The sequence below is a fragment of the Somniosus microcephalus genome, chromosome 12 (genome assembly GCF_052327205.1).
Source record: "Somniosus microcephalus isolate GS21.2 chromosome 12, FLI_Smic_1.0, whole genome shotgun sequence".
NCBI lineage: Eukaryota > Metazoa > Chordata > Chondrichthyes > Squaliformes > Somniosidae > Somniosus > Somniosus microcephalus.
Window position 1 is genome coordinate 188,130,153 of NC_140998.1, and position 72,089 is coordinate 188,202,241.

Sequence of the window (72,089 nt, forward strand, 5' to 3'; positions counted from 1 at the left end):
CGGACTGATCAGATGAAAAGGAGCTTTTATGTTATGCTGGGGTGCTGGGAGCACAGCACTCAGACCCTGGACCTCTAAGAGCCTTCTTTTCACAGTTCTTCTTTAGTAGTATGTCACTGATCCCTATTGCACCCATTGGAGAGTCCGAAGGAAGGAGCTTTACATTTGTGACAGCTGATGGTCACTCACAGGACCAAGGGAAAGGCAGGGCAGTGATGGCATCTGAGATGCAGAGTTCATGTCCTTTATTCCAATATTTATTGATTTTATTCTTGGTTTAGTATTTAATGATAATAATTTAATGGTTTAGCACAAAGAATGGGGGAAAAGCCACGCTGGATGGAGACCAGTCACATTTTTTTTTAAAGGGAACAAAAATGCAATCCTTATTTTCCTTCCAGTTTCACTCATTTCTACATAAAGTAAAACAGAACAGTACACTTCTCTCCACTGCTACTGGTTTCACACAATAACTCTGCTTTTGCTAACTCCAGCGATAATGCATTGAACATCAATGTCCTTATGATGCCACTACATATAGCAACCTTTTTTTAATTGATTCACGGGATGTGGGCGTCGCTGGCAAGGCCCGCATGTTGAGCCCATCCCGAATGGCCCTTCAGAAGGTGGTGGTGAGCTGTCATTTCAGAGGGCAGTTAAGAGTCAACCACATTGTTGTGGGTCTGCAGTCACACATAGGCCAGACCGGGTAAGGATGGCAGATTTCCTTCCCTAAAGGACATTAGTGAACCAGATAGGTTTTTATGACAATCCGGTAGTTTCATGGTCACCATTACTGACACCAGCTTTTTATTCCAGATTTATTTAATTAACTGAATTTAAATTCTCCAGCTGCCATCGTGTGATTTGAATTCATGTCGCTGGGTCATTAGTCCAGGCCTCTGGATTACTAGTCCAGTAACAGAACCACTATGCAACCGTAACCCTAACCAAGGCAATCCCTCTCTTTATGAATAGGAGCATTGAGTTGTGGGCACATTCTCCATTCAGGGCAATTTCCACACAAATATGTTGCCAGGCTGCGTCTAGCAACTAGTTCTAAAGTTTAAACTCATGATAATAAGGGGTAACCGGGGGCCACTAAATATGGCTTTGTGCTATCCATGAACACCATCATCTCAATGAGATAAATCATTGCTTTTGATTGCAGTGTGAAATCTCCAATATCTATCAGTTAATGGAGATTCTGTTGCAGGGTTGGTTTGGAAACTGTTCTCTCAGGGAAGGGAAAATGAAAGGGAAAAGTGTACGTATTCTATCGCCTGGTTCAAAACAGCAATGACTGGTGCATAGAATGGCACTCAATCGCCATTTTAGCGACATTCATTGCTTGCCTGGGAGGATTAGTGGGACTGGAAGGAATCCCAGAAGCTGAATACTATCAGGCTCTCCAAATAGCTTATTTGGTAAAATGTACCATCTAATAATGGAACAGGGTCAGAAAGACCAGAAAGACCCAGGTTTGATGCCTGACCTGTGCAGTTAGCTCATCTCAGCCACAGTGACAACAGAAATGTTAAAAGTGGCCTCACTTCAGGTTAGGAAGGGGTAAAAATATCAGTCAGGAGTTTCACTCTTGGTCACTATCCAGTTTTTCTGATGAAAAATACATGTGTGCTAGTCAGATGAAGGCAGGTTCAGGATCAGCTTTGCTGTCCACCAACTCTCAGACAGGATTTTTTGTTTCAGCAATATTGGAAGGAACGTATGCCAGTACATATGAAAGTGTTCAGGAGAGGAAGGGAGAAATGTAGAAAGGAAGAAAAAAAATGGATTCAGTACAAACCTATTGCAAGCATGGCTTCATAGTTCTGCTTCACATTCTTATAACGGATCTTTTCCCATTCACTCAGCTCTGCCCATTCATCATTGGAAAAATGAACGGCAATTTCTTTAAACTTGTCTATAATCTGAAAACATAAAATGAATGTGATTCCTGATACATCTAGGCATCAAAATCTGTAATCTCCACAAACTAAAGTTTACAAATGTGGGATTAGCTGCCCAGTCAGATCTGCCATTCTTTACAAGAATATCCTGCACGTCACTAGAGTGTGCTGGCACTAATCGCTGGTAGAATATCAGATAAAGGGCAGCCTCCCTACAAAACACGTCAATGTCATGATGGTGTGGTTGTTGTCCATATGATCTTTGTACTATGGTACACTAAAAATAAAGCTGGACAAGCCCAATTATCAGTTCATTTTACCCAAAAAGCCTGCCTGGTAGAGAACGATATTATACACTTCATTCATGCAAGGCTCTGAGGGAACAGAGTAGTAGCCAGCTCATATGCCAGGATGAATCTTCAGTAGTCATCTTCGAAAGGGAAGCATCTGTCACCAGCTATATTTGAGAAGGAAGTGACTACAGCAGAAACCTTTAGAGGTTTTGATGCTCCAATCATCTTCAATTCCAGAGCAGAGGCCACCAGCCCACCTCTACCAGCTGGCCCAATGGAGATGGATGAAGAGACCATGGACAACACAAGTTCTGCTGAAGAGGTATCACAACAACAAAATTGTATTTATACAGCTCATTTAATGTAGTAAAACATCCCAAGGTGCTTCACAGGAGCATCGTTAATCAAAATTTGACACCGAGCCACATAAGCAGATATGAGGGCAGAGCTTGGTCAAAGAGGTAGGTTTTAAGGAGCTTCTTAAAGGTGGAAAGAGAGGTAGAGAAGCGGAGGGGTTTAGGGAGGGAAATCAAGAGCTTAAAACTTTGGTAGCTGAATGCACAGCCACCAACGGTGGAGCAATTAAAATTGGGGATGGCCAGAATTAGAGGAGTGTAGATGTCTCGGAAGTTTGTGGGGCTGGAGGAGAATACATAGATAGGGAGGGGTGAGGCCATGTAGGGATTTGAAAATAAGCATGAGAATTTATTAAGTCATAGCATTGCTTAACAGGGAGCTAATGTAGATCAGCGAACACAGGGGTGATGGGTCACCGGGACTTGGTCCAAGTTAGGACACAGGCAGCAGAGTTTTGGATGACCTCAACTTTGATGAGAGTGGAAAGTGCAAGGCTGGCCAGGCTTACGTTGAATAATCAATTCGAGATAACAAAGGCATGGATGAGGGTTTCAGCAGCAGATGAGCTGAGGCAGGGGTAGAGTCGGGCGATGTTCCAGAGGTGGAAATAGGCGGTCTTAGTGATGGCGAAGATATGTGGTCAGATGGTCATCTTGGGGTCAAAAATGAAACCAAGATTGCGAACAGTCTGATTCAGCCTCAGACAATTGCCAGGGAGAGGGATGGAGTCAGTAGTTAGGGAATGGAGTTTGTTTCATGGACTGAAGGCAACGGCTTTGGTCTTCCCAAAATTCTGCTCATCCAGTACTGGATATTGGACGAGCAGTCTGACAATTCAAAGGCTGTGGCGGGGACGAGAGAGGTGATGGTGAGGTAGAGCTGGGTGTCGTCAGTGTACATTTGGAAACTGATACTATGTTTTCGGATGATGTTGCCGAGGGGCAGCTTGTCGATGAGAAATAGGAGGGGGCCAAGGATAGATCTTTGGGGGGCCACCAGAGGTAAGTGTGGCAGCGGGAAGCAAAGCCACTGCAGGTGCTTCTCTGGCTATGATTAGATAGATAAGAATGGAACTGGGCGAGTGCAGACCCACCCAGCTGGATGACGGTGGAGAGGCGCTGGAGGAGGATGCCATGGTCAACCGTGTCAAAGGCTGGAGACAGGTCGAGAAGGACGAGGTGAGACAGTAAACTTTTGTCACAGTCACATAGGATGTCACAAATAATAAAGTACTTAGAATGACAAACAGAACATCTTCAGTCCAAGAACACAAAGGAAGCCCTGGTGTAATCTGAGTCTCTTCACACAAAAGCTACATCAGTATCTAAGTAATTGCGTAGTTATGGAGACTAGAATTTTCCTGGGGCTGTCTGATACAAGGCAGCTACAAGCATTAGGACTCTGTATTAGTTCGACGATGTCTCAATTAATAGAGAATCTGAAATTCCAGGAACTTGTTCACCTGTTGATAAGGTGCTAGTTGCAGCTTTATAAGGACTACAAGATAGACAGGCATTTCACATAAGCATAGCTAAATAAAGGTCAAAAAACACCATTGTGTGCTGGTATCTAGGACTCTCGAAACTAAACCCGAGGGATTTGTAAGTGGCAAAGCTAAATGTTATTCAAAATAAGTATCGTTTAGGTCAACTGTGCCCAGCCTGCATTGTAAACTTGCTCTGTAATAAACTTTTTCATAAGTTTAAGATCTAAGATTGGGCTGAAACGTTCTGGGATTTTTTTTTTGGCAGGGAGGGGGTGCAACTGAGTAGAGCCCATTTGCTTCTTGATGGAGCAAACCTCCTCAATTATCACAGTTGACAGAAGACTGTATCTTGGCCACCAGTATTGTCATAGCGAATGCTGCCTCAGAGATGTTTGAAATGAGTTCAGAGTAGGAACCAGGTTAACAATGCTTGCTGCACGCTCATAAATAAAGGTGTTGATAGAATAACTCCCACACCCACCAAAATCAGCTCCCGTCATTCAGAATGTACTATGAGAGCACTCAATCCCCTCCCCAGACTCTAGATCATGAAAGCACAGATGCCCCTCAGGAGTTGTAAAGAGCAGACTAACAAAAGGTGCCCATGAAATGGCAATACAAGACACAGAAAGGAAGTAAGCTTGTGAGGATCTTGCACTTCACCAACAGTGCAGAGGTCACCATTCAGTAGAAGAAACCACTCAGTAGGACCTGAGAGTTGAATGGGATGTGTTCCCAAGTCACAAGCTTCTGCTGGGATCCAATGGCCCAACATTGTCAAACTGACCAAAGTGGAGCTCTCTGGGGGCAAGCAAAGGCACAGCCTTGAATATCTATGGCACTGGGGAGAATCATTTACAGTCAAGATTTGCAGATATGACCTCCTCAGGATGAGACCAAAAGAGTGATTGTCTATTTCAGGGCACTGTCTTGATGGATGATCTGCTGGGGTCAAAGTCTTTGTACAATTCTATCATTCTTTGAGCCTGGTTCTTGAAGACATAATTAACAACAAATCCACTGGCATCCTTTTTGTCCAGTGAAGACAATGAAATTTTTTCCAAGGGCACAGGCAATCTTTATTAGGAGCAGAGTAATCATTATTATGGCATCATGATGTTGAAATGTCTTGAAGGGTTGTCTCACAAGACCTTCTACAACCAATTGTGGTGTTAACATGCGCCAGAGGCAAAACAAAATGGCTAAAAATGCTTCCACTCACCACCACTTTTTAAAATTATTCTTCCTCTCTTTCTTTAAGCGCACACGCACATTCCACAGCCAATTGTAACCAAATAACCTACAGCAGGATTTTGGTACTTGTTTTTGAGCAATTTAAGGACACCCATAGTGAATGCCTCAGATTCCTCTCAGCTCAGTGGACATTATTCACACTCACCTGAACGTCATGGTCGAGATCACTCTCGTAACTTCAAGGAATACAGGCTCAGGAATAGTCCACTGAGCATGTTGTTAAGTATGTTAGATCCAACCCTTTAACCTCATTCATGTTTTGCCACTATCACCATTCACTTAATATCCTGACAACCCAAGAATCTATCACCTTTTAAATACGTGAATTAAATCTGCATCAATGGCCTCCTGTGGTAGTGCATTTCACATTCCCATAACATTTTGCTTTAAGAATATTTTCCTGGATTAACTTTTCAATAGCTTAGTTTTAGTTTTAAATTTATGTCCCTTTCTTACAGATTTCACGATCAGTAAAATTACTTTTGGAAATCATCTATCTTGTCAATTCCCTTTATAATTATTACACAGGATGTGGTCAATGCTAACAAAACCATCTTTAATGTCCATCCCCAGTAGCCTTGAGGAGCTGGTGGTGGACCTTCTTTTGAAACACCTCGATCAGATCACTCCTCGTGTTTCGGAAGATTTGCTCAGTCTCTGATCAGACCTAAGGTACTAAATGGAACAGGAAAGACAAATCCACAGCAGTACTTTCAGTTAAATTGTAACTACAAGACTAGGATAAACCTGGTAAAAGAGTTCAGAACGAAGGTCACAGCAGGAATTATCAGTACCTGAAATGGTCGCCTGGGGAGAGTAGTAAAGGCAAAAAACAAAAATGAATTAATTTAAGCAGTTAGATATTGTGATAAGGGAATCTTAAGTTTCTACTGGAAGGATAAGTTCGATGGGCCAAATGGTCTCACTGCTCAATATTAATGTTAGTGATCCAATCTAAACACTGGGGAACTCAGCTACTCCCTACTGACAGTATTAATGTGATTGGTATCTTTTGGGACTGAGCAGCTGAATCTTCCCCATCTCAAGTTGCAAACAATACATTTCTCCAGCATTTTCTTTCTGGTTTCCATTTGAAATCTCCCCTCATCTCACCTCCGATTTGCTCTTCTCAGACATGACCTTGCCCTCTTCAGTATCTTCCCTGTCACTGAGTTTTGCCCATCCCTTCCTGAGGTTGGCCACCTTATTTACTCAACTTTTCCCTCCAATTTTTGTGCCCTTCTCGATCCCTCAGTCTTTTCAATGGTTTTGCCCCCGGGAAGATAATTTCTTCCTTTTTTCTGTAACCTCACGGGGCTAAAATGAAGTAGAATCTGAGTGAAAGACTTTCCTGTCAGCAGCAGTGTTTAGTTTATGTGGCACTAATATCTGAAGCGGTCTTTTCTTCTGACTTTCCCTCAGACTAACATGCCCTGAGTCTCTTTCTGACTAAAAGTAACACTGCCAGCTCCTGGTTTTCCCTCAGGATATTTTTGTTCCTTTCCTCCTACAGAAATAATTTGTGATCCGATTTTTTTTTAGCTGCAATCCCTCAGCATTTGCCCTAAAGTGTGCAATGAGTGAGATTGTGCTTTCCCCGCCCTGCCACACACCTCCTGCAGCCTCCCGCTTTCTCCCCGTTGCCCGGCGACGCCGCCTCTATTTATAGCCCCGCCTCCCCCGGGGGCGGGGCAGACAGAAGGGCGACACGTGGGCGGCGCTACGGCCAATCAGAGCGCTGCGGCTGAGTGTTGAGCAGGGCGCGAGCGCCGGCGTGATGAGACAGCCCGCCTCACGCGCGCCCTTTGAACCAAGGCCCAAAGACAAAAGGCGGGAATAAGACCCCACGGAGCCTCGTGTTTGCGTCGCAGCGCCAGGCCCGGCCCGGCCCCCCGGGTGAGTGGGGCGACTGTCCGCCATCTTGCTGAAGGATTTCTCCCCGGCGACAGGCCCGGGTTACCCCGGCAACCAGCCGCCATCTTGGTGAAGGAAGGCGGGACTTGTCCCCGCGCAGCCAAATGCGAAGCTTAAGCACGCCACTCAAGCCAAAATCAGCACAGTCATCAATTGCTTAAACTATCGTGATCTGAGACTTCTCCCCACCCCGCCTTGCACCGTTGCCCAGTTTATGCGCTTGTGTATGGGCCAACCAGCCCCCATAGCAATGGGGTGCACTTGTGCGATGTGCAGATGGGATTCAACATTCCAATTGTGAGTTTAGCAGCAGCACATTTAAGTGAGACCTGCAAAGAAATGACACTTTCGGTTAACAAACTAGCCCAAAAATTAGGCTCCTGCCCAAAGCCATTTTTCCCCACACAGCAAGAAAAAACCTAACCTAATTGTCTTGCCAAATCTGGCAACACTGACCCCAACCTAGTGCCATCAAATCCCAGGCTCATCCACTCCACACTACAAAATCCAGGTTGCTTGTCCCTATATTACTAAAACCCAGGACCTCCCCCTTACCAGTGCTGCTAATCAATTAGGTACCGACTACTATCTTGCCGTGTATCCTGGACTTTAAAAAATAGTAAAAATTGAGAGCATAGGTAAAGGTACATATAATAAAGAACACTGTTTTATAGTTTTTCATGGAAAACTGCAAATTCAATCCCCAAAGTACTGGTAAAAATCCCAGAAGACCATGTAATGAAATCACTCTTTGACTTATTTATTCACTAAGTTGGTGTCTCTGATATACTACATGGCATACTATCCCTGTTGTTAAAAAACTCTGATTTACTTTGAGCAACACCATAGAAATGGAACAGGAGTAGGCCAGTTAGCCCCTCGAGCCTGTTCTGGCATTTAATGAGATAATGGCTGATCTGTGACCTAACTCCATATACCTGCCTTTGCCTTTGGAGGTGGGGGTGTTCCCATGCTCCTGCTACCCTTGTCCTGCTAGGTGGGAGAGGTCGCCGGTTTGGGAGGTGCTGCCGAAGGAGCCTTGGTGAGTTGCTGCAGTGCATCTTGTAGATGGTACACACTGCAGTCACGGTACGCCGGTGGTGGAGGGAGTGAATGTTTAAGGTGGTGGATGGGTTGTGAATGAAGCGGGCTACTTTGTCCTGGATGGTGTCGAGCTTCTTGAGTGTTGTTGGAGCTGTACTCATCAAGGCAAGTGAAGAGTATTCCATCACACTCCTCGCACACAGGGGCTGTAAAACTGGAGCGCAGAGGGAGTTAGAGAGTGGGAGAGGGGCAACGATATGGTGCAATGTGTACGGATTTCAGGAGAGGGAGTGTGTGTGGGACAGGAATGTACAGCTTTTGGGGGAAACACGAGAGGAAAGATTGTTCCATAGGAACTAGAATTGTCTGTTCTGAATTTCTGTCCTGTACTTACAGTGATGACTTTTGTAATCTCCTTTTTCAGGGTATTAGAAGGGGAGGATTTGCAGACAAGAAACTCAAACCAAACATCATGCCAAGATCTGACAGTCACTCGATTCATCAGGACCTGAATATCATCAGCCTTTGAATGCGGAAGGAGAAATCTTTCCCTGTTCTTGTGTGCGGGAAAGGATTTTAAACATTATTGTGACTGGGAAAGCACCGAGACCCACTCACACTTGAGCGAGAATGTTCCACTGCACAGACTGTTTAAAGAGCTTTAACCAGTTACACAGCCTGAAAAACCTTCACACCATTCACAGCAGGAAGAAACCGTACACGTGTTCTGTGTGTGGACGAGGCTTCAACCGATCGTCCAACCAGGAGAGACGGATGGACCATGGAGAAACCGTGGGAATGTGGGGACTGATAGAAGGGATTCAATTATCCATCTGAGATGCAAATTCATCAGCGCAGACACACTGGGGAGAGACTGTTCACCCGCTCCGTATGTGGGATGGGATTCAGTCGGTCATCCATCCTGCTGAAACACCAGTGAGTTCACACTGACGAGAGACCGTTCAGTTGCTTTCACTGTGGGAAGAGATTCAGTCATCCCACCTCATTGAACACCAGCATGTTCACACTGGAGTGAATCCGTTCACCTGCTCCGCGTGCGAAGGGATTCACAAGGTCATTCAGTCTGTTGAAATACCAGAGAATTCACTCTGAAAGCAAACCTTATAAAAGTTCTTGTAAGTATTGGTGTGTATAGATTATTAAATAGAATACACTGGTTGACATATAGAATTATATCAATATTAAGATAGAATAACTAGGGATTGTTAGGTTAAAACACACTCCAGATAGACACATATCTGCTGCCGAGCATGGGTGAGTGTGAAGATTGAATTTAATGGCAGCAGGGTGTCTGGAGGACTGCTGGGGAGAGTGGCCAGAGAATCAGTCCCTTTTGTAAAGGACATTGGAAGCTGTGAGGGTTTGAAGGTTACACAAGCAGGTAATTAACACTCCTGTGTGGGAGTGTAAAGAACAAACTAATAGAGATTAATGGGCAAGCACAACGAATGATAACAGCTCACCGCCCCATTAAACCAGCAGCTCACTGGCCTACTAAACCAGCAGCTCGCTGGCCCACTAAACCAGCAGCTCACTTGCCCACTGGATCATAGTGTTACTGTGAGGGCTGTGGGGTATATCAGTGTGTTACAGTGAGGGCTGTGAGGTATTTCCGTGTGTTACAGTGACAGGTGTCGGGTATATCAGTGTTATGGTGAGGGGTGTGGGGTATATGAGTGTGTTACCGTGAGTGGTGTGGGGTATATCAGTGTCACAGTGAGGGGTGTGGGGTATATCAGTGTTACAGTGATGGGTGTGGGGTATATCATAAGAACATAAGAACATAAGAAATAGGAGCAGGAGTAGGCCAATTGGCCCCTCGAGCCTGCTCCGTCATTCAATAAGATCATGGCTGATCTGATCCTAACCGCCAATCCACTATGACAGGACTATCTCCTGAATCTAACAGAATTAGACACACGAAACAGGAGCAGGATCAGGCTACACGGCCCCTGGGCCCGCTCCGCTACCCACAGGGCCATGACCTATCCGAACCTAGACTCATGTCCAAATTCCTGCCCGCTCCCCGTAACCCTTAATTCCCTTTTCTTCTAGGAAACTGTCTATTTCTGTTTTAAATTTATGTAATGATGTAGCTTCGACAGCTTTTTGGGGCAGCATATTCCATGGACCTACCACCCTCTGAGTGAAGTAGTTCCTCCTCATCTCAGTTTTGAAAGAGCAGCCCCTTATTCTAAGACTATGCCCCCTAGTTCTAGTTTCACCCATCATCTGGAACATCCTCCCTGCATCCACCCGATCCAACCCCTTCATAATCTTATATGTTTCAATAAGATCGCCTCTCATTCTTCTGAACTCCAATGAGTAGAGCCCCAATCTACTCAACCTCTCCTCATATGTCCATCCCCTCATCCCCGGGATTAATCGAGTGAACCTTCTTTGTACTGACTCGAGAGCAAGTATGTCCTTTCTTAAGTATGGACACCAAAACTGTATGCAGTATTCCAGGTGCGGTCTCACCAATACCTTGTACAACTGAAGCAATACCTCCCTATTTTTATATTCTATCCCCCTAGCAATGAAAGCCAACATTCCATTGGCCTTCTTAATCACTTGCTGCACCTGCATACTAACCTTTTGAGTTTCGTGCACCAGGACCCCCAGATCCCTTTGTACTTCAGTACTTTCAAGTTTCTTGCCATTAAGATAATAACTTGCTCTACGATTTTTCCTGCCAAAGTGCATATCCTCACACTTTCCAGTATTCAGAATCACAGAATCACAGAAACCCCACAGTGCAGATAGAGGCCATTTCGGCCCATCGAGCCTGCACCGACACATATCCCACCCGATCCCCGTAACCCCTACACCAACACATATCCCACCCTATCCCTGTAACCCCACGTATTTAATCCCCCTAACACTAAGGGTCAATTTATCATAGCCAATCAACCTAACCCGCACATCTTTGGACTGTGGGAGGAAACCGGAGCACCCGGAGAAAACCCACGCAAACACGGGGAGAATGTGCAAACTCCACACAGACAGTCGCCCAAGGCCGGATTCGAACCCGGGTCTCTGGCGCTGTGAGGCAACAGTGCTAACCACTATGCCACCGTGCTGTATTCCATCTGCCAAATCTCTGCCCACTTACTTAGCCTGTCTATGTCCCCTTGCAGGTTTTTTATGTCCTCCTCACTCACTACTTTCCCTCCCATCTTAGTATCATCTGCAAACTTTGATGTGTTACACTCGGTCCCCTCCTCCAAATCGTTAATATAGATTGTAAAGAGTTGGGGACCCAGCACTGACCCCTGCGGAACACCACTGGTTACTGATTGCCAGTCTGAGAATGAACCATTTATCCCAACTCTCTGCCTTCTGTTAGATAGCCAATCCTCTATCCATGCCAGAATATTACCCCCAATCCCGTGATTTTTTATCTTAAGCAATAATCTTTTGTGCGGCACCTTGTCAAATGCCTTTTGGAAGTCTAAATACACTACGTCCACTGGTTCACCTTTATCCACCCTATATGTTACTTCCTCAAAGAACTCCAGCAAATTTGTCAAACATGACTTCCCCTTCATAAAGCCATGCTGACTTTGTCTTATTAAATTATGATTATCCAAATGTCCTGTTACTGTCTCCTTAATAATGGACTCCAAAATTTTACCTACCTTCTGTCTGCTGCCCTTTTTAAATAAGGGTGTTACATTAGCAGTTTTCCAGTCTGCCGGGACCTTTGCTGAGTCCAGGGAGTTTTGGAAGATTATTACCAATGCATCCACAATCCCTACCGCCACTTCCCTCAAGACCCTAGGATGTAAGCCATCAGGTCCAGGTGATTTATCCGCGTTGAGTCCCATTATTTTACCGAGTACCACTTCCTTAGTGATTTTGATCGTGTTTATCTCCTCCCCCCCTATAGCCCCCTGCTTGTCAAGTGTTGGGATATTCTTGGTGTCCTCTACTGTAAAGACTGATACAAAATATTCATTCAGTGTTTTTGCCATCTCCATATTTCCCACCATTAATTTCCCGGTCTCATCCTCTAAGGGACCAACATTTACTTTAGCCACCCTTTTTCTTAATTTCTTTACTTAGCCACGGATGGCTGTCTTTTCTTTTACACCCTTTTTTTCTCAGTGGAATATACTTTTTTTGGAAGTTGTAAAATAACTCCTTAAATGTACACCACTGATCATGTATCGTCTTATCCTTTAGCCTATTTTCCCAATCCACTTTACTCAATTCCGCTCTCATACCTTCATAGTCTCCTTTATTCAAGCTTAGCACGCTTGTTTGAGATACAACCTCCTCACCCTCTAACTGAATATGGAATTCAACCATGTTATGGTCACTCATTCCAAGGGGATCCTTTACTAGGACATTTTTAATTAATCCTGTCTCGTTACACAGGACCAGATCTAAGGTTGCTTGCCCCCTGGTTGGTTCAGTTACATACTGCTCAAGAAACCCATCCCTAATACACTCAATGAACTCATCCTCAAGGCAGCCCTGCCCAATTTGATTCATCCAATTTATATGATAGTTAAAATCCCCCATAATTATAGATGTTCCCTTATTACAAGCCTCAACTATTTCCTGATTGATACTCCGTCCAACCGAGTTGCGACTGTTCGGAGGCCTATATACTACGCCCACTAGTGTTTATTTCCCCTTATTATTCCTTATCTCCACCCAAACTGTTTCATTATCCTGATCTTTTGACCCAATATCATTTCTCTGTATTACAGTGATTCCTTCCTTTATTAGCATAGCCACCCCACCTCCCCTTCCTTCCTGCCTGTCCTTCCTGACCGTTAAATAACCTGGTATGTTTAATTCCCAGGCATTGTCACCCTGTAGCCGTGTTTCTGTAATGGCCACAAGATCATACCCATATGTAGCTATTTGTGCCTTTAACTCGTCTATTTTGTTACGAATGCTACGTGCATTCAGATAGAGAACTTTCAAATATGTTTTGTGATACTTAGTTCCTGCTTTTGCCCTTTTTATTACTTTACCTTTTACTCCACACCTTCTGCCCCTTCCTGACACGCTCTGGTTTTTAATTTCCCCACTGCTACCTAAGTCTTTGACCTTCTCTGTTGCCATTTTTATTATTTGTTCTCTAGGAAGCTCCCCCCAACTAGTTAGTTTAAAGCCCTCTCTACAGCCCTAGTTATATGATCCACCAGGACTCTAGTCCCAGCACTGGCCAAGTGAAGCCCATCCCAACGGAACAGCTCCCTCCTGTCCCAGTACTGGTGCCAGTGCCCCAGTGTTACAGTGAGGGTTGTGGGGTATATCAGTGTTACAGTGAGGGGTGTGGGGTATATCGGTGTGTTACTGTGAGGGGTGTGGGGTTTATCGGAGTGTTACAGTGAGGGGTGTGGGGTATATCAGAGTGTTACAGTGAGGGGTGTGGGGTATACCAGTGTTACTGTGAGGGGTGTGGAGTATAGCGGAGCGTTACAGTGAGGGGTGTGGGTTATATCAGTGTTACAGTGAGGGGTGTGGGGTATATCGGAGTGTTACAGTGAGGGGTGTGGGGTATATCAGTGTTACAGTGAGGGGTGTGGGGTATATCAGAGTGTTACAGTGAGGGGTGTGGGGTATATCAGTGTTACAGTGAGGGGTGTGCGGTATATCAGTGTTACAGTGAAGGATGTGAAATATATCAGTGTTACAGTGAGGGGTGTGGGGTATATCAGTGTTACAGTGAGCGGTGTGAAATATATCAGTGTTCCAGTGAGGGGTGTGGGGTGTATCGGTGTTACAGTGAGGGGTGTGGGGTATATCGGAGTGTTACTGTGAGGGGTGTGGGGTTTTTCAGTGTCACAGTGAGGGGTGAGTGGTATGTCAGTGTTACAGTGAGGGGTGTGGGGTATATCAGTGTTACAGTGAGGGGTGTGGGGTATATCGGAGTGTTACAGTGAGGGGTATGGGGTATATCGGAGGGTTCCAGTGAGGGGTGTGGGGTATATCAGTGTTACAGTGAGGGGTGTGGGGTATATCAGTGTTACAGTGAGGGGTGTGGGGTATATCGGTGTGTTACAGTGAGGGGTGTGGGGTATATCAGTGTTACAGTGAGGGGTGTGGGGTATATCAGTGTTACAGTGAGGGGTGTGGGGTATATCAGTGTTACAGTGAGGGGTGTGGGGTATATCAGTGTTACAGCGAGGGGTGTGGGGTATATCAGTGTTACAGCGAGGGGTGTGGGGTATATCAGTGTTACAGTGAGGGGTGTGGGGTATATCAGTGTTACAGTGAGGGGGTGTGGGGTATATAGGAGTGTTACAGTGAGGGGTGTGGGGTATATCAGTGTTACAGTGAGGGGTGTGGGGTATATCAGTGTTACAGTGAGGGGTGTGGGGTATATCAGTGTTACAGTGAGGGGTAGGGTATATCAGTGTTACAGTGAGGGGTGTGGGGTATATCAGTGTTACAGTGAGGGGTGTGGGGTATATCAGTGTTACAGTGAGGGGTGTGGGGTATATCAGTGTTACAGTGATGGGTGTGGGGTATATCAGTGTTACAGTGAGGGGTGTGGGGTATATCAGTGTTACAGTGAGGGGTGTGGGGTATATCAGTGTTACAGTGAGGGTGTGGGGTTTATCAAAAGAGAATTGGATAAGTGCCTGAAGGAAAAAAGAATTGCAGGGCTCTGGGGACAGGGTCTGGTAGTGGGACTTGCTGAAGCGCTCTTGCACAGAGCTGGCACGGGCTCGACGGGCCATAAGGCCTCCTTCTGTGCTGTAACCAGTCTATGATTCTATAGAGCCAGAGATGTGCAACAACAATAACTTGTATTTAAATAGCGCCTTTAACGTAGGAAAATGTCCCAAGGCGGTTCACAGGAGTATTTTAAAACAAACAATTTTGACACCGAGCCACATAAGGATAAATTAGGACAGGCCACTAAAAGCTTGGTCAAAGTGGGAGGTTTTAATGAGCGGCTTCAAGGAGGAAAGAGAGGTAGCGAGGCAGAGAGGTTTAGGCAGGGAATTCCAGAGCTGAGGGCCTGGGTAACAGAAGGCACGGCCACCAATGGCTGAGCGATTATAATCAGGGATGCACAAGAGGGCAGAATTAGAGGAGCGCAGATATCTCGGGGGGGTGGGGGTGGCGGAGTTGTGGGCTGAAGGAGATTAGAGATAGGAAGGGGCGAGGCCATGGAGGGGTTTGAAAACAAGGATGAGAATTTTGAAATCGAGGTGCTGCTTAACCGGGAGCCGGTGTAGGTCAGCGAGCACAGGGGAGATGGGCGAACGGGACTTGGTACGAGTTAGGACACGGGCAGCCGAGTTTTGGATGACCTCCAGTTTACATAGGGTGGAATGTGGGAGGCCAGCCAGGAATAGTCAAGTCTAGAAGTAACAAAGGCATGGGTGAGGGTTTCAGCAGCGGATGAGATGAGGCAAGGGCGGAGACGGGCGTTGTTACGGAGGTGGAAGTAGGTGGTCTTTGTTACGCTGCGGATATGTGGTCGGAAGCTCATTTCAGGGTGAAATATGACACCAAGGTTGTGAACAGTATGGTTCAGCCTCAGACAGATGTTAGGGAGAGGGATGGAGTCAGTGACGAGGGAACAGAGTTGGTGGCGGGGACCAAAAGCAATGGCTTCGGCCTTCCCAATATTTAATTGGAGAAACTTTTGCTCATGTTGGTCAAGCAGTCTGACAGTTTAGACGCCGTGGAGGAGTCGAGGGAAAAGGTAGTGAGCTGGAGCTGGGTGTCGTCAGCGTACATGTGGAAACTGACGCTGTGTTTTTGGAAGATGTCGCCAATGTTGTGTATGTACCTTTAAGAGAATAACTGGTCTCGAACTGCAGTACCGGCAGTGACCACCCCTGTATAAAAGGCGCTAGTGAGCCTCTGTGTTTTTAGTTTCACTATTGACTTCCACCAGTAAAGACTTAGTTTGTTCACTCCTGCTGTCCGTGTCTCAATTATTCACGGACGTAACACTGGCGACGAGTAAAAAACGAACTTACCTGCAACTCGGCAGCACCTCAGACGACGTTATTGAAGGTCAAAGCCAGAAGAAAGGAAAAAAAAAAAAAAATAAAATCCAAAGAAACTCGAGAAACGGGCGTCGACCGTGGGCAACCGCCCTCCAAATCGTCGGATTGAAAACTTGCAGGAGAGACTGTCCAGAGCCAGGCTTGGTTCCTCGGTCTGTGGTTTCCCAGCTAATCGGGCTGGTGGCAGGTAGTGCACTGATCCTTCCTGGGCTGCGGCGGGCTAGAGCTCGATCGGGTGGCTTTTCAACGGGGCCGGGCAGCGAGTCGGGAAGCAAAGAGAGAGAGAGAGGGTGGAGCACACAGGGCGCGGCCGGTGCTTCGAAGCCGGGCAGCGTTCGGACCTAAGAAGAGGGAGGGAAGTGTCCCAGAGGGTCCGCTCCACGACGGGAAAATAATAAAAGAAAAAAAATCAATATTAAACGCGCAAGAAACCGTGGAAAGCAGCGCTAACAACAGCGGGGAAGAAGGCAAAGCGCGGGAGGCGCCATTTTGTTAAATCGGGGAAGAAGGCAAAGCGCGGGAGGCACCATTTTAGATTTGCAAGATGCCGAAGACTGGCTGTATCACTGCTTTTGATAATACAATAGAGGACTGGACCACGTATGTGGAAAGAGTCGAGGTATATTTCGAGGCAAACGAAATAGCGGAGGGGAAAAAGGCATCGATATTGCTAAACTTAATGGGCGCTAGAACGTACGGCCTATTGCGGGACCTGATTACTCCAGCCAAACCGAAGGCGAAGAGTTTTAATGAAATTGTTGCTGTCCAACAGGAACACTTAAACCCTGCACCGCTGTTGATAGCAGAAAGATTTAAATTCCACAGGAGAACTCAACACAAAGATGAGAGCAATGCTGAGTATCTTACGGAACTATGCAAGCTATCAAAGCACTGCCAGTTCGGAGCAGGACTGGCAGATACCCTACGGAACAAATTTGTCTGTGGACTCCTGAGTGAAGGAACACAGAAGAAGTTACTCTCAGAGAAAGAGCTGACGCTAGATAAGGCTTTCAGCGTGGCAGTATCGTATGAAGCAGCAGCCAGGGGAGCTGCAGAAATTCAACAAAAACCACAGGAATACGGCACCCACGAAATGACACGGGGATTTGCAAAATGTTATCGCTGCGGCAGAACTAACCATGACCAGAAGGACTGCTGGTCCAAAGACAAAATATACAGGCAGTGCGGGAAGATGGGACACATTGCACGAGTTTGCAGGTCTGGGAAGAAGACCAGCGACAACAAAAAGGCTACTAAGGAACCGTACAAGAAAGTACAAAAGATGACGGACAGTAGTTCCGAAGACCAGATGAGCGATAGTGAATCCGGGAACAGGAGACTAAGCTGTCTCAAACTTCACAATGTAATCGCAAAAGAGGATCACCGAACCATTTGGGTCACCCTCACGATAGCAGGGTCCCAAGTTAAAATGGAATTGGATACAGGATCAGCGCTAACCGTCATGAATCGATGAGACTACGAGCGGCTATTTTCACACATACCCTTGAGAGAGACATCCATCGTCTTGACGACGTATACGGGGCAAAAAGTATACCCCAGAGGAAAAATAAGGGTGCCTGTCGAATACAACGGCAAGAAAATACGGAAATTATATCTCTACATACTGCAAAATGGTGAACCACCATTATTGGGACGGGAATGGATCAGGAAGATAAACTTAGATTGGCACTCCATTCATGCAATGACGGTGGACGGTAAAAAAGTTGAAGACGTCACTCCTGGACGATTGTCAACAATCTTAGCTAACGCCAAAGAGGTATTTCAACAGGAACTGGGCACGCTTAAAGGCGTAACCGCCTCGATAAAAATAGAAGAGAATGCAGTTCCCAAGTTTTTCAAAGCAAGACTGGTACCATATGCAATTTGCCCAGCCCTCGAGGCAGAGCTGGAGAATCTGGAGAAGGCGGGCGTGTTGTCTAAGGTCGACTGGAGCGAGTGGGCGACACCCATCGTTCCTGTCATGAAGAAAACGTTAAGCAATAAGTCCGGGGAGCCAAGGAAGATTCGCATCTGTGGGGATTTCAAGGTGACGGTGAACCCTGTCCTTCACACAGTACAATATCCTCTTCCAAGGATAGAAGACATCTTCGCCTCGCTGTCTGGAGGGAAGCGTTTTACAAAAATTGACCTAGCACAAGCATATTTGCAGATGGAGGTTGAAGAGTCCTCTAGGAAGTATCTCACGATAAACACTCACAAAGGTCTTTACCAGTATCATCGATTGGTATTCGGAGTAGCATCGGCTCCGGCGATATGGCAAAGACCGATGGAACAAGTCCTGCAAGGGACTCCGGGGACTCAGTGTTACTTGGACGACATCCTTGTAACAGGTGAAGATGACAGTGAACACCTTAACAACCTAGAACAGGTGCTCACTAGACTACGGGAACATGGGCTGCGAGCCAACCGCCCCAAGTGCAAATTTTTTAAGAAACAGATATCGTATTGTGGCCACGTGATTGATGAAGAGGGGTTACATAAGTCCCCTGACAAAATTGAAGCGGTTGTTAAGGCTCCAGCGCCTGAAAATGTGTCGCAACTGAGGTCATTCCTCGGATTGGTGAATTACTATCATAAGTTTTTGCCGAATTTGTCGACAATTCTGCACCCACTGAACGCCCTGCTATGAACGGGGGTAGCATGGAAATCGAGCGATGATTGTAAGCGTGCTTTTCAGAAGAGTAAGGACTTAATCACTTCAAGGGAAGTATTGGCTCACTACAACCCAGCACTGCCAATCAGGCTGGCGTGTGATGCATCTCCCTACGGCATTGGGGCGGTACTGTCACATAAATTCCTTGATGGTTTAGAGAGGCCGATAGCTTTTGCGTCACGCTCGTTAACTTCTGCCGAGCGTAACTACGCCCAGATTGACAGAGAGGCCTTCAGCCTAGTGTGGGGGGTGAAGAAGTTCAATCACTACCTGCACGGTCAAAAATTTACTCTACTAACCGATCATCAACCTCTTGTCTCCATTTTCAACCCTCAGAAGGGCGTACCGATAATGACAGCACAACGGCTGCAGAGATGGTCCCTTTTCCTAGGGGCACACCAATATGACATCGAGTACAAAGGAACTAAACAGCGTGGAAATGCTGATGGATTGTCACGTCTACCGTTGCCGACAGTGGAAGAAGAAGACCTTGCAGTGGATCCAATGGAGTTATTCCACTCGACCATAGTCGAATGTCTCCCTGTGACGAATGCAAACATAGAAAAGGAAACACGGAATGACCCGACACTATCACGGGTCTATGATTTAACGGTGAAGGGATGGCCAGCACATGACGAACCACTGCTGCCAGCACTCTCGCCGAGAAGAGAACAGCTGTCAGTGTGCAGAGGAACCTTGATGTGTGGATCCAGAGTAGTAATTCCACCTAAGTTGATGGATAGAGTGCTCAATGAGCTTCATGAGGGTCATCTGGGTGGGGTAAAAATGAAGAACTTAGCCAGAGCGTTTGTGTGGTGGCCGGGAATTGATAGAGAAATCGAAGAGATGACCAAGAGCTGTGCAGGATGCCAGAAGGTCCAAAACGCCCCACCACAAGCTCCTCTGCATCCATGGGAGTGGCCCTCATCTCCATGGCAAAGGGTGCACATTGATTTTGCTGGTCCCTTCATGGACTCGATGTTTTTAATTGCGGTGGATGCACATTCAAAGTGGCCAGAGGTAATAAAAATGTCCTCAACCACCACGGAAAAAACTATCACAGTTTTACGAACCATTTTCGCCAGGAATGGGCTGCCTGAACAGATTTGCTCTGACAATGGACCACAGTTTGTGTCTGAAGAGTTCCGGAGGTTCTTAAAGAACAATGGTGTTAAGCATTACACATCTGCCCCATATCATCCAGCCACTAATGGATTGGCTGAGAGGTTTGTCTAAACATTCAAGAAGGCTATCAAGGCAATGTGTAATGAAGATATACCCCTACAACACAAGGTGGACAACTTCTTGTTTGCCTACCGGAATGCGACACATGCGGTTACCAACCAAACTCCAGCCATGATGTTCTTCAATCGAAGACTACGATGCCGCTTGGATTTGGTTAAGCCAAACGTCCGAAGAGATGTGGAGAACAGGCAGTTTCAGAATATGAATGAAAGGCCGACCAGGAGTTTCAAGATAGGTCAACCAGTTTTGGCCCGGGACTACCGCACTGAGAAATGGCAGCCAGGAACGATTTGTACACGACAAGGACCTCTCATGTATACCGTGGACGTTGGGGAGAGCATTGTAAGACACCATGCTGACCAGATTCTAGAGTCACTGGAAAACGTCAACTCCACACCACGATCTGATACACCTGGTAATGAAATCGACATTCCAATTGCAGCTACCGCAGAACCGGTAATATTGGAAGCAGATGAACCAAACAACGACATTGATCCCAACTCAACATTGCCAGAAGAACCTGATACCCCAAAGAGGCGTTATCCAGACAGAATCAGGAAGCCTCCTCAAAGACTGAACTTATAATTGCTTAAACTTAACCAATGTATCTAGCAACAGTAATTGTGATTGTAATTAGTTATCATTTAGTTGTTAAATGAATGTTATGTACTGTTTATCTAAAAGGGGAGGAATTGTTGTGTATGTACCTTTAAGAGAATAACTGGTCTCGGACTGCAGTACCGGCAGTGACCACCCCTGTATAAAAGGCGCTAGTGAGCCTCTGTGTTTTTAGTTTCACTATTGACTTCCACCAGTAAAGGCTTAGTTTGTTCACTCCTGCTGTCCGTGTCTCAAATATTCACGGACGTAACAGCCAAGGGGCAACATGTAGATGAGAAATAGAAGGGGGCCAAGGATAGATCCTTGGGGGACACCAGAGGTAACAATGTGGGAGCGGGAAGAGAGGCTAACTGATATTCTGATCATTTCCGCACAGTATGATCCCAGCCCCAGACATATCCCTCACTGCGGAGAGAGAGAGAGGCAGAGACTGTGAGGGAGCAGATACGTAGCGAGGAAAAGAAACACTGGGGTAGAATTTGACTTATTGTAGGTGCTATGGTACAAACCAGGAGATTGTGAATCAGCCACTCATTTTACACCGATGGAAATAAAACTCGGGAGAGATGTAGGGCAGGATCCCGGTTCATTCCTGGAGACGGGACTGATTGTATACCCTGTGTTCATGCCCAGTGATACTGCACACCAGGAGCAGAGCCTGGTCAATGTGACCCTGTGACACCTCGAGTGGGAGGGGCTCTGGCCACTTTGTGACATCGCTCCTTGCTGCTGTGTGATTGGCCCCTGGCTCCCGTGTGATGTCAGCTGGAGACAGGGCCCTGCCCCTGGTTACGGCCCATCACTGGGATGTCAGTGTCTGTATCTAACCCGTGCTGTACCTGCCCTGGGAGTGTTTGATGGGACAGTGTAGAGGGAGCTTTACTCTGTACCTACCCCGTGCTGTACCTGCCCTGGGAGTGTTTGATGGGACAGTGTAGAGGAAGCTTTACTCTGTATCTAACACATGCTGTACCTGCCCTGGGAGTGTTTAATGGGGTAGAGGGAGCTATACTCTATATCTAACCCGTGCTGTACCTGCCCTGGGAGTGTTTGATGGGACAGTGTAGAGGGAGCTTTACTCTGTATCTAACCCGTGCTGTACCTGCCCTGGGATTGTTTGAAGAGACAGTGTTGAGGGAGTTTTACTCTGTATCTAACCCGTGCTGTACCTGCCCTGGGAGTATTTGATGGGACAGTGTAGAGGGAGCAATACTCTGTATCTACCCCGTGCTGTACCTGCCCTGGAAGTGTTTGATGGGACAGTGTCGAGGGAGTTTTACTTTGTATCTAACCCGTGCTGAACCTGCCCTGGGAGTATTTGATGGGACAGTGTAGAGGGAGCTTTACTCTATATCTAACCCGTGCTGTACCTGCCCTGGGAGTATTTGATGGGGCAGTGTAGAGGGAGCTTTACTCTGTATCTAACCGTGCTGTACCTGCCCTGGGACAGTTTGAAGGGACAGTGTAGAGGGAGCTTTACTCTGTATCTAACCCCGTGCTGTACCTGCCCTGGGAGTGTTTGATGGGACAGTGTAGAGGGAGCTTTCCTCTGTATCTAACCTGTGCTGTACCTGCCCTGGGAGTGTTTGATGGGACAGTGTAGAGGGAACTTTTAAAAAAAAGAAAAAAAAAAAGAAAAAAAAAAGAAAAAAAAAAAGAAAAAAAAAAAGAAAAAAAAGAAAAAGGAAAAAAAAAGAAAAAAAAAGAAAAAGAAAAGAAAAAAAGAAGAAAAAAAAAAAAAAAAAACACTGATTGTAGAAGGTCTTGAGACAACTTTCCTTCAAGACATTTCAACACCATGCTGCCACGATATTGATGGCTTCCAATAAAGGCTGGCTGTGCCGGCCCATTCAAGTGGTGTGGAGGATATTCTTTTAAAGATTGGCAGATCTGACAGGGTAGCTAATCTTACAATTGTAGTTTGTGAAGATTACAGATAAAATGCCTAGATGTATCAGAAATTACATTCATTTTATGTCTCCAGATTCTAGAGAAGCTGAAAGACATTGCCGTTTATCTTTCCAAAGACGATTGGGCAGAGCTAAGTGAATGGGTCGACATCCGTTATAAGAAAGTGCAGCAGAACTATGAAACCATGCTTGCAATAGGTTTGTACAAGATAAATTATTTTCTTGCTTTCAACATTTATCCCTTCCTCTCCTGAACACTCTGATTCGTACTGCCATACAATTCTTCCAATATTACACCCAAGTGGATGTTCTCCTCGTATGTGGTTAGATATTTTGGTTGGGATTTTCCATTTCACCGCTGCTGGCACAGATTAGGAACACATATCAGGAAATGCAACACCCCCAACCTGTGATTCACTGAATATTAATTTACTTGCCTTGAAAAAATCCTGTCTGACTGTATGTAAGCTTGTGATATGGGGACAGCGCAGCTGATCCTGATCTCACCTGACTATCAGAACGCCTCCTGTTGTACCTGTGCGGCTTTTCCCCCACTTTTTGTACAAAACTACTAAATGATTGTCATTAAAACTAAATGAAGGATAAAAACAGTAAATATTGGAATAAGGGAGGAAAGCTCTACATCTCAGATGCCATCAAGGACCTTCCTTTCCCTCGGTACTGTGAGTGACCGTCAGCTGTCACAAATGTACATCTCCTTCCTTTGGACTCTCCAATGGGTCCAATAGGGATCAGTGGCATAAAAATCTGGGAGAACAGGACTCTTAGAGGGCATGGGCCTGAGTGCTGTGCTCCCAGCTCCCCAACATAACATAAAAGCTCCTTTTCGTCTGATCAGTCTGGGCTGGATTTAAATCCAGATGCCATTGATGAAAGGAAAGCCTCTGTGCTGCTCTTACCTGATATTATTCTAAAATGGTTCGATTCAACAGATGCCTTACGTTAGTAAGTTAAGTCAAATTAAATACAGGCAATTATCAACTGTGGATGATTGGAATATTTTAATTTTCACAGGATTGAATGTACCAGATCCAGCGTTCATATCAAGACCTAGCAGTGGGCACCAACCCCGTGTGTATGTTTCTAGTGACTCGGATGAGGATTGGACGCCTAAACTTCTTGTGAAAAACCCACCAAGTAAATTGAATGTGTTTTCTTTGTTAAAGTATTAAATGTGCTTTTTTAACACCCTGATTATAACCAGTTTGTCCAGCAACTAGTACATATTTTTGTCAGGAGGCAGTTACTTTGAAGTTCTGGAGAGCTGGAGATTTAAGTAAATTGTCTGATCACATTTTCCCTTATACTTGTGTAAGTTTTCTTTTCCAATTTTATCTGCATAATGTATTGATTTTTTTGGAGCCTAAATAAACGAGATATTTTTAGAATCATTGTTGTTAACATAAACAAACTGAAATCTGAGATTATCTCAATCACACTGATGTCTTACTTTCTTTCCAAGAGGTGAGATTCTTTAAGCCTCTCTTTAAGAATGAAGATACCAAGAAGACTAAGAACGAGAATACCAGAAAGGTAATTCAAAGTGAACAGAAATTCTTATCAAACTAATAAATCGAGATGGAAACAAACTGCTATTCACAGCAGGCCTGTCAGCATCTGAAGGATATATTGATACAGGTTCCCACCCAAACATTAACCAGTCTTTCTCCTTCAGACACGAATTGAGCTGCTACACACTCCCAGCATTTTCTGTCTTTATCTCACATTTCTAGAAAACAATTTTTCTTTTTAATTTTGCTACATGACTTCCCAATTTGCGCCCCATGGTCCCTGGCAACTTGGTTCTATTTGTATTTATATTTCTTACATAAGAAGATAAGAATTAGGAGCAGGAGTCGGCCATATGGCCCTTCGAGCCTGCTCCGCCATTCAATAAGATCATGGCTGATTTTTGGCTCATCTCCACTCTCCCGCCCGGGCCCCATATCCCTTGAGTCCCCTAGAGTCCAAAGGTCTATCTCAGCCTTGAATATACTCAACGACTGAGCATCCACAGCCCTTTGGGGCAGAGAATTCCAAAGATTCACAAACCTCTTAGTGAAGAAATTCCTCATCTCAGTCTTAAGTGGCCGACCTCTTATCCTGAGACTATGCCCCCTTAGTTCTAGAATCTCCAGCCACGGAAAACAATCTCTCAGCACTTACCCTGTCAATCCCCCTCAGAATCTTATATGTTTCAATGAGATCACCTCTCATTCTTCTAAACTCCAGAGTATCGGCCCATTCTCCTCAATCTTTCCTCATAGGACAACCCTCTCATCCCAGGGATCAATCTAGTGAACCTTCGTTGCACCGCCTCTAAGGCAAGAATGTCCTTCCTCAGATAAGGAGACCCAAGCTGTGCACAGTTCTCCAGGTTGCTTACTTGTCCTTGAAATTCACAGCCAGGAGATTTGGAAAGGCCTTTTAGTGCTGTTGGTGGATAAATCCTCCACCAGCATCCCAAAAGCTGTGAATATCAGCAGCTTCAAATATCTGCAAATTAATCAAAACATGGACATAAATTTTATATGTTGCCCATGAGGCTCCATAATATGGATCTAGCTGGTTCATGAAGACAAAACCCCTTGGTCACTGCTGCTGTACTAACATCTCAAGGTTCCTCTTCCTGTCGTTGTAATCAAGAATTGCAATACTAACATCTGAAGGTTCCTAGATCTTCCAGTGGTTATAGTCAAGAGTTGCATTTCTCATGTTGGGAACTAGGTTTGAGGGGCAACATATCCAGTGAGACAGGGCTGCAGAAAGATCCAACTTCATTTTGGTGACTGTTATGTCCCATTATTCACTGGAACTCACTGAGACACTTCCAAAGATGCACACAAATCTGTCCAAGAACGGAAAGTGTTGAAAATAAATGTTTCAATGTTTGACAGCACATTAACAGGAACTTTACATGAACATTGGATGCAACACCCAAGTGGCTACCCTTGTGTGTTGTTAGTTGTTAGTTAGTATGATTGCACTAAGATGAGGGTGAGTGTGAGGGGTGGCTAGTGAGATGGGGAGGTGATAATGTAGATAGAGAGGGATGGGTGGAGGTGCAAGGTAAGTTGGTGTAAGGATGTGCAGGAGTAGGGTAGGGAAGGCAGAGTGATGGGGATGTGTTGAGAGGTACAGCGGGATGAAGTTGAGAGTGGCTTTGTACTAACGTTTCATGATCTAATGAGATCATTGAAATGTTTGTGCCACAGCACCCAGGTCCTCCTGACTACATCCCTGCTTGTGCCCTCCTGTGCAATGTGCAACCAGGCTGTTTTGTTCTCCTGGGGAGTTGTCTTCCGCCCATCCGAAGGGAAGAGGACCTCCCTGCATGCTCTGACTCCATAAGTATATGGAGGGAGACATGGGAGAGCCTGGGTGCAGCCCTGCCCCTCTGTGCAGTGATTGTCAGTGTTTGCAGCACTTCAATGCTGTAGAACACTGACAGCACAAATGTCAAAAGGAAGTTGGCCATGGTCCCTTTAAAGAAACTGGCTGATGACACTTCATGAATGATGTCACTAGACCCGCTTCCTCTAATTGGTCCGAAAAAAATGCTGGGCAGGCTTAACAAGCCCCATCAATGCAAATTCATTTTCCAGAGCGGGATGGAGCTAGCCACTGACATCGCCCACCCCGGACCCACCGAGGTAAGCAATATCCCGGCCGCCATGTCATCCTCACAACTTACTTTCTCACCTAGCTTTGTATCATCAGCAAACCTGGATACATTACACTCGGTCCCTTAATCTAACTCATTAATATAGATTGGAAATAGCAGAGGCCCCAGCACTGATCCTGGTGGCACCCCATTAGTAACAGCCTGCCAACCTGAAAATGACCCATTTATTCCTACTCACTGTTTTCTGTCCTTTAAACTAATCCTCTATCCAACCTTACCCTTACCCCCAACCCCATGAGCTCTTATCTTCTAGGACAACCTTTCTGTGGTACCTTATCAAAAGCGTTTTGAAAATCCTAATATACTACATCCACTGGTTCCCCTTTATCTACCCTGTCAGTTACATCCTCAACAAACTCGGATAGATTTGTGAAACACTATTTCCCTTTCAGAAAACCATGCTGACTCTGCCCAATCATATTATGATTTTCTAATTGCCCTGTACCACTTCCTTAATAATGGATTCCATAACTCCATGTTCCACAGAATGAAGGTATTTGTTACCAGTTGCTTGTGTACATCAGGCGGAATATGTTAGTTTTTAGGCATTGTCAAACATTACCTCTCTTTTAGCGATCACGCGTAGTTTGGGAAGACCAAAGGTGAAGTAGTAAAACTATGCATCAAATCTGCTCCTGTCCCATTTTCCTGAAGGCATGATTCATGAGTAGATATGTTTCCTAGTCTGGGCTGGCTTATTTTGCAGCCCTTTTGGCAATTGCTAAATGGCTGTTCTTCATGTGTTTGGCTCTTCATTGTCAGAGAAAGTCGAATCTGGTTTCGTATACACGCACATACCCTTTCCAGAAGTGCAAATCCTGATTAATTTTATTCCCTTCCTTGCAAAAGGGTGCTGAGGTTAATTGTATTAATTTTACCGCATTTGCTGAGATCACCAAATTGAACACAGGAGTACAGAATCAAACATGGGAACGTTCTGACCTGTGTGGCTCAGGACTACACTGGGGAGCGACAGCATTTATCCAACGGGTAGTTGGGTAGGTTTGTTTATTAAATATGCTACAACAACTAATGAACAGGAAAAATAGACAAACACTTTGACTTGTGTATAATCTCTTTAGTATTACAGGCAGTCTTGAGGCAGCTATTCTTTAATTCAGGAGTGGTGAGGGACAGTTTTACCATCACATTCTACATTTCAGGACCAAAAAGCTCAATCACAGATGGTGTCCCATTCAGAAGAGGATAAAGATGAAGTTTTCAGGGGCTTCACCGAAGACACTGCCTCAGTTTTGTAAGAGACAGTTTCAGTTCAAAAGATCAACAGAGAAACGAGTACTTTGGTTTGTGAAAGTGAAGCTCGTAGTGAATTCAGTAAAGGTATTTGTCCTGGAATAAAGGATTTCAGTAAAGTATTTCTATTTTGAATAATTGAGGGTGTTTTAATGAGGAAGAGATGCTCTATGTTGATAATGTGACCACTACCGTAGTCATTGAAATCAGATTAACAGTGTCTTGCATTATTATGTAAATATCTTCAGCATCCTCTGCAACCAGAAACAAACCTTACATGCAAGAATATTACAATTAATTGGTTCAATTTTTGTTCATAATCTTTTTGATTTATTCCACAGTTGTCTGTACTGGAAAGATCTTGGGGTCAGCAAATGAGGAAACCACCAACGAGACTGAAAGCAGAAGATACAGTTTGAGAAACAGAGAGAGAAAAGTTTATACGGAAGGAAGGGAACTTTGTGACGATGATTACCTGTGTATGTGCAAAGTAACCTATCCATTTCCTCAGGGCAGGAATAATTTATTGGGTATTTTGGTGTGATGACACAGGGGCCTTGGTAGGCCAGGGGATTGGTGGAGCAATGCAGCATGTCAGAGTGGTGGGACAGGAGTGCAGGCCTGTGTTTGCCCACAAACAGGCACCGATTGTTCTTTATCATTGAGGAAAAACAATCACAAATATGATCCCCAAACTATTGATAATAATTCTGGAATCTTCTCATGAAATATTATAGGACTTTCAGTAATCATAAACTAATGGCCCTGATTACAGGGAATAGCAGCTCCTTGTCTAAGATATTCAAGCATCCTATACCAGCCTACAGCAGGACCTGGACAACATCCAGGCTTGGGCTGACAAGCGGCAGCTAGCATTCAAACTTATGAATGGCAAGCAGTGACCATCTCCAAAGAATTGACGGTGCAGCCAGAATTAAGTTGGGAGTCAGCATGGTTTGGGAAGGGGTGTGGGGAGAAGATGATGACATAACTGAAAGGGCAAAGTTGAGAAATGACAGTGTCCCCGAGAGTGATTTGCCTGATGGTTTAGAGGGACTTTTTTTTAAACTGGATTGGCCGATTGAGCTTCATTCAAAGAATGAGGAAGCTTTCACCGATAGGAAGCAAAGTCCAAGGGGGAAAATTGAGTCGCGCCCCGCGGCCGAAATTCACCGGTAGCGCCCCAAAACCCCTGCATTAACATTGATATAACCACGAATTGTACTTCCAAAAGAAACTTCTAGATCTTTCATTCCACTGACAATTTCTCTTTCTTCCTTCTCCAGCAGCTCACCAAGTGCACCGAGATGAGTCTCATCCTTGCCCTCATTGCAATGTTGCTTTTACCACTGCAGAGTTTCTTCAGAAGCACATCAGAAGACATCCTGAATCCTGTGGACAAATTTCAGCAGGACAATCTTCGCCTCCCAGCACAAAATATCTTTGACAACGCGAAAGTGGGCAGGGATCATTCACACAATCTGTCCAGAGGAGAGAATTTATAAAATCAGGGGATCTTCACCTGCTGCAACGTACCCACACAGGAGAGAGGCCGTATAAATGTACTGAATGTGGAAAGAGTTTCACAGTGTCAGGGAACCTCCATACACACCAGTGGATCCACACAGGAGAGAGGCCGTATAAATGTACTGAATGTAGAGGCAGTTTCACACAGGCAGGGAACCTCCATACACACCAGTGGATCCACACAGGAGGCCGTATAAATGTACTGAATGTGGAGAGAGTTTCACACAGTCAGGGAACCTCCATACACACCAGTGGATCCACATAGGAGGCCGTATAAATGTACTGAATGTGGAGAGTTTCACACAGGCAGGGAAGCTCCATACACACCAGCAGATCCACACAGGAGAGAGGCCATATAAATGTACTGAATGTGGAGAGAGTTTCAGTGTCAGGGAACCTCCATACAGACCAGTGGATCCACACAGGAGAGAGGCCATATAAATGTACTGAATGTGGAGAGAGTTTTAGTGTCAGGGAACCTCCATACACACCAGTGGATCCACACAGGAGAGAGGCCGTATAAATGTACTGAATGTGGAGAGAGTTTCATAATGTCAGGGAACCTCCATACACACCAGCGGATCCACACAGGCGAGAGGCCGTATAAATGTACTGAATGGGGAGAGAGTTTCACACAGGCAGGGAACCTCCATACACACCAGTGGATCCACACAGGAGAGAGGCCGTATAAATGTACTGAATGTGGAGAGTTTCACACAGGCAGGGAACCTCCAGAGACACCAGCGGATCCACACAGGAGAGAGGCTGTATAAATGTACTGAATGTGGCAAGAGTTTCACACAGGCAGGGAACCTCCAGAGACACCAGCGGATCCACACAGGAGAGAGGCCGTATAAATGTACTGAATGTGGAGGCAGTTTCACACAGGCAGGGAACCTCCATACACACAAGTGGATCGACACAGGAGAGAGGCCGTTTCAATGTACTGAATGTGGAGACAGTTTTACAGTGTCAGTGAACCTCCATACACACCAGTGGATCCACACAGGAGTGAGGCCGTATAAATGTACTGAATGTGGAGAGTCTCACACAGGCAGGGAACCTCCATACACACCAGCGGATCCACACAGGAGAGGCCGTATAAATGCACTGAATGTGGAAAGAGTTTCACAGTGTCAGGGAACCTCCATACACACCAGCGGATCCACACAGGAGGCCGTATAAATGTACTGAATGTGGAGACAGTTTCACACAGGCAAGGAACCTCCATACACACCAGTGGATCCACACAGAAGAGAGGTCGTATAAATGTACTGAATGGGGAGAGAGTTTCACACAGGCAGGGAACCTCCATACACACTAGTGGATCCACACAGGAGAGAGGCTGTATAAATGTACTGAATGTGGAGAGAGTTTCACACAGGCAGGGAACCTCCAGAGACACCATCGGATCCACACAGGAGAGAGGCCGTATAAATGTACTGAATGTGGAGAGAGTTTCACACAGGCAGGGAACCTCCATACACACCAGCGGATCCACACAGGAGAGAGGCCGTATAAATGTACTGAATGTGGAGACAGTTTTACAGTGTCGGGACCTCCATACACACCAGCGGATCCACACAGGAGAGAGGCTGTGAAAGGGTTAAAAAAGGGCTAAGATGAGGGGATTAAGGAACAGAGCATATCTCCAACCATATAAGGAATTGGTATGAACAATGTCCAGAAGGAAAGTCTGGTGTAGTCGTGGCCAAAGTGCACAAACCGTGAATCACTGACTGAGGAATGTATTGAGAGATAACGTATGGGGTCACAAGACCAATGCACACAGGTCACAAGAATTTGCACCCGAAGCCAACTGTATGATGAAAGAAATGTATACGTGTAATGCACCTAATTGCAAACAATAGCCACGACTCAGAACAAAACCTGTATATAAGGCAGGAGATTTTCAACGATCGAGAGCATTCATCCCAGGATGGGTGTCTTCCCTGTCGACTTGTGAATAAAGTTGTTTTACTGACCGCACCTCCGGACTCTGAGTGATTGATTGGGAATAAGGCGGACGTCGACCCTTTATATCACAGGGTCCGTCTAGGGGAGAAGAAGCTCTCCCGGTTTACCCTTACAACTTGGTGTAGTCGGCAGGATCTACCGGATGGGCTGAGTAGAGACATTGTCTCCTCGCATCGAAGCTCAGGGCCGGAGATCCAACGAATCAGAGGCGGAGTCGGGATACATGAGTAAAGCAACTTGGGTGCATGCTAGGACATTATAGAAATGATAATGTCTGAATAAGTTGAGGAGCTCGGGTTATATAGGATTGGATATAGGGAAAATCCAATCTAGGCGGAGTTAAAAACGCGTAAGCAGGGAAAGGTCCCTGAAGGTCCAGGGGAGTCCCGGAGGTAGGAAACGAGGGGGGAAACTGGCAAATCCACCCTAAAAGGATGGCGAACAAAAAGGACGCCAAAAGATCTAAACTCCCGTATGAATTTGTATGCAATAGGTATCGACGGACAACAGTAGGGCATAAGGTAACTTGCCGTATGAATTTGTATGCGATAGTATCGGATAACGGAAATTCTGATAGGGGCAGGGTAAAAAGACCCCGGGGAAGTGAGAAAACCTCACGGAAATTCCCGAGCGGCTAGAAAATGCCTGGGAAAGAAATCGACGGACAAACAGGATGGCGTAACGTAACTTGCCGTATGAATTTGTGCATGATAAGTATGAGAAAGTTAAGGCAAAGATGGTAAAAAAAAGGGATATGATGACAAGGTAATAAAAAGAATGGGAAAGGAAGGTGGGATCCTGAATGGGTTCCCGACCGACAGAAAGAATGGTGGAGTAAGGAGAGCAAGAATAAGGAGGAGAAAACTGTAGTGGTTCTTTGTCAGGGCCACCTGAAAAATGTGTGTAAGATTGGGGCCACATGGGAGAGGGAAAAAGAGTTAGTGGAACAGTTAAAAAAGGTAGGCACCAAGTGTGCTGCTGTAATGAAGACAAGGTCAGTGCATAGTGGAAGGAATGTTAGGAGATTGATTGGGAGGATTTACAAAGAGAAACCTAAAGTTTTACCGACACAGAAGTTATTAACGTCTGTGCTAAAACAAATAAAACACAAGATTGCTGAGTGAAAGGAACCTTAAAAAATACTGGGATCTCAGTTTGTGAGAAAGTGTGTGAAAGTTTTCCTGACTATGGATGTTTAAGAAGTTACAGTATTCCATTTGTCTGAAAGCCTGTCTTTAAAAAAATGTCCAGTGTGTTTTAGCTCCGCCCACTCTTTGGTACAGAGAGCTAAAAGCTGTTTAACCCGTTGAAGACTTGTCTTGAAGGATGGACAAGCGTGTGTTGTTTTACGTTTGTTAATTGTTTTACAAAAGATAAGCTTCAGTCTTGAAGTTACAGTTGCCAATTTGCCTGGAAGAAAATGAATTTGAATGTTTACAAGGCATGGGTAATTGTTTCCTTGTTAATGTGACTATGGTTTCTTTCTTTTCCAAGTGATACTGGTTAGTTTAAAAAAAATTGATCTGGATTGGATTGGAGTTATGAGGTTAATTAACCTATTAAAACCAGGCTTTCATTGTGGCCACGGTGAAATTCTGGTTGGTGTAAATTTGTGTAAACCGTATTGAATAAGATATTTAATGGTCTGAAACCAGCCCTTAAAATATTGACAGTCTTGGATATAGCGAACAGGTTCTGGTCCATACCATTGGCAGAGGAATCACAAGGGAAATTCACCTTTACCGTCAGGGATAGACAATATACATGGACCAGGGTCCCACAGGGGTTTCATAATAGTCCAAATATATTCCACCGTGTACTGCGTCAAACCTTAGACGAGTTAGACCTATCAAAGTACCAGAGCGCCCTACTCCAATATGTCGATGACATAATGATTGCATCAGAGGATGCCAAAGGACACATGGGAGCATTACTAGCCACCCTCCAGACATTTAACAAAGCTGGCTTTAAATTGAACCCAAAAGGCACAGGTTGGACTGTCCAAAGTAAAGTATCTAGGACACGAAATTAGCCAGGGGTATAAGGCACTCCCGCAGGAACAAAAGGCAGCCATAAAAGACAAGCCAAGGCCAGTGACCGTCCGGGGAGTGAGGAAAGTGTTGGGACTATTTAATTACTGCAGGAATTTTATATCAGACTTTGCAGGGAAAGCAGAGCCGATTCAACGGTTAGTTAAAGGGGGGAGACCCGCCACCGATAAGATAGAATGGGAGACGGAGCAGGAGGAAGCATATAGGGCCCTTTAACAGGAATTAATAACAGCCCCTGCCCTAGGATTATCAGATCCCACTCGACCCTTCCACCTATATTGTGATTTAGATCATGAGAGTGATTCAGCCGTGGTAATGCAAGATCACGGAGGGAAACAGAGACCCGTTGCGTATTACTCTGCAAAAAAAGACCCAGTAGTGAAGGCGATGCCACGATGTGTGGCTGCAATAGATTACGCCACCTGGGCGGTGCGAGTAAGCGAACCAATAGTGATGATGGGAAAGGTAATTTTGCATACTCAACATACATTAGTGGAACTACTCAACACAGGAAAATTGTGGAGTATATCGGATAGCAGGAAAGCTAAATGGGAAACTATATTACACCCCAGGGATGGAACTGTGATAATACAAAAACATACCGGGGTTAATCCAGCCACGGGAATATTAACGGAAGGAGAAGAGCACAGTTGTCAGATGAAAATGGAGGAAGAAATAGGTAGTGGAGTAAAGGAAGACCCACTAGAAAATCCCCATATGATAATCTATGTAGATGGATCCCGAAAATATATCAACGGAGAACCCAGAAGCGGGTGGGCAGTAGTAAATCAAGAAGGAAAGACCCTGTTAAAAGGAGCCCTTTATGGGGATAAGTCAGCACAGGTAGCGGAACTAGTGGCTTTAATAAAAGCGTTGGAAATAGCAAAAAAACAAACGGATAAATGTTTATACCGACAGCCGTTATGCCTTCGGAGTGGTGCATGATTATATGACACAATGGGCCAGAAGGGGGTACATGACCTCTACGGGAGAGATAGTAAAACATGGAAAACTAATAGAAAGGTTAGTTAAGGCTGCACAGGCACCTTTAGAGGCAGCGGTAATTAAAATAAAAGCCCACACAAAGATAGAGGATATGGACTCACAGGAACCCCAGGACCAGGCCCCTATAGGGAATAGGTATGCAGATCTAGCTGCCAAATTAGCTGCGAAAGAAATGCAACCAAAGGATGTGTTCAAAAACGAAATAAATATGGTCATGACAGTCAGTGGGATACAGGAAGTGAATATAATGGAGGTACAAGAAAATACTAGTAAAGAGGAAAAAGAGAGATCGAGACAAGCGGGTGCTCGACTACAGGATGGAATCTGGAAATGGGGCCCACATAACCAGGTGGTGGCACCGGAATGTTGCAGACAACAACTGATGGCGCTATACCATGGTGTAACACATACTGGCAGAAGTAACATGTTGCACCTACTGACACAGTACTGGTGGGGGCCAAAGATGGGTCGGGAAGTAGCGAAATATTGCCACCGCTGTATAATATGCGCTAAGAATAATGTAGGACAGAGATGTAGAGTTAGAGTAGCAAACCAACCCAGGCCCCAAGGACCCTGGGAAAACTTACAAATTGACTTTACCAGCAGGACCGGGGGAAGAAATATTGCCTGGTAATAATTGACCAATTTACCAGGTGGGTGGAAGCTTTTGCCACCCAAGATTGCTCTGCAAAAACAGTTGCACTAATATTGGCTACCGAGATTATACCCCGTTGGGGAGTGCCTCTGCAAATTGACTCAGACAACGGCACTCATTTCACTGGTAAAATAATGAGAGAAACTTGTAAGCTGTTACACGTAACACAAAAATATCACATACCATATCACCCCCAGAGCTCGGGGATGGTAGAAAGAATGAATCGGACACTGAAAAACGCGCTGACAAAAGCCATCCAAGAAACAGGGAAGGGATGGTCGGAATTATTACCCAGCATACTAATGAGGCTGCGAGCCACCCCAGGACGAACGACCGGACTGACCCCCTACGAACTAATGACAGGACGAGCTATGAGACTACCAGAGGATTTGGCTGGAGGGGTGAGAGAACCAGGACCAGTACAAGATAGATTAAGTACAACTAAATCAGGAGGTACAAGCACTGAATAAAGAAGTAAGGAATCAACAACAGATTAAAGATCTAGAAAGGCAGAATGCTGGACTTAAACCAGACGAGTTGCCCAGAATAGGTCAACAAGTAATGACGCAAGTTATCGGAAGAAAGGGAATGGAACCCCGTTGGATGGGGCCATATACTGGATTAATGACAAGTGATACGTGTGTTTGTCTACAGGAACCGACGGGTATGCGACGGAAGCACTGGACCCAGGTAAAACCATTTAACACTAAAGACCCCCATTCTACCCTCTCCTCTAGGGGAAAGAGCTCGGAAGACGACCAGACCTCTGTTTAAATTACAGATAAACGTGGATCCAGTGAGATGGATTATTATAACTACTCTGATGACAACACTTATAAGCCCAAAAAACGGGCTGAAAGAAATGGACTGCAAGTTAAGATCCCCTAGTGGAGACTCCACGAGGAACTTCATTATATCACACAGTAACGAGTGTGAAAAACAAGGAAAAGAATGTTATAGGTGTAACGGTATCTGGGTGAACTTGGATCAACGACCATGTGGACCCTGTAGAATGACTGATACCAGCAATATGGTAGGATGTAATAGACACTGGCAGGTGTTGGGTCAAGTAGGGGGAGGATATGTCCTGAGCTGCACGGACAATATCATAAGATGGACTATTGTACACAGCATTACAACACCTCAACCAACAACAACAAGGATCACACCACAAGGAGTAACCCAAGAACCAACATCACCCCCAATCACAATGACACCTGAAGAACGAAGGTGTCCGAAATGGACATCTGGGCCCGAAAATGGACTGGTGTTATTTACCGAGGGAGAACAATTGTATGATAATGTGAGACACGAAATTGTACCGGTACTAATGAACTTAACCATGCTACAATGGCCAGGATATTGTGAAAGATTTACTAAAACTAGAGAGTTGTATGCATATATGATAAGGAATGTAATTAACCAAGCTGCTGATGCAACAGGGGCTTCTAGTTTCAGGGGACATGCTGCATTCCACCAAAGAATTAAGAGGGGCTTAGGAAACGATGTACTCACGGGAATAAATACGGGGACGTCATTCATTAATGCCCTGGATATACAAGGAGTCCAGAGTAGTGTGGAACAATTACAAAGGGTAATACAACAGGTTTTAGAGAAAGAAACTGGTTTGGTTCAACAAGAATCAGAGTTGGGAAAACATACGATAAGGACATTACTCGAGGGAATCAAAGTTATAGAAGACCATGCTAGCACTATCAACAAACTAAACCATAGAGATGAGGAACAGGCAAAAGATGGGGTAGGGAGAGGCTTGTGCCATGCCTATGGCCAATGGACCACCGGATAGTTAAAACACAATCTGGCACAGATACAACGAGGTGAGGTACCAGACTGGATTAACAGCACACAGCTCTATGGCCTGAGCCAGAATCCAGGCCCTCTGAATGCCTGTACCCTCAAGGGGATGACCAGAGTATATCCAGTGATACAAAAATGCAAAGCAGAAGTGACAGCAATGATAGGCATGGTACTCATGATACCAGTGGTAAGACTAGACACGACTCCATACCCACAGTACCAGGTAACAAACATAGGCATAGTGAGGGGTGAGACATACCTCCGATACTATCCAATTGATACCTATGCCATCAGGAAGAATGATACTATAAGAGGAGTCTCCCTAAACGGATGCCATGGGAAAGGTACGCTTAAGATATGCCCACATCCGGTAGAAGGCACTAAGGATGAGTGCAGCTATAATAAGACAGAGGGGTGCATGTTGGAATTATCACATGTCGATCACCATCACACCCGCTCGGGATATAGAGGCAAAGGGGAGTATTGTATAGCCACCACAGAGACTGAGTACCAATATAATAACCTTGTATGTGTAATCACAATGCCTAACTTCTGCTTTACACCAAAGATCCCTGTGACAATTGGATACAGCAGATTGGTGTATGTACACTCAAGGGAGGAAATGAAACTAAATGTGACAGATAGTTTAAGGGACGAATTGGTCAATTGTGAAGATCCGGTGGGGGCTCCGATACCCCGCCTGCAAGGGGATCTGCAAGAGATAAAAGAGGGCTTAAGTAAAATGGTGAAACAATACGTAATGTTGCAAAGGAACCTTGGGAAACTAGAAAGGGACATAGAAGTAGAACTACAGGAGGTCCCATGGTATAAGAAGTTGTGGGATTGGGGGATGAATGTCAACATCCACCCATGGGACAGCATTACGTCTCGCGTACTAGTTATAGTACAATTGGTTTTGGCGATCAGAATGGGAATAGCAGCATGTGCCGCCTGTAAAAAAACAAAAAAGAAAGAAATGGAAGAAATGTACATGACCTTGATAAAGTAGTAACGTATGCTGTTCGGTGGTAATTGTTACAGAAACCTCCTGGGCAGATTCCCATCGAGCAGACAGACTATTACTACGAACGAGCGAAGGCTTGGGAGAAAGACCTGCTTAACGGATGTATAGTACTAATAACATTAATACTTATAACCTATGTAATTGGATGGATAATATATTGATGGAAAAGATGTCGGGCTGCGCAGATTCAGGCCCGAGGCTGTCGGCGATTCGCAGGAGGCCGTCATTCCAGTGTGACTCCAGGAATCCGCCCCCAGATTTGTTCCCAGGCAGGCCAATAGCAGAAGGTCGTCCCCCGAGGGTGGGAGGGGGAGGGGCGGGTGATCAATCACACATCGCTTCCTTGCTCTCCGCCAGTCAAGCTCCCAGCTAGGCCGCACTCGAAGCCTGGGACTCGCCTGAGCCCGAGGCCCTGCCCCAGGCCCCCTCCTCCCTGTACCCCTTCAGCAGCTGGTTGAGCAGGGTCTTCTCGTTGGCCCCTTGCCGCCGCGCGAGGAGGGGCGGCAGCGGGTTGCGCCGGTACTCGATGACCGCCATCTTGGCCCAGTCCAAGTTCTCCCGGGTGGGAATCTGCATCATCCACACGGAACTCCCCCGGTGGTCCTGGAATCGCGGAGCCAGGACCTTGAAGAGCTTCGGGATGAGATCTTTCTCCTGACAGAAACAGAAAAAGAGGTTTATTTCCAGAAATATTCCACTCTTCCCCTCCCCTCCCCTCAACCGGGCCCAATAAGAACTCTCCCTTCTCAGTTACAGCTCACTCTCGCCTCCGAGTCAGAAGGTCATGGGTTCGAGCCCCACTCCAGAGACTTGAGCCCATAAACCAGGCCGACACTCCCAGTGCAGTACTGAGGGAGCGCCGCACTGTCGGAGGGGCAGTACTGAGGGAGCGCCGCACTGTCGGAGGGGCAGTACTGAGGGAGCGCCGCACTGTCGGAGGGGCAGTACTGAGGGAGCGCCGCACTGTCGGAGGGGCAGTGCTGAGGGAGCGCCGCACTGTCGGCAGGGCAATACTGAGGGAGCGTTGCACTGTCGGAGGGGCAGTACTGAGGGAGTGCCGCACTGTCAGAGCGATTCACTGTCAGAGGTGTCACCTTTCAGATGAGAGGTTAAACACGAGGCTCCGTCTGCCCTCTCAAGTGAATGCAAAAGATCCCGCAGCCACTATTTTGAAGAGGAGCAGGGGAGTTCTCCTCGCTGTCCTGTGACCAATATTTATCCCTCAACCAACATCTGGTGATGATCACACTTGTATGTGGGAGCTTGCTGTGCACAAATTGGCTGCCGGGTTTCCTACATTACAACAGTGACTACACTTCAAAAAAAAACCTTCATTGGCTGTAAGGTGCTGTGGGACGTCCTGAGGTAGTGAAAGGCGCTATAGGAATGCAAGTAGCCAAGGCTCTTTGCGATGGCCAGCGCGGCAAGATCGCGGGCGTGGCAGAGTGACGCTCGCGACACAGGCCGACCCCGAAGACCCCGCGGCAACCCCCCCACCCCGCCCCCAGTCCCGCGCCAGAGATACTGACCGTCAGCCAGAAGTCGGCCATCTTCATGGCTTTCTCGTCCGTGTCCCCTCGCTTGGCGTAATCCACCAGCTGGAAAGCAAGGGCCGATCAGTCAAACCCGCAGGCTCCTTCCCAGCACAGACAGAGGCCAGTCGGCCCCTCAAGCCTGCCCTCCTTCTGTACGCGAGCAATCCCCAAACCCATCCCACTGCCCCACTCTCTCCATCGACAAATATTGATCCCAAATTCCCCCTTTCACAGAGGCCATGGTCTCGGCCTCAACCTCCTCCCCATGGCTTCAGTGACGTGGAGGATTGGAGAAGCTGGGATTGTTCTTCGAGCAGAGAAGGTTTTGGGCAGATTTAACAGAATCATAGAATGATACAGCGCAGGAGGAGGCCATTCGGCCCATCGTGCCTGTCCTGGCTCTTTGGACCCACTCCCCTGCCCTTTCCCAGAGCCCGGAAAATGTTTCCTTTTCAAGTATTTATCCAATTCCCTTTTGAAAGTTATTATTGAATCTGCTTCCACCGGCCTTTCGGGCAGCACATTCCAGATCACAACTGTTGTGTATGTACCTTTAAGAGAGAACTGCTTTTATACTGTAGTACCGGCAGTGACCACACCTGTATATAAAGCCGTAGCAGGCTTCTGTACTTTCAGTTCCAGCATACCCTCTGTTCAGTAAACACCTCTTATTACCGTTCTCCTGCAGTCCGTGTGTTATTGATACGCGGACACTACAGTGGCGACGAGCAGGTTCGAACTCACCTGCAGTACTGCATCACCTCACGGGGATCCATCCCTGAAAAGAAGCTTCTTGGAGGTCGAAGCCAGAGCAACAGGCGTCGACCGTGGGCAACCGCCCAGTGATCCATCGGAGTTCAGTGAATCGCAGGGGAAGCTGTGGAGAGCTGGGCTTGGCTCCCCAGTCAAGGTGTTCCAGCAAATCTTCCGGACTGCGGCGGGCTTGAGCTGGATCGAGCGGCTCTGCAAGGGGGCCGTGCAACGTCGTCGGGAAGGAAAAGAGAGAGAGAGGGTGGAGCGCACAGGGCACGGTCGGTGCTCAAGAGCCGGGCAGCGTTAGAGAAAATAAAAGAGGGGAAGGAAAAGAGACGCGCCGAAGCCGCGGGGCGCCGCCATTACTATTTAGAACGCTCGGAGCAGCATTGGCAGCAAGGGGAAGAAGGAAAAGCGCGGGAGGCGCCATTTTAAACCACCCAAGATGCCGAAGAGTGGCAGTATCACTGCTTTCGACAACGAAATAGAAGACTGGACCACGTATGTGGAAAGAATTGAAGTGTACTGCAAGGCAAATGGGGTGGCCGATGAAAAGAAGGCGTCGGTATTATTAAATTTGATGGGCGCGAGAACGTACGGCCTATTGCAGAATTTAATTACCCCAGCTAAACCAATGGAGAAAAGCTTTGAAGAGATTGTCAATATCTTACAGGAACATCTAAACCCTACACCGCTGCTGATAGCAGAAAGATTCAAGTTCCATAAAAGAAACCAGCACAAAGATGAGAGTAATGCTGACTATCTTACGGAACTACGCAAGTTATCGAAGCACTGCCAGTTCGGAGCAGGACTGGCAGATACCTTAAGGGATAAGTTTGTCTGCAGGCTCCAGAGTGAAGGAACCCAGAAACGACTACTTTCGGAAAAGGACCTTACGCTAGAAAAGGCTTTCAGCGTTGCAGTATCCTACGAAGCAGCAGCACGGGGAGCTGCGGAAATACAACAGAAACCGCAAGAATATAGCACCAATGAAATGGCATATGGAGCAGAAAAGTGCTATCGCTGCGGCAGAACAAACCATGACCAGAAGGATTGCTGGGCTAAGGACAAAGTATGCAGGCAATGTGGAAAAGTGGGACACATATGTAAGAATTCGCAATAATTTACAGTTCTGAAGATTAATTTTTTTGATTAAAGAATCCCTGGGCGTTGTGCTTTTAAATTTCCAGGGATAAAAATGGCTGTCACCACATGGCCGAAGACAAAGGACAATGCTTTGTTTACAAAGCAATTGAATGCTATTAGCATTTGTTTGTATATCGAGTGGATACATCTAAACTGCAGAAGAGACTTTTGTATCTTGAATGGGATCCGTTTAAGAACTGAATGGGTTTTTAAATCACCTAGCATTCTGGACAATAGAGCAGTTGTATTTCCCTTTTGTTTCAGCCCAGGGAGCTCCGGAAGACACATTAACCCAGTCTAACCACTTTGAGTTAGCCAATCACAGCTTTCTCTTGTGTATTGGACCCTTTGGGCGGGGAATTTTGCACACAGCCCTTGCAGGGCAGAACGGCAGGACCTCACCAGGTATAAAGGTAGCGGCTGAGAAGCTATCACTCTCTTTACTTCGCTGGACCACAGGTGAGCAGGGTGTTCTGACTCCTCGGCAAGGCAACCTAGCAGGAGTTAGGGGGTGGTGATTTGAGGGTAATTGCTAAGATTGTTTAAGTAACATTGGAGCCATTTTATCCCTCGTTTTCGCCGTCTGCAATCCAGTTATATAGTTTTACTGTAATTACTGTGTTCGTGTGGTATAGTTTATTCTTTTGATTGTAGTTTATTTAGGTAATAAAACTTGATTTTTCTCTCATCCAAACCACTTGTCCGTTTTAATATCATTAATTATAAGTTCCTCCACTCAGAACTAAAGGAGGGGTAGCGATTCTAAACCGCTGTTTGTAAATTGGTTTAGAGTGCAGCAGCAAAAGGCTGCTGGCCAGGTGAATTACCGTAAACCAGGTAAAAGGATGGAATTGGTCAGAGCTCAGAGGCAAAGGCTGCTTGCCAGGTAAATTACCATAAACCGGTTAAAAGAAGGCCCCCCTTACAAATGGCGAGCCAGGTAGGAGTGGAGGCAGTTTTTGATTTAATAAGTGGTCTGGATCTGGAGAAAGCATCAGCTCTTGTTTCTCTCGTTTTCGGTATGTGGGTAGCCCTGCGGATGTTAGCGGCAGTGTGTAGGCTGACTTATCGGGGTATAGGTGGCTGGTTTAGGAAGGATGAGATGAGGGGGCAGGAGGAGGTTAAGGAGGCCAAGAATTGGGAGTCCCAGTTTGAGAAATGCCAGGCATTTATAGAGCGCCTTGTGCAGGAAGTCACAGAGGCAAGGGACTGTGAAATGAGGCTACAGGAGGAAATCGCACACCTCACCCAAGAAGCTAGCGAGGGAAAAAGCCATGCAAGGAACGAAATAGAATTCCTAAAGTAGCAAATTATAGAAATAAAGAGGAGCGAGATGAGACTGCGGGAAGAGAATGCCCGCCTCACCTCAGAAGTAACAGAGCAGGAGGAGAAGGTTAGGGAAGTAAAGGCAGCTTATAAGCTGGCCTGCGCCCTAAGGTTTGAGGAAGCAGATCATGGCCCCTGTAGGGCAGAGATAGAAAGCCTTAACATGCCTTTAAATGCATCAAAGGGGATGATTTGTCTGATCAGCCCAAAGGCAGGTCAGCTGGACTTTACTGGCAGCCCAAGTAGAACCATCCCACAGGCAGCACCCAGAACGGTGCTGGATTGGGAATTAGAGACCCCAAGACCGCAGCCCACAGCTCCGAGTCTTGAGGAGCTCTGGCAGAGAGGAGGGGTGGACAATGGGGTGGTAGGAGATCACCAGCAGGTCCCGCTAGGCAGGCGGGGACCAGGACCAGTGTACCCCCTCCGACAACGGAGGTACGGTCCGCCTGTGAGGAGTGAGCCTGAGAATAGGAATCCTCAGCCCACAGCAAGTTCGAGTTCACAGGCAAGCACTGTGGCTTGTGTGGGGGGAGGAGCCATTCATGTTCAGAGTAAGCTGTTTAAGCCAGGGAACAGGGAAGGAGAGTTCTGGGACCCCTGTAGAGCAGGTCCAGTAGCAGAAATCCAGGACAAGGGAGGCACACAGGGGATAGCTTTGGCCCCAAACGAAAGGCAGGTCCAAAATTCCCCATTTAAAGCTGCCTGGGTGAGGGAACATGAGTTTGCTGTCCATGCAAGTTCAAATTCACAGCCTACAAAGACAGGCAATGTGGCTTGCTTCCAGGGACAGGTTGTCCTGCCCACAAATTGGAACACTTCCCCACCCCAGTGGGACCTAAATTTTGGCAAAAGCTTAAATTCGAACCAAAGTTTAAATTTGAGCAAGTTATGTGGCTCAGAAACAAAGAAACAGCAGCCTGGGATTAGAAATCAGCAGGCTGCTGCCCATTCATTCACTGAAACTGCCCGCGCAGGCGCTGGTCTGGAGACAGGAATCCCCCAGTCTTCCGAACAGCAGATTCACGCAGGTGCAGTGGCCTGTTTACAGGGACCAGCTTCCCAGCCCGCTTCTAGAGTGGTCCCCCCCATGATGTGGGACCCTGGGGGGGGGGGGGGGGGGGGGGCACGGATAGCAATCCCTCTTGCAGGAGACATAGGGAGGGAGCTGACACCAGGTTTTAAACATGGGGAGGATTTGCAGCCACCAGCAGCGGGTGGCGAGGGAATACCTGCCCCCAGCACAGGAGTGGGCAGGGAAAAGGAGGCAAACCCGGAGTACCGGCAGGCTGCCAGGTATCTTATACAGTGCAGGCTGTTAGCACCAGGGGGAGAAGGTTCCCAGCCAGCTAGGGCTGCAACCCTGGCTCAGGGTCCGCCAGCCAAAGTTTCCCCCACTGAGACGCCCCTCAGAAGGTCTCAGCGGGCCCGCAAGCCCAAGAAAAGGTGGTCACCAGGGTACCTGCCACACAGAGCAATCTCCCAAACCGGGGAGAAGCCAAAGGGCAGGGGCCCCCACTCAACAGCCATAAGCTGCGAGGGACCAGAGACAGGAGGCAGTCCAGCTTCGCTGCAGCCAGCAGCAATCTGTGACCGTGCCAGAGATTAGCCTGGCCGTCCGGAGACGGGCGGCATTTGTATTATAGCTATGTGTGAATACAGCGTGCTTTTAAGGTGTATTTTAGTTTCATATAACTAGTCTTAAGTTTAAGTTTAAAGAGTTTAAGTTTACATGTGTGCCAAATGTTTGCATTTTGGGTCCGAAGTCGAGGGACCCGACCATGTCTCCACCTAAGGCAGCAGGTCAGTGAGACCTGGCTGCATGTCCTTTTAAGTTTTTGCAGGAGATTGGAAAATGAAGCAGCCATGTTCGCCCAGCCCGAGCTGGGCATCGAATGAAGATACGGAGTCAGAATGTTGGGGATCACCTCGCCACTGGACGAATCCAGGAGACCCCGCAGCGATCTTCGGGAAAAACCAGACAGGGTCCAGAGGAACTTGCCTACTCCTCCTACGGGGAGGAGATGGCCCCAGCTGGGTGGGGCACGGCCCCCAACCCAGCACTATCCTGACCGAAGTTCACTTGCGGGAGACCTCGCTGTTGAGGAGTCACGATGGGGAAGTGCGGGCGCCTTGTGATAGGGACGCGTTCCTCGGGGGTGGGTGGTGATGGCCCGGGAAAGATTGTATAGGGGAGGGGGAGACCCAAGAGTTGCGTGGGTGCGTTCGGGGAAGGGAGGAACTCACCCGGGGGCCCACGGGCAAAGTGAGGGTAAGTGTGGCTGGGAAGGATGAGTGGGTGGCCGGATCAGTGTGGGGCCAGGGAGAGCCACCACACAGGCACCCATCATTTTCTGCAGCCAGTCGAGGGTAGACGGGAGGGGGAAAGACTGGGAGTCGAGATCCCATGCTCCCCAGTCTCGGTCTGTGCTAAGGTATATTTTAAACAGGAGGGGTACCCCGCCTCCACAAAAGGACAAGGGAATGGCTCGGGGCTGGCGGAGCAGACTGGTCTGTAAATCCATTCTGCCTGTTTTAAAGTTTCAGACGATCAAAGGGGGGTGGAAGGTACTTTTACTGCCCAAGTGGGAGGAGCAATGCCCACTCGAATTTCGCGACCCATCATCGGCACGTGATGATCGGGGTTCATTTAAGCATGTTGTTTAATGATTTTTTGTGTTGCAGCCCCAAGTTGAGCAGAGGCGTAGGACCCTCTCCGTGCTTGGGATCATTTTGAGTACATTGTGTAACTAAGATTGCAACATTTTGTAATAACTTATGATGTAAAAAAGTGATTGTAAATTTGGTTTACACTGTATAATTTTACAAGCGTGTAGGGGTATGAGGCCCCTTATTGAGAACTGAAGTATCTGTAAGATGCCTACCGTACCATGGTTTTTTTTCTTGAATTTAAGGGGAATAGACGGGACAGGGATCAGTGGCAGATAGCTATTAGGTAAATACAGGGGATGGTTGTTTGTGAGGGGTCAGAAATTATTGCTCATTTCTTCAAGAGGATACTACAAGCAAGCTGGAAGTATCCAAGGGCGGACTGTAAGAATTCGCAATAATTTACAATTCTGAAGATTAATTTTTTTGATTAAGGAATCCCTGGGCGTTGTGCTTTTAAATTTCCAGGGATAAAAATGGCTGTCACCACATGGCCGAAGACAAAGGACAATGCTTTGTTTACAAAGCAATTGAATGCTATTAGCATTTGTTTGTATATCGAGTGGATACATCTAAACTGCAGAAGAGACTTTTGTATCTTGAATGGGATCCGTTTAAGAACTGAATGGGTTTTTAAATCACCTAGCATTCTGGACAATAGAGCAGTTGTATTTCCCTTTTGTTTCAGCCCAGGGAGCTCCGGAAGACACATTAACCCAGTCTAACCACTTTGAGTTAGCCAATCACAGCTTTCTCTTGTGTATTGGACCCTTTGGGCGGGGAATTTTGCACACAGCCCTTGCAGGGCAGAACGGCAGGACCTCACCAGGTATAAAGATAGTGGCTGAGAAACTATCACTCTCTTTACTTCGCTGGACCACAGGTGAGCAGGGTGTTCTGACTCCTCGGCAAGGCAACCTAGCAGGAGTTAGGGGGTGGTGATTTGAGGGTAATTGCTAAGATTGTTTAAGTAACATTGGAGCCATTTTATCCCTCGTTTTCGCCGTCTGCAACCCAGTTATATAGTTTTACTGTAATTACTGTGTTCGTGTGGTATAGTTTATTCTTTTGATTGTAGTTTATTTAGGTAATAAAACTTGATTTTTCTCTCATCCAAACCACTTGTCCGTTTTAATATCATTAATTATAAGTTCCTCCACTCAGAACTGAAGGAGGGGTAGCGATTCGAAACCGCTGTTTGTAAATTGGTTTAGAGTGCAGCAGCAAAAGGCTGCTGGCCAGGTGAATTACCGTAAACCAGGTAAAAGGTTGGAATTAGTCAGAGCTCAGAGGCAAAGGCTGCTTGCCAGGTAAATTACCATAAACCGGTTAAAAGAAGCCCCCCCCCTTACACTTAGCACGAGTCTGCAGGTCGGGAAAGAAAACCAACACTAAAAGAACTGCTAAGGAAAAGTACAAGAAAGTACAAAAGATGACGGACAGTAGTTCAGAAGACCAGAAGAGTGATAATGACTCCGGGAGCAGGAGACGAAGTTGTCTAAAGTTACACAACGTGATCGCAAAGGAGGATCACCGATCCATTTGGGTCACCCTCATGACAGCAGGGTCCCAAATAAAGATGGAATTGGACACAGGATCAGCCCTAACAGTCATGAATCGACGAGACTACGAGCAGCTATTCTCACACATTCCCTTGAAGGATACATCCATTGTCTTGAAGACATATACGGGGCAAAAAGTCTGCCCCAGAGGAAAAATAAGGGTGCCCGTTAAATACAACGGCAAGGAAACAGAGGAACTGTATCTATATATACTACAAGATGGAGGACCGCCATTATTGGGACGTGAATGGATCCGGAAAATACAATTGAATTGGCATTCCATTCAGGCGCTAGCTGTGGCTGACAAAAAGGATGACGACGCCACACCTGGTCGACTGTCAAAAATTCTAACTGACGTGAAAGAGGTGTTCCAGCAAGGACTTGGGGCTCTAAAAGGCGTAACGGCAACGATAAAAATTGAAGATAACGCAAACCCTAAATTTTTTTAAGGCCAGACCGGAACCGTATGCGATCCGCCCAGCCGTCGAAGCAGAGCTGGAGAGTCTGGAGCGTGCGGGTGTGCTGTCCAAGGTGGACTGGAGCGAGTGGGCCACACCCATCGTTCCTGTAATGAAGAAATCATTGAGCAGCACGCCTGGGGAACCGAAGAAGATTCGCATCTGTGGGGACTTTAAGGTAACTGTGAACCCAGTCCTTCACACAGTACAGTATCCACTTCCGCGGATAGAAGATATTTTCGCCTCACTATCTGGAGGGAAATGCTTTACGAAGATTGATCTGGCCCAAGCGTATCTACAAATGGAGGTAGATGAATCATCTAGCAAATACCTCACGATAAACACTCACAAAGGTCTTTACCAGTACAACCAACTGGTATTCGGGGTAGCATCAGCTCTGGCAATTTGGCAGAGAGCGATGGAACAAGTCCTGCAAGGGATCTCGGGGACCCAGTGTTATTTGGACAACATCCTGATTACGGGCGGAAATGACAGTGAACACCTTGCCAAACTGGAGCAGGTGCTCACTAGATTACAAAAATATGGGCTACGAGCCAACCGCCCCAAATGCGAGTTTTTCAGGAAACAAATCTCGTATTGTGGCCATGTGATTGATGAAGAGGGGTTACATAAGTCCCCAGACAAGATTGAGGCAGTAGTCAAGGCTCCAGCACCGGAAAATGTGTCACAACTGAGGTCGTTCCTCGGGTTGGTGAACTACTACCATAAGTTCTTGCCAAATTTGTCTACAATTCTGCACCCGCTGAACGCCCTGCTGCAAACTGGAGTAGCATGGAAATGGAGTGATGAGTGTAAGCGTGCCTTTCAGAAATGTAAATGCCTAATCACTTCAAAAGAAGTATTGGCCCGCTACAATCCATCACTACCGATTCGGTTGGCATGTGATGCGTCTCCCTACGGCATTGGAGCGGTGCTGTTGCACAAATTCCTTGACGGTTCAGAGAGGCCAATAGCCTTTGCGTCACGCTCGTTAACTTCAGCCGAGCGTAACTACGCCCAGATTGACGGAGGTCCTCAGCCTGGTGTGGGGGGTGAAGAAGTTCAATCACTATCTGCACGGGCAGAAATTCACCTTACTGACTGATCACCAGCCTCTTGTCTCCATTTTTAACCCAAAGAAGGGCGTTCCGGTGATGACGGCGCAACGGCTGCAAAGATGGTCCCTTTTTCTAGGGGCACATCAATACGACATAGAGCATAAGGGCACGAAACAGCATGGAAACGCTGATGGGCTGTCGCGCCTGCCGCTGCCTACGGTGGAGGAAGCACCTGCAGTGGACCCTGGTGAAATATTCCATTCAACCATAGTCGAATGTCTACCTGTTACAAACTCAAGTATAGAGAAGGAAACCCGAAATGACCCGACACACTCTCGGGTCTATGATTTGATGGTGAAGGGATGGCCAGCACATGGCGACTCACTGTTGCCAGCATTCTCGCCAAGGAGAGAACAGCTGTCAGTGTGCCGGGGGACCTTGATCTGTGGATCCCGAGTGGTAATTCCACCCAAGTTGAGAGAAAGAGTGCTCAATGAGCTTCATGAGGGTCATCTGGGAGGGGTAAAAATGAAAAGCCTAGCCAGGGCGTTTGTGTGGTGGCCGGGAATCGATAAACAAATCGAGGAAATGACCAAGAGATGCACAGGATGCCAGAAAGTCCAAAACGCTCCACCACAGGCCCTGCTACACCCATGGGAGTGGCCCTCATCTCCATGGCAACGGGTACACATTGAGTTTGCTGGTCCATTTATGGACTCAATGTTTCTAATCGCCGTGGATGCACATTCGAAATGGCCAGAGGTCATCAAAATGTCCTCCACCACCACGGAGAAAACTATTGCAGTCCTATGGACCATCTTCACCAGGAATGGCTTGCCAGAACAGATTTGCTCTGACAATGGACCACAGTTTGTGTCCGAGGATTTCCGGAGGTTTTTGAGGAATAATGGGGTAAAGCATTACACATCCGCCCCATATCATCCAGCCACAAATGGATTGGCTGAGAGGTTTGTTCAAACCTTTAAAAAAGCAATAAAGGCGATGTATAACGACAACATACCACTGCAACACAAGGTGGATAATTTCTTGTTTGCTTACCGAAATGCGACACATGCAGTCACCAACCAAGCTCCAGCCATGATGTTCTTTAACCGCAGGTTAAGATGTCGCCTGGACTTGCTCAAACCAAACATAAGACAAGATGTTGAGAATAAGCAATTCCAGCACATCAATGAAAAGCCAACCAGGAGCTTCAAGATAGGGCAACCAGTCTTGGCCCGCGACTACCAAACAGAAAAATGGCAGCCAGGAACGATATGCACACGGCAGGGACCACTAATGTACACAGTGGACGTTGGAGAGAGCATCGTGAGACGCCATGCTGACCAGATTCTAGAGTCACAGGAACAAGTCAAACCCATACCATGAGCACGCGCACCTGGTGATAAACCCGAAGTACAGATTGCGTCTACCTCAGAATCAGTGGTATTGGAAGCTGACGAACCAACCAATGACAATGAGCCAGAATCGACTCCGCCGCAAGAACAGGATACTCGAGAAAGGCGCTATCCAGACAGGATCAGGAAGCCTCCTCAAAGACTGAATTTATAACTGATTACTTTCAGCTGATGTATATAGTACAAAGAAAATTGTAATTGTAATTAGTTATTATTCAATTGTTAAATGAATGTTATGTACTGTTTATCTAAAAGGGGAGGAATTGTTGTGTATGTACCTTTAAGAGAAGAACTGATTCTATACTGCAGTACCGGCAGTGACCACACCTGTATAAAAAGCCCTAGCAGGCGTCTGTACTTTCAGTTCCAGCACACCCTCTGTTCAGTAAACACCTCTTATTACCGTTCTCCTGCAGTCCGTGTGTTATTGGTACGCGGACACTACAACAACAACTCGCTGTGTAAAAAAAAATCTCATCTCCCCTCTGGTTCTTTAACCAATCACCTTCAATCTGTGTCCTCTGGTTACCGACCCTTCTACCACTGGACACAGTTTCTCCTCATTTACTCTCAAAACCATTTATGATTTTGAACACAATCTTCCCCTTAACCTTCTCGGCTCTAAGGAGAACAATCCCAGCTCCTCCAGTCTCTCCACATAACTGAAGTCCCTCATCCCTGGAACCATTCTCGTAAAGAGCGGCGTTCAAAATCATGAGGGGTTTTGATCGAGTAAATGAGGAGAAACTGTTCCCACTGACAGGAGGGTCGGTAACCAGAGGACACAGTTAAGATAATTGGCAAAAGAACCAGAGGGGAGATGAGGAGATTATTTTTACGCAGCGAGTTGTTGAGATCTGGAATGCGCTGCCTGAAAGGCCAGTGGAAGCAGATTCAATAATAACTTTCAAAAGAGAATTGGATAAATACTTGAAAAGGAGATGTTTGCAGGGCTCTGGGGAAAGAGCAGGGGGAGTGGGAACTAATTGGAGAGCTCTTCAAATAGCCGGCACAGGCACGAGGGGCCGAATGGCCTCCTTCTGTGCTGTGAGATTCTATGGGAGCATTCCGTGCTTCACACCAGTGTACAGAAATTTCTACTAATCCCTCTCAGAACACTCGTTAAATTGATGGGCTCACGTCACTGACTCCCCGAGCACAGGAAATTTATTGTCGCTATTCACGCCATCAAAACTCATTATCATTTTTAAAAACCCTATTAAATCTCCTCTTAGCCTTCTCTGCTCCAGTGCAAATAGTCCCAGGATCTCAAGTCACCTCTCTGGCTCAGTGGGTAACACTCGCTCTCGCCTCCGAGTCAGATGGTCGGTTCGAGCCTCAGTCCAGAAACTTCAGTACATAATCCAGGCCGACACTCCCAGCGCAGTAATGAGGGAGCGCCGCACTGTCGGAGGGGCAGTACTGAGGGAGCGCTGCACTGTCGGAGGGGCAGTACTGAGGGAGCGCTGCACTGTCGGAGGGGCAGTACTGAGGGAGCGCTGCACTGTCGGAGGGGCAGTACTGAGGGAGCGCTGCACTGTCGGAGGGGCAGTACTGAGGGAGCGCTGCACTGTCGGAGGGGCAGTACTAAGGGAGCGCTGCACTGTCGGAGGGGCAGTACTGAGGGAGCGCTGCACTGTCAGAGGGGCAGTACTGAGGGTCGTCGTCGTACGTGTCTTCACACTGTTCCCTTTGGGGAACTGTATGAAGTGGTGGAAGGATTTCTGGCTGCGTTAACGCTCCTTCAGTGACCGTAACCATCTTCATACCAGCCATTAGGTTGGTTAGTCCTATGGCGGGAGGGTTTTACGGGCTCCCACAACCCATACGAGGGGGGGCTACCCACACCCACGGACGCAAGTATCCCGCTGGATGTCAACCCAGAATTTAGAGCCGGAGCTCCGACTCCACTTGCCGGTAATGTCTGGAGCGGGGTTCGAAACCCTACACCTTCTGGCCCAGCGGCGGGGATGCTACTGCTACGCCAAAGGAACACTCCAGTACTGAGGGTGCACCGCACTATCAGAGGGGCAGTACTGAGGGAGCGCTGCACTGTCGGAGGGGCCGTACTGAGGGAGCGCCGCAATGTCAGAGGGGCAGTACTGAGGGAGCGCCGCACTGTCGTAGGGGCAGCACTGAGGGAGCGCTGCACTGTCGGAGGGGCAGTACTGAGGGAGCGCTGCACTGTCGGAGGGGCAGCACTGAGAGGGCGCTGCACTGTCGAAGGGGCAGCTGCTCTCTCGGAGGGGCAGTACTGAGGGAGTGCGGCACCGTTGGAGGTACCGTCATTCGAATAAGTCGTTAAACCGAGGCCTCGTCTGCCTTCTCAGGTAGACATAAAAGACCCTGCGGCCACTATTGGAAAAAGAGCAGGAGAAGTTATTCCAAGTGTCCTGGGCTAATATTTATCCCTCAACCAATAATCACTGAAAACAGATGATCTGGTCTTTTTAAAAAATGCATTCATGGGTTGTGGGCATTGCTGGCAAGGCCAGCATTTATTGCCCATCCCTAGTTGCCCTTGAGAAGGTGGCGGTGAGGTGCCTTCTTGAACCGCTGCAGTCCGTGTGGTGAGGGCGCTCTCACAGTGCTGTTTGGGAGGGAGTTTTTAGGGAGCCTCTTTTCCAGGTTGAATCGCCCAAGTCTCTCCACACAACTCAGTCCCTCTGGCACCGGGGATCGGTCTCGTGGCTCTACTCTGTGATGCCCCTAGTAGTTGAATGTCTCCCTTATGTCTCTGTGTCCAGAACTGGACCCAGTACATTTAAAAGAAAGACTTGCATTTATATAGCGCCTTTCACGACCACCAAACATCCCAAAGTGATTTACAGCCAATGAAGTACTTTTGAAGTGTGGTCACTGATGTAATGTAGGAAACGCGGCAGCCAGTTTGTACACAGCAAGCTCCCACAAACAGCAATGTGATGATGACCAGATAATCTGTTTTCTCGTGATGCTGGTTGAGAGATAAATATTGGCCAGGACACCGGGGAGAACTTCCCTGCTCTTCTTCGAATTAGTGCCGCGGGATCTTTTACGTCCACCTGAGAGAGCAGACGGGGCCTCGGTTTAACGTCTCATCTGAAAGGCGGCACCTCCGACAGTGGAGTTATCCCCGGTGTCCTGGTTAATATTTATCATTCAATCAATATCAATAAAACAGATTATCTGGTCATTGTCACATTGCAGTTTGTGGGAGCTTGCTGTGCACAAATTGGCTGCCGCGTTTCCCACATTACAACAGTGACAACACTTCAAAAGTACTTCATTGGCTGAAAAGCGCTTTGCGACGTCCAGTGGTCCTGAAAGGCGCTATATAAATGCACGTTGTTGATTTGGAGGTAAGCAGAGTAACACAGCCTGGGCAGACGGCAGGAAGGAACAAGATAAACGGGGTGTTCGAAGGGAGGAAGTGATTAACTTCTCAGCGTAAAACCTCATCTCATCAGCCCGGGCCAGGGTGGTTTCAATCCTCTCGTGTCGCACCAACGCTGTCACAAGTTCCGCAACATATCGATCCGGGACCGGGGTCCCAGGCCCATCCGACGGTAAACTCGCCCATGACTGATCCAGAGGGCAGCGGTGAGATGCATCCTTCCGAGGGGCCGGGAGTCTGGGGGGGATCAGAGGCCGCAGCAAAGGTGAGAATTCAACCGTCACAATCCCAGCGTCACGGAATGGCCTGATCACGTCCGCCATTCATCACCATCCCCGTCCCACGCTGATCACCGACCCCCCGGACCCCATCCCACACTGATCACCGCCCCCCCAGACCCCGACCCACAATGATCACCGCCCCCCCAGACCCCAACCCACACTGATCACCGACCCCCCAGACCCCGTCCCACACTGATCACTGACCCCCCCCGCCCCGGACCCCGTCCCACACTGATCACCCCCCCGGACCCCGACCCACACTGATCACTGACCCCCTGCCCCAGACCCTGTCCCACACTGATCACCGCCCCCCCCGGACCCCGTCCCACACTGATCAGTGACCCCCCAGACCCCGTCCCACACTGATCACTGACCCCCAGCTCACTTGGGCTGCTAACTCTGGTTGCAGGTATTCCTGGAGATATCATCACATGAACGCCGACCGCCAACCACCCTTCCCGGTCAAACAGCCTTCCCCCCGCCCCCATCTCCCACTTGCCTGGATGAGTGCAGCTCCAACAACACACAAGAAGCTCAATACCATCCAAGACAAAGTAGCCCGCTTGATTGGCACCCCATCCGCCACCTTGAACATTCACTCCCTCCACCACCGGCGTACCGTGGCTGCAGTGTGTACCATCTACAAGATGCACTGCAGCAACTCGCCAAGGCTTCTTCAGCAGCACCTCCCAAACCCACCACCTCTACCACCTAGAAGAACACACTCGCCTCTGAGTCAAAAGGTTGAGGGTTCAAGTTCCACTCCAGGGACTTGTAGCATATAAATCCAGGCTGACACTCGAGTGCCATGCTGAGGGAGTGCTACACTGTCGGAGGTGCCGTCTTTCAGATGAGACGTTAAACCGAGGCCCCGTCTGCTCTCTCAGGTGGACGTAAAAGAGCCCATGGCACTATTTCGAAGAAGAGTAGGGGAATTATCACCAGTGTATTGACAATATTTATCCCTCAACCAACATAACAAAAACAGATTATCTGGTCATTATCACATTGCTGTTTGTGGGAACTTGCTGTGCACAAATTGGCTGCCGCATTTCCCACATTACAACAGTGTCTACAGTTCAAACTTAATTGGCTGTAAAGTGCTTTGAGAGAAAAAGATTGGTGAAGTCAAGCGTAGGTCGCTTGCAGTCAGAATCAGGGGAATTTATAATGGGGAACAAAGAAATGGCAGACCAATTAAATACATACTTTGGTTCTGTCTTCACAAAGGAAGACACAAATAACCTCCCAGAGATGTCGAGGAACATAGGCCTAGAAATTCAGTGGGCTGCGCCACCAGTTAGCACCTTAAGAGGGCGCTAAGTGGGTTGGCAGCCACTGGCCACTACTCCCGCTAAATTCAGCGGGATGCGAATGGCGGCGCTAGCCGTTACCACTGCGCCACTACCGATGACATCATCGGTGTACGCAGCGCCCCACTGACGCCCCGATCGCGATATTAGGTGCGCCCCCTGCTTTAACGCCGGACGCTATGTGCGATCAGTTCAGGGGGGCCTACCTGCGGCGATAGAGGGGCTAATTAAAGGAGAGGTGCGGGGCGGCCATTTCTGTTGCTGGCCGCCTGCCAGCACCTCTCCGCACTGCCGTCCCCGGCCTCCTGAGCACCCCCCCAACCCCCTGCGGAGTGCCGACTGCGTTCCAAGAGCCCGGCACTTCTCCTTGGCGCCGGGCTCTTTTGCCGGCCTCGGGGGCCCAGCTGGGCCCCAGATCGCACTGCACAAGGCCCCTCCCCTTTAAGGGAAGGCCTGCAGTACCGCAGCGCAACGTGCCGCAGTGTGTGGCGCTGCGGCATGTTGCGCAGCGATATTCAGTTGCAGCGCCCCAAGAGGGATGCGGGGCGCCTCCAGTAGCACCGCGCTTCCCTCTGGGGCGCTCCAACTGAATTTCCGGCGGACGGCTGCGACTGCTTCCGGGGCGCTACTTTTAGCGCCCTGGCGAGGCTGGCGCCCCAAACGGGGCTATAGTGAATTTCTAGGCCATCGGGTCTAATGAGAGGAAGGAACTGAATGAAATCAGTATTTGTAGGGAAATGGTGTTGGGGAAATTGACGGGATTGAAGGCCGATAAATCCCCAGGGTCTGATAATCTACATCCTAGGGTACTTAAGGAAGTGGCCCTAGAAATAGTAGATGCATTGCTGGTCATCTTCCAAAATTCTATAGTTTCTGGGACAGTTCCCATGGATTGGAGGGTAGCTAATGTTACCCCACATTTCAAAAAAGGTGGTAGAGAGAAAACGGGGAATTATAGACCGGTAAGCCTGACATCAGTAGTGGGGAAAATGCTAGAGTCCATTATAAAAGATGTAATAGCAGAGCACTTGGATAACAGTGACAGGATCGGACAAAGTCAACATGGATTTACAAAAGCTAAATCGTGCTTGACTAATCTACTGGAATTTTTTGAGGATGTAACTGGTAGAATAGAAAAGGGAGAACCAGTGGATGTAGTGTATTTGGACTTTCAGAAGGCTTTCGATAAGGTCCCGCATAAGAGATTAGCGTGTAAAGTTAAGGCACATGGGATTGGGGGCAAGGTACTGACTTGGATAGAGAACTGGTTGGCAGACAGGAAGCAAAGAGTTGGAATAAATGGGTCTTTTTCCGAGTGGCAGGCAGTGACTAGTGGGGTACCGCAAGGATCGGTCCTAGGACCCCAACTATTCATAATATATATTAATGATCTAGACGAGGAAACTAGATGTAATATCTCCAAGTTTGCAGACGACACAAAGCTGGGTGGGCGTGTGTGCTGTGAGGAGGATGCCGAGAAACTCCAGTATGATTTGGACAGGTTGGGTGATTGGGCAGATGCATGGCAGATGCAGTACAATGTGGATGAATGCAAGGTTATCCACTTTGGTGGCAAAAACAGGAAGGCAGATTATTATCTGAACGGCAATAGATTGGGAGATGGGAAAGTGCAATGAGACCTGGGTGTCCTTGTGCATCAGTCGCTGAAGGTGAGCATGCAGGTGCAGCAGGCGGTTAAGAAGGCAAATGGTATGTTGGCCTTCGTAGCGAGAGGGTTCGAGTACAGGAACAAGGATGTCTTGCTGCAGTTGTACAGGGCCTTGGTGAGACCACACCTTGAGTATCGTGTGCAGTTTTGGTCGCCTTATCTGAGGAAGGATGTTCTTGTCATGGAAAGAGTGCAGCGAAGATTCACCAGACTGATACCTGGGATGGCAGGAATGACGTATGAGGAGAGATTGAGTCGATTGGGCTTATATTCGCTGGAGTTTAGAAGAATGAGAGGGGAACTCATTGAAAATTATAAAATTCTAACAGGACTAGACAGACTAGATGCAGGAAGGATGTTCCTGATGTTCGGGGAGTCCAGAACCAGGGGTCACAGTCTAAGGATAAGGGGTAAGCCATTTAGGACAGAAATGAGGAGGAATTTCTTCACCCAGAGAGTGGTGAACCTGTGGAATTCTCTACCACAGAAGGCAGTTGAGGCCAATTCATGAACTATATTCAAGGAGTTAGATATATTTTTTAAGGCTAAAGGGATCAAGGGATATGGGGAGAAGGCAGGGACAGGGTACTGAGTTTGGATGATCAGTCATGATCTCATTGAATGGCGCAGCAGGCTCGCGGGGCCGAATAGCCTACTCCTATCTTCTATGTTTCTAAACACATTGCTGTTTGTGGGAGCTTGCTGTGCACAAATTGGCTGCCGCATTTCCCACATGACTACAGTTCAAACTTAATTGGCTGTAAAGCGCTTCGAGACGTCCGGTGGTCGTGAAAGGCGCTATATAAATGCAAGTTTTTCTTTCTTTTAATAAAGTTAGGTTTAAAAAAATAGAAAATAAATTTATATTTAAGAGATTAAAATCATGTTTTTTTTAATCAAATAGATTACAATAAAATTAAAGAGGGGTTAAAATGAGCTAATGTTTCTAAGTGTAAGAGGTTGAAGTGAATGAGAAGTTTGACTGGAATGTGAAAGTGCTGCTCAGGTTGAACTGGGCTGAATGTGGGTCCTGGGCCTGAGGCTGGGGGAGGGGAGAGGAGGGGGACCTGGGCCTAGTCTCCGGGGACCTGGGCCTAGTCTCCGGGGACCTGGGCCTAGTCTCCGGGGACCTGGGCCTAGTCTCCAGGGCCCGGCCCAGCCCACCCACTCATTCATTCATTCATTCCCGCTCCCGGCGCCTCTCCGGCCTCACTTACCCCAACTCCGGGGCCTTATCGGCGACTAGCGGGTGTCCACTTCCAGGGCGGCTATTTCTCCGCGGCTCCGGCGGGTTTTTTAAACCCGGTTTTCTTCCTCTTTTGAACAACAAGGAGCCGCTTTTCCCCCTCACATGGGCGCCGCCATCTTCCTTCCGGCCCCGCGTCCTCGCGCTAAACCCGCCGGCCGGCGCCCCTCGCCCCGCCAACAAACGTTCCGCCGGACTCCCCTCGGATCAGAGGCAATTCTGTCATTTCCAGAATAAAAATAAAAAGAATGAAAGACTTGCATTTGTGTCACGCTTTTCACGACCACCGGACGTCTCAAAGCGCTTTACAGCCAATGAAGTACTTTTGGATGTGTAGTCACTGTTGTAATGTGAGAAAGACGGTATCCAATTTGCGCACAGCAAGCTCCCACAAACAGCAATGTGATAATGACCTGATAATTTTTTTTAGTGATGATGATTGAGGGATAAACATTGGCCAGGACACCGGGGATAATGCCCCGGCTCTTCTTCGATCTCTTACGTCCACCTGAGAGCGCAGACGGGGCCTCAATTTAACGTCTCATCCGAAAGATGGCACCTCCGACAGTGCAGCTTTCCCTCAGCACTGCACTGGAGTGTCAGCCTAGATTTCTGTGCTACAAATCCCTGGAGTGGGACTTGAACCCACAATATTGTGAGTCAGAGGCGAGTGTGGTACCCACTGAGCCACAGCTAAAACGAGTTAATAAGATGCATTTCCTCCCGTCCCTCCCCCACTTCATCGTCGTTCTTTTCCTCCTGTTTCGAAATCAACATTTACCCCAGTCTTCAGATACTTTGGTTTTTGCATCACCATCTACACTATCCCATCAAACACTCTCAGGGCAGGTACAGCACGGGTTAGATACAGAGTAAAGCTCCCTCTACACTGTCCCATCAAACACTCCCAGTGCAGGTACAGCACGGGTTAGATACAGAGTAAAGCTCCCTCTACACTGTCCCATCAAACACTCCCAGGGCAGGTACAGCACGGGTTAGATACAGAGTAAAGCTCCCTCTACACTGCCCATGTGTCTGTACTGGGACAGATGCAGTTCAATATGGTGAAGTTTGAGGTCATCCACTTTGGACACAACAGAAATAGATCAGAGTAATTTCTAAATGGTGTGAAGCTCGGAACAGTGGAGGTGCAGAGTGATTTAGGGAACCAAGTACAGAAATCACTAACAGCGAGTGGACCGGTACAACAAATAACTTAACAGGCTAATGGAATGTTGGCCTTTATCTGAAGGGGCAGGAATACACAGGGTGGAAGTTGTGTTACATTTATATTAAGCTCTGGTTAGACCCCATTTAGATACTGTGTTCAGTTCTGGGCACTGCACCTCGGGTAGGATATATTGGCCTTGGAGGGTGTGATGAAATATGCCATTCATCAGACTCTGTAGTTAACTGTATATATTGTATTGCCTGCTCCGGTGTTTGTACCTTATATTGTGTATAGGGCACCGCCCCCTTTGTGTGTCGGCTCCACCCATACCTGGCCCTACTTAAGACAAGTCCAGGCTTGTCTCGCAGTAGAACAGCAGCACGCTAGGTGAAGCTAGGTGCAGACACCGGCATCTTTTCTTTGCTAATAAAAGCCTTGTTTTATTCTGCTAACTTCGAGTCTTGAAGTTATTGAGGCGCATCAATTTTATTAGCAAACTTTTAACGATGGATCAACTTTTGAAACCGGAGCGCTTGGATTTGGACCCGCATGCTTCGGATGCATCGACACGGTTTGGACACTGGTTCCAGTGCTTGGAATTCTTTATGGCCAACTCCGAAGCCATCACAGCCTCTAAAGCCACCGGAGATGTGAAACTCGGGATCCTGCAGAATCGGGTAAGCCACCGGGTTTTTCCACTCATACAAGACGCCGCCACCTACCTGGATGCCTGCAACATTCTAAAGGCCCACTATCAGCGGCCTACCAACGAGGTGTACGCCAGGCACCTGCTTGCTACCTGCACACAGCGACCCGGAGAGTCGCTAGAGGACTTTCTAGTCACCCTAAAAGTGCTTGGCAAAGACTGCAAATGCAAAGACGTGAAAGCCACAGTATACACAGACGAGCTGGTTCGGGATGCCTTTATCGCAGGCCTTAGCTCTAATTACATTCGGCAGAGACTGCTAGAGAAAACGGGCCTAGATCTGACACAGGCTGTGGACACAGCGCGATCGTTGGATGTGGCTCAGAAGAACTCTGACTCCTACTCGGCAGGCCACACGGCCCACGCCGCCTCTGCTTCCCCGCCCAGTAGCCCAACACCGTCGGGGCCCTGCTCACCCCCCAGAAGCCCTACGACCGCCGCGACGCATCGGGGCCCCAAATGCTACTTCTGCGGGCAGCCGAAGCACACCAGGAACCTGTGCCCGGCGAAAGGCACCACCTGCTTTAAGTGCGGTAAAAAGGGGCACTTTGGGAAGGTGTGCAGAGGGAACCCCGCAGGCAAAACTGCCACCGCCGCGTGCGCGCCGTGGGAGCGGCCATCTTGGATGCCATCTTGTCCGACCTCGTGGGGTCCGCCATCTCGCGAGCAGACAGCGTGGACGCCATCTTACCCGGCCTCGTGTGGCCCACCATCTTGTCCCGATCAGGGCCCTACAGTGGCGTCGATCACAGTGGACCAGTCCAGACCGCACCCACTATCCAAATCGATGGTGGACATTGAGGTAAACGGGTGCAAGGTTAAATGTTTAATTGACAGCGGGAGCCCAGAGAGCTTCATTCACCCTGATCTGGTACAACGACTCTCTCTAACTATAGTCCCTACTCAGGGCAGGATCTCTATGGCCGACAAAACCCAGATATCGACTATTGCGGGTTACTGCGCGGTACGATTGTCCGTTAAAGAGACTGTATATAATAATTTTAAACTGTTAATTATGAAGGATTTATGTGTGAGCGTGATCTTGGGCCTGGATTTTCAGTGCCACCACCAAAGCATCACGCTCAATTTCGGTGGGACCCAGCCGCCCCTCACAGTGTGCGGTCTGGCTACCCTGAAGGTAAAGCCGCCTTCGCTATTCGCGAACCTTACCCCCTAACTGCCGGCCAATAGCGACCAAAAGCAGGAGGTACAGCTGGGAGGACAGGCGGTTTATCGCGACCGAGGTAGACAGGCTCCTGAAGGAGCACATTATTGAATGCAGCAACAGCCCGTGGCGCGCCCAAGTGGTGGTGGTGAGGGGTAGCGAGAAGAAGCGGATGGTGATTGACTATAGTCAAACAGTCAACATCTATACCCAACTAGACGCCTACCCGCTACCCCGCATATCCGAGATGGTGAACCAAATCGCCCAATACCGGGTGTTCTCCACCATCGACCTCAAGTCAGCGTACCACCAGCTCCCTATCAGACCAGAGGACCGTTCGTACACCGCCTTCGAGGCAAACGGACGCCTCTACCAGTTCCTCAGAGTCCCCTTTGGGGTGACGAATGGGGTCTCGGTCTTTCAGAGGGAGATGGACCGCATGGTCGATGACCACCACTTGCAGGCAACCTTCCCCTATCTCGACAACGTCACCATCTGCGGCCACAACCAACAGGACCACGACTCAAACCTCGCGAGGTTTCTGAAAACCGCACAAAAACTCAACCTCACCTACAACGAGGACAAGTGCGTTTTCAACACCACGCGCCTCTGCATACTAGGCAGCGTGGTAGAGAATGGGGAAATCGGACCAGACCCCGACCGATTGCGCCACCTACGGGAGCTGCCCCTGCCCAACACTCCCAAAGCCCTGAAAAGGTGCCTGGGGTTATTCTCGTATTATGCCCAATGGGTCCCTAACTACTCCGATAAAGCCCGTCCCCTCTTGAAAGCATCCTCTTTCCCGCTCTCTGCTGAGGCCCATGCTGCCTTCAAAAGCATTAAGCAGGATATTGAGCGGGCCACGCTACAGGCAGTGGACGAGAACACTCCCTTTCAAGTGGAAAGTGATGCGTCTGACTTTGCCTTGGCGGCCACCCTCAACCAGGCAGGGCGGCCCGTAGCTTTCTTCTCGAGGACCCTCCAGGGGCCCGAGATCAGACGAAGGTGGCGAGCTCGATCCGCCACCTAAGAATCTTATCATTTTTAATCTTCACCCTACTTACCGACCAGCGGTCGGTAGCGTTTATGTTCAATAATAAACAGAGGGGGAAGATTAAAAATGATAAGATTCTTAGGTGGCGGATCGAGCTCTCCACCTTCGAGTACGACATCATATACCGGCCGGGGGCCCTTAACGAATCCCCCGACGCCCTCTCACGAGGGATGTGTGCCAACGCCACCGGGGATCGGCTACAGACCCTCCACAATGACCTCTGCCACCCAGGGGTCACACGGCTGTTCCACTTCATAAAGTCCCGCAACTTACCCTACTCGATTGAGGAAGTTCGGTCCCTGACCAGGAACTGCCGCACTTGCGCTGAGTGCAAGCCTCGGTTCTACCGCCCTGATAGAGCCCACCTAATCAAAGCTACACGGCCCTTTGAGCGGCTTAGCTTAGATTTCAAGGGCCCCCTCCCGTCCGTCGACCGCAATGTTTACTTCCTGAACATTGTGGACGAATACTCCCGTTTCCCATTCGCCTTCCCCTGCCCAGACATGACCAGCGCCACGGTCATTAAATGCCTCAACAGCCTGTTCTGCCTGTTCGGTATGCCAAGCTATATCCACACGGATAGGGGGGCGTCCTTCATGAGTGAAGAGCTACGCCAGTACATGCTGTCCAAGGGGATTGCCACGAGCCGTACCACCAGCTACAACCCCCGGGGTAACGGTCAGGTGGAGCGAGAGAACAGGACAGTATGGAGGGCAGTCACCCTAACTCTAAGGACCAAGGGCCTCCCTATCTCCCGCTGGCAGGAAGTCCTCCCAGATGTGCTCCACTCAATACGGTCACTATTGTGTACCGCCACTAATGTACACCTCATGAGCTAATGTTTGTGTTTCCCCGGAAATCCACCTCAGGCGTATCCATACCGTCATGGCTCTCCACCCCAGGTCCGGTACTTCTGCGAAAGCATGTGAGGGGTCACAAGACGGACCCTCTCGTGGAGCCAGTGCACCTGCTCCACGCCAACCCACAATATGCGTATGTCCGGCACGCCGACGGACGGGAGGACACTGTGTCCATAAAAGACCTCACCCCAGCCGGTAACAACAGCAACAACGACAATGACTACAACAACAACAACAACAACCACAACAACTATTACCCACCCGCTCCACCCACTATTCTTTCATCACCCCCGGAAGAACACCAGCCAACGGTACCCCCACCACCTACCCCCTCACCACCTACTCCTTCAACAACTCCGGTGGCGCCCCCGGCAGAGACCCAGGAGACCACCCGGGACACCCAGCCGGCACCCGCGGCACCGCAACCGTTACGTCGGTCACAGAGGACTATCACACCCCCGGACAGACTAAATCTGTAGAAGGGGTGAATGTGATGAAATATGCCATTCATCAGACTCTGTAGTTAACTGTATATATTGTATTGCCTGCTCCAGTGTTTGTACCTTGTATTGTGTATAGGGCACCGCCCCCTTTGTGTGTCGGCTCCACCCATACCTGGCCCTATTTAAGACAAGTCCAGGCTTGTCTCGCAGTAGAACAGCAGCACGCTAGGTGAAACTAGGTGCAGACACCGGCATCTTTTCTTTGCTAATAAAAGCCTTGTTTTATTCTGCTAACTTCGAGTCTTGAAGTTATTGAGGCGCATCAGAGGGGGCGAAGCACAAATTCACCAGAATGGTACCGAGGCTGAAAGGGTTCAATTATCAGGACATAAGGAGGAGGGAAGCTCTTGTATCATTTTCCACCATGGATTGTTTTGCTTTGTTAAAGGTGCTATATAAATCCATGTTGTTGTAGCTTGTATCCAATCATTTGCAGAGCGCTCTCCCTCTCACTACTTACTTTGCACGATTACATTGAGGAAATTGATGAAAAAGACCAGAGTTCTGTTGTAGGAAATAACACAGTAATGAATGATTATTCATCATACTTTATAATATATATTTATATGTAATTCATAAGACGATAGTCATTTCCTCAAACTCCCCGCCAATAGTGTTACTCGGAGTTAGGTGACGCCAGTTGGACCCGAGTGAAACAGTCGCTGTTACTTTGAGTTTTGTTCAGTGTTTCTTTGACACGAAAACTCACCGTCCTGTTCGGGTATTTCCAAGCTCGGGTTCCAGCGTCGCTTTTGTGCCGGTGACATCCGATTCTTCTGGGCTCTTATGTTTCCACCCTCCGTTTACTCAGCACTGTCTGTATTTGGGGAGTGGTGTTCCGGGACCCCGGGCTTGGCCACTGATGCCCATTGCTGACTTTATTTGGTTGTATTCAGTGAACTTAAGGCAGTGATCAAATGCTCGACCTAAATCGCTCACATTTCACTTTAGTTTGAAATGACAGCGGAGGCCCTTAAGTTGCACTGATCTTTCAGAATTTATTCGGACGGTATATCATTTCCGGCCGTTGTATTACACAACCGTCTCATCGCTTTAACACCGCCTCAGACTTACAAAGCACAATTTTGTGCCCTCGACCGTTATCTATAACTGGCTAGAGGCTAAAATATATTAGCGTTAAATAAACTGCTCAATGACAATTAATTAGATCACAAATTGCTTGTTTAAAAATGTCACTAGTACATCAACATAGATTTTACTTGGACAATGTAGACACACATCAATCAGTTTGCATGGAAATATTTTAAATATAACACAGAATAATACAAATTAAAACACATTTCGGTCTGTCGAGCCTGGGTCAAATAAATTACACGTTTCAACCAACTTTACAATTTTCAATTTCAGCTTCTGCTTAAACATTTGTTGATACTTTCTTAAACTTTGAAAACTACCATAACTGCATTTTACTGATCATCTGTTCATGAAATCTCATGGGAAACAATTATTCAGTCGCTATATTTATTAGCACGGTATATTTTGTGATAGGCACCTTTACCAACGCAGATGTAACCAGACCGCATAAAGACAACATCGATCCCAACGATCTCTCACCATCAGAATAAAGGGGCTGTGACAGCTCGGTGGGACAAAGACTCACGGAGATTAAACACATTCTGCAGATGCTGCAGTTTATATCAGAGGGAACATTTTGAAATCCCACCTGACTTGGGCCTTGTAGAAGGTGGAGAGGCTTTGAGGAGTCAGGCTATGAGTCACTCATCACAGAGCACCCGGCATCTGCCCTGCTCTTGTAGCCACATTGTTGATATGTAGGTCCAGTTAAGCTTCTGGGCAATGGGAACTCCCAGGATGCTGATGGCGGGCGAACTTGGCAATGGCTGTACCGTTGAATATCAGGAGGTAGCTGGTCCTTTCTCAGTGGAGTTGGTCATTGCTTGGTATTGATAAGCTTGACTGTTAGCAGCCACTTGTCAGCCCAGGCCTGGATGTTGTCGAGCTCCTGCTGTGGGCTGGCACAGGATGCTTCAATATCTTAGGAGATGTGAATGGAGCTGAACATTTGGAGATTGTCAGCTAATGGTAACGGTGTTATACTGGTAATGTTACTGGACCAGTAATCCTGTCGGCCTGGACTAATCACACAGGGGACAAGAGTTCAAATCCCACCTCGGCAGCTAAGTAAAGAAATCTGGAATAAAAAGCTAGAATCAGTAATGGTGACCATGGAACTACCGGATTGTCGTAAAAGTTCAGCCTGTTCACTAATGTCCTTTAGGGAAGGAAATCTGCCGCCCTTACCCGGTCTGGCCTGTATGTGAGTCCAGACCCTCAGCAATGTGGTTGACTCTTAATGGCCCAGCAAGCCACTCAAGGGCAATTAATGCGGGCCTTGCCAGTGATGCCTGTTGTGTATGTAACCTGTTCCACCTTAAGAGAGCTTAAGCCTGTTCCACCTTAAGAGATGTACTACTTTCTCAGGCTGCTGTAGACGTAATACCGGGGGTGAACACACCGGTATATAAGCACTGTGCAGTAATCTTGTATTCAGTGTAGTCCCTACCTCCAACCAGTAAAGACCTGTTTTATTGTTACTGATTAAGTCTGAGTATTAATTACTTGAACAACTCACAGACTTAACACTGGCGACGAGTCAGGTTCTTACCCTGCGGCAGTTATTCCACGGCGGCTTCGTCCACAGACAGGACGTTGAAGAGAGGTTTCAAATCTCACCACCCCACTGGAAGCGACAGGCATTAGGACCCTGAAGCCTCCATCAGCGACTGAAAACTGGAGGACAGAAGACATCCTGCAGCTTCTTTTTCAACCTCGGTGGTGGGTAAGCCGAGCAGCGTTGGCTGCAAAGACAGGGCTGGGGGAAGTCGGAGGTAGAAGGGCCATTGATCGCAATCCCTGATAAGGGCCGCACTCGGGCTGAAAGGCGCAGCGTCGGCAGACACTGAAGGCGCGAGAACCGCGGTGAAAAGCGTGGGCCATCGATCGCGGCGGAGATAAGGGCCGCACTCGGGGCTGAAGGGAGACGGCGTCGGGGGACGGGTGAAGACCGCCAAGCGCGGAAAAACCGCCATTTTGTGGGCGGAGGACGACGGCAAGAGCGGGAAGCCGCCATCTTGGATAGCAGTAAAAAAAAAACCTGAGAAATTGCAAATCTGATAAAGTACTACAATGCCTAAACACGGGAATATTAGCAACTTTGATAGTGACATCGAAGATTGGGCCATATATGTTGAACGAGTTAAAAATTATTGTAAGGCCAATAAAATTCGTGAGGCTGATAAAGCACTAACATTATTAAATTTAATGGGTGCGAAGACATACGGGCAATTGAAACACCTGTTATCACCAGATGAACCGGCGGATAAGACGTTCGATGAGATTGTTACTGTCCTGAAAGATCATCTAAACCCCACGCCGCTGATGCTAGCGGAATGATTTAAATTTTACGACAGAAGGCAGCTACAGCATGAAAGCAATGCTGAATATTTGCTGGAATTGCGTAAATTAGCGAAATATTGCCAGTTTGGAACGGGACTGACAGATGCACTACGAGACAAATTTGTGTGTGGTTTATTTAAACAGGATACACAAAAGCGACTGCTCGAGGAGAATGAGCTGACGCTTGAGAAGGCGGTCACTATGGCAGCAGCACACGAAGCCGCAGCGAGAGGCACGGCAGTAATGCAGCTACGGTCACCGGAGCTCAGTGCACACAAATTGGGTGTGAGTTCTGGCAAATGTTATCGTTGTGGAAAGACAACGCATGATCAGAACCAGTGTTGGTTTAAAAACCAAGAATGTAGAACTTGTGGTAGGGTTGGACATATAGCTAGAGTATGCAGGTCAGGGAAGAAGACCAGCAACAAGAAGTCACCGCAAGGAAAATACGCAAAAGTACACAAGGTGGCCGAACAGGAGTCCGATTCAGACGCTAGCAGTAATGAACTGGCTGGCTTAAGCAGTATTGAACTGGCTAGCTTAAGGGTACTCAACGTTGGTAAGGGTGCAGACCTCCAGACAATTTGGGTTACTCTTCAGATAGAAGGAGTCCAAGTAAAAATGGAATTGGACACTGGATCGGCATTGTCGGTCATGAATAAGAAAGATTACAGAAGGTTATTCCAACATATTCCCCTACAGGATACGGAGATTATATTGACAACCTACATGGGGCAGAGAGTGTACCCCATCGGGACAATAAAGGTTGCAGTGGCCAACAAGGGCGAAGGAAGTCAAATAATGGACTTATATGTGCTACCGGAGGGAGGTCCACCACTACTAGGCCGGGAGTGGTTTAGAAACATAAATATGGACTGGCATTCGCTAAAAGCCATAAAGAGTGAGAACTCGGTGCAGATAATCAGCCCAGACTCTAGAACTGATGATGGTAAGACCAACCCATGTGCAAAAGACAAAGTTTCAGCACAGAATTCCACTGAGCAACAACAACATAGTTTAACAGAGAATTCTGAGTCTGTCAAGTCTACTGATATGCACATTTTTGAGGGACACTGGGCTCGAACTCAACTCCATTTCAAACTACAACAGCAATTAGAACAAATGATTCGCCGTTTTGAGCAAGAGCTGAATGAAATAAAAAAGTTCTTTGTTACAGAGTGGGAGAATCTGGAAAGGCAACAGAAGCAACTGATGGAGAAAATGGAGCAGGAGCACATCAACCATCTGCGCGAGGAGGCCGAACGAATCAAAGCTGATTCAGGTTCTGAAGGTGCGTGCCATAATCTGGTGTCAGAAGAGTTAACGGTCAGCCAACTCCTTCATATGCTGAGGGACAAGACTCTGAAATGGGAAAAACTTGAACACGAGCTGCGATCTTCAAAGGAAAAGGGTTCGGAGCTCTCAAAAGTCATTGAGATGGCTGACGTGACGACACAGACTGAAACGACTGCAACAGAGCAGCCATTGGATGCCAAAAGTACGCTGACTCACGTCAATGTAGAACAACAGACCGCTGAAACAGCTGCTCCGGTAGAGGGATTGCATAGTCCGATCAATCAATCTCCAAAGGAAGTTGAAGTATTAAAATCACAAATGAGGTCACTAGTAAACGACTTGCTGAAAGCCCAGAAAAAGCTGGATGCAGAGGTACACATGAAGAAGTCTCTTCAGGAAAGATATCTGGATTTGGAACAAGAGCTGGCTAACGTCCAGCTGGGTATGGAGGAAATAGACGACCCTCTCGCTGACCTGTCGGACGACTCCGAATATTACTATGTCCTGTCCTGCCCAACTTGTAACTTCGACTCCCACCATACAGAAATCATGGAGGAGCACCGAAAGTCTACGGAACATCGGGAGAAGGTGGCTCTACTACGAAAAAAGGAGGAAGAGAAGGAGGAACTGCGCATGCAGCTGGCAGCTGTGGCAGCTGACAATGGAGCCCAGAGAGTCTCCAAGAAGCAGAAAAGGAAAAGTAAAAACAGAAGATGCCCCATCTGAACCATTATCACCTCTACCAGATCACACACGTGGTCCCTCCGAACGGAGCCAAATCAGTTCGGAAGTTCAAGCTGTTAAATCCATGAAAGGACTATTGAATGAGTAACGTGAACCGACTACACCACAGAGATTGAATCTGTGAACTGTTTTCCGCAGAGACTGAATCTGTGATATGTTACGTTAAACATGAAGTTATATATGTATATATGTTATTACGTTATGTTAAATGGGGGGGATGACTATAAAGCTAAGAAGGGAGGAGTGTTGTGTATGTAACCTGTTCCACCTTAAGAGAGCTTAAGCCTGTTCCACCTTAAGAGATGTACTACTTTCTCAGGCTGCTGTAGACGTAATACCGGGGGTGAACACACCGGTATATAAGCACTGTGCAGTAATCTTGTATTCAGTGTAGTCCCTACCTCCAACCAGTAAAGACCTGTTTTATTGTTACTGATTAAGTCTGAGTATTAATTACTTGAACAACTCACAGACTTAACAATGCCCACATCCAGTGAATGAATACAACAAAACAATGGCCCCACTCAAGACCTTATGACAGAAGCAAGGTTGTTGGCGAAACATCTGGGCCAAGGATCCTGCATCCTGAATAACTCCTGCAGCGATGTCCAGGTGGAACCTTCATGCCGTAATCTCAGACAAGTGAGAACCAAATACAATCTTAAACAAAACAAGGCAGTGAAGCCTAAGGCATTCCCTATCCACACAACATAGAAGATGATAGAAATCTGCCATTAAGGCCTGCAACTCACTGAGTCCTGCTCACAGAAGTTGCTATCTTGAAAAAATAAATTAAACCTCACAGGAGCTCATGTGATTCAAAGTGTCATTACCAACATGCTTGAGAAAATGCAAATAACGGATGTGCATTTGACGACACTCTCCTTTATTGAGATCACATGCTGCTCTGCTGTCTCACCCTGAAACCCATATTCTGAGGAAACTTGGTGACAGTCGTGTTTCACCAGACCAAGATTACAGGACAAGGCACATCACCTACAATTAGATCAAACTGCAACAAGGATGTAGTGGGCAAAACAGCTCCACAAAGCCCTGTACAGCCTTGCTAGATACAAATTTCCTTTGCTGCCGATAATATCTCTACCACCAGTCGCTGCGTGTTCAAGAGCCAGGCATCCAACTGAAAGTTTCAAAGGCCACTGTGGCAAGTACCAGATGAATGAGAGGGATCTCCCACAACCACAAGTCTTCCATCCAGGATTCTGGAGCAAAACTGGCAGTTTTTTTTAATAGGGCCATGAGAACTATCTCTGGATAGCTTTACTTTTTCTTTTATTCATTCCTGGGATCTGGGCGTCGCTGGCAAGGCCGGCATTTATTGCCCATCCCTAATTGCCCTCGAGAAGGTGGTGGTGAGCCACCTTCTTGAACCGCTGCAGTCCGTGTGGTGATGGAGGAATCTGGGACGTTGGCTGAAAGGTATGATTCTGTGAGTATGACTATGTTAGGCTGTTGCTTGACTAGTCTGTGGGACAGCTCTCCCAATTTTAGCACAAGTCCCTAGATATTAATAAGGAGGACTTTGTAGGATCGACTGGGCTGGCTGTGCCTTTGTTGTGTCCTAACCTGATGCCTAGGTCGATGCCGGGTGGTCTGTCTGTTTATTTCATTCTTATTGTATCTATTTGTACAATAAGATTACAACTGAGTGACTTGCTCGGCCATTTCAGAGTGCAGTTCAGAGTCAACCACATTACTGAACCCCTGAACCACTTCACCACCCCTTGAATCCATTTCCCCACCCCATGGATCAATTTCCCCACCACTGAACACCTTCTCCACTCCCGAACCCTTCCCCAACCCCTGAACCCCCTTCCCCACCCCTGAACCCCTTTCCCACCCCCTGAGCCCCTTCCCTACCCCCTGAACCCCTTCCTCACCCCCTGAACCCCCTTCCCACCCCTGAACCCCTTCCCTACCCCTGAACCCCTTCTGCATCCCCTGAACCCCTTCCCCACCCCTGAACACCTTCCCCACCCCCTGAACCCCCTTCCCATCCTGAACCCCTTTCCCACCCATGAACACCTTCCCCACCCCCTGAACCCCTTCGTCACCCGCTGCACCCCCTTCCCCACCCCCTGAACCCCCTTCCCCACCTCCTGAACCCCCTTCCCCTCACCCTGAACCCCTTCCTCACCCCCTGAAACCCCTTCCCCACCCCCTGAACCCACTTTCCCACCCCCTGAATCCCTTCCCCACCTCCTGAACCCCTTCCCCACCCCCTGAACCCCTTCCCCACCCACGAACCACTTCCTCGCCCCCTGAACCACTTCCCCAACCGCCTGAACCCCTTCCGCACCCCCTGAACCCCTTCCCCACCCAAGAACCCCTTCCCCACCAACGAACCACTTCCTTGCCCCCTGAACCCCCTTCCCCACCCCCTGAACCCCCTTCCCCACCCCCTGAACCCTCTTCCCCACCCCATGAACTCCCTTCCCCACCACCTTAACACCTTCCTCACCCCCTGAACCCCCTTCCCCACCACCTGAACCCCTTCCTCACCCGCTGAACCCCTTCCCCACTTCCTGAACCCCTTCCCCACCCCCTGAACCCCTTCCCCACCCACTGAACCCCTTCCCCACCCACGAACCACTTCCTCGCCCCCTGAACCCCTTCCCCACCCCCTGAACCCCTTCCGCACCCCCGAACCCCTTCCCCACCCAAGAACCCCTTCCCCACCAACGAACCACTTCCTCACCCCCTGAACCCCCTTCCCCACCCCCTGAACCCCCTTCCCCACCCCCTGAACCCCCTTCCCCACCCCATGAACCCCTTCCTCACCCCCTGAACCCCTTCCCCACTTCCTGAACCCCTTCCCCACCCCCTGAACCCCTTCCCCACCCCTGAACCCCTTCCCCACACCCTGAACCCCCTTCCCCACCCCCTGAACCCCTTCCCCACCCCCTGAACCCCCTCCCCCACCCAATACAATACAATACAATACAAATCGCTTTATTGGCATGATAAGGTACATCTTATGTTGCCAAAGCATCAAAATACATTTATGGTTGAACACATAAACGCGGTTCCATTCATACAGTGTATAAACAGGTATATCCCTGAGTTTATAAATATACATTCGCCTTGTTTATATATACTCTTGTCTTAGTTTACTGGTTGTCCCTCTGTTCATGGCAAGCTGTAACATAGTGTGCCGCCAGTGTTACACAGCTTCTCTCCTCCCCCAGTAGGAATGGGAGTTTTTGGTTGTCAGTCAGATTTCTGAATTCAGGGCATATTTGTGAGAATTTTTGGTAGAAATTCTCTCTGATGCCCTGATATTTTCCACAGGCTGTGAGGAAGTGCATCTCTGTCTCAACTACTCCCTGACTGCAGTGAGAGCATATCCTGTCTTCTCTTGGCAGCCTGGTCTGCCTGTGTCTGCCTTTTTCGATCGCTAGGCTATGTTCGCTAAGTCTGTACCTTGTCAAGGTTCTTCTCAGTTTGTTATCCTTTACCATGGTCAGGTAATCAGCTATGTTGTATTGTCTGTTTAGGGCCAAGTAGCAATTGAGTTTGCTTTGGGTTTTTGTTGTTTCTGCCCAATATGACAGATATTTTTCCTTTTGCTTAGCGACGA

The 72,089-nt window shown here is 47.7% G+C and overlaps 1 pseudogene; it reads left to right on the forward strand.

Annotated features, from left to right (window-relative positions):
* The first annotated feature begins 15,909 nt into the window (after positions 1-15,909).
* Positions 15,910-37,901, forward strand: LOC147109773 (uncharacterized; annotated as a pseudogene).
* The last annotated feature ends 34,188 nt before the right edge of the window (positions 37,902-72,089 follow it).